The sequence below is a fragment of the Drosophila miranda genome (assembly GCF_003369915.1).
Source record: "Drosophila miranda strain MSH22 chromosome Y unlocalized genomic scaffold, D.miranda_PacBio2.1 Contig_Y2_pilon, whole genome shotgun sequence".
Classification (NCBI taxonomy): Eukaryota; Metazoa; Arthropoda; class Insecta; order Diptera; family Drosophilidae; genus Drosophila; species Drosophila miranda.
In genome coordinates this window covers 34,092,238-34,164,326 of record NW_022881614.1, presented here as the reverse complement: position 1 = coordinate 34,164,326, position 72,089 = coordinate 34,092,238, and the positions used below count along the sequence as shown (strand labels likewise).

Genomic DNA, 72,089 nt, shown 5'->3' with positions numbered 1-72,089 from the left:
TTGGAATATGGACATTTAGTGGGAATTTGCATTAAAATTCCTTTTATACAATTGTCATTGGTTTTCAATCTAGTTTCTTTAACAAATACTTCTTCATTTTTTATGTAGTACTTGTCGTATGTCATATCTGTTAACATGTTATTTAATTCGTCTGGATTCGGAACGATTTTATAGATTGGTACTTTTGTAATGTTTTTGAGAATGTTGGAAATTATTAGAATTTCGTTGGTATCGGATTTTAGCCATGTGGAGGTTTTTATGTTTAGTATTTTCTCAGAATTTATTTGTTCCAGGTAGTCTTGTTTTAATAATTTTGGATTAAATATACCGAGCCTAGTTAATTGCATACCTAGTTCTATATCTTCGATATATTCTGTGAAATGTTGTAGATTGAATATCAAAATTTCTATTTGTTGATTCCTGTCTTTTTCTTCATTTAGTTTGTTTATAACGTTTATTCCGCTATTAACTGCATCTATTACCAAATTTAGTTCATTCATTTGAATGCTATGGCTGGCTAAATTTTCTATTTTTTGTTCCAAATCGACTTTATCTTCCTGATCTAGTGTTCCAAAGAGATATTTGTAGGCTGTTCCTACTATATTGATTAGGCCTCTTTTATTTCTTTTGGTTATTTTTAGCCCGTTCATTTCTCTTTGCAATTTGTCTACTAGATATTTTATTTGGATTATGTCCTGGAATTTAGTGGCTTGCATTAATAAATTTTGGTATAGTTCTTCGGTTTTAGTTACATTAACAGTTAGATAATGGTATTCGTAATTGATAGGTATGTTAATCGATCCAGTTTTTAATATCATATATCCGTTTTGGGATTTTATAGGATTTATTTCTATGTTTTGGCCCTGTGCCATTACGATGGTAATTATGAGGAAGATGAGGATTTTAATTGTGTTGAAGTTCGCCGATTCCATTAACTTCCTCGGTTTCTCTGGAATTATTATATTTGCTTCTATTAGATTTCCTCTTTTTCTTGAATTTTGATTTATAATGAGTTATTTTCCTACCCCTATTCTTTTCTTCATAATGTTTTTCGTCTACCTGTCTAATTTCGCCCGTCCTTTTGAAAGGATTTGTTACCTTAGACTTAACTAGAGGTGATAGTTTATAGCGGGTATCTACTTCATACTCTATGCGGTTTTTATTTAATTGAGTGATTTTATTCACTTTATTGAGATGGGTGTCATAATCAGGTGAGCCTGCATAAATGAATATATCAGCTGGTGTCCTATTTGTGGTATTATGTTTGGTTTTATGATTATAAGTATAAAGAATTAATTCATACTTCGTGAATCTATCTTCTGGGTTATCCTCGCTAGATATTATTCTTAATTTTTCATTTACTGTTTTATGAAATCTTTCTACGTCAGATATTCCATTTTTGCTGGAAAGATCTCTATTTTGACGTTTTCCGCATTCAGCCATGCTTGCAATGCTGTGCACATAAAAGCTGAATCTTTATCGGCTTTGATTTCAATTGGTTTGCCCATCTCGTTAAAAACTTTCATGATGGCTCTTTTTGCTTCTAACCAGTCACGACTTTTTACTTCTACAAGAGGGGCAAACTTCGAGTATACGTCAATACATGATAGGAACTGTTGGTTACCAACCATATAGAAATCTATGACGTATTTCTCTCTGATGTTCAGTATTTCCGGTGTAGTTTCGAATGCCAACTTCGTATTTCTATGCTCTGTTTTGGCAATATTACAAGTAGGACATTCGTATATGATGTTTTGGATTCGTTTTTGATAATCCGGGTAATAGTATTTTCCCCTAAACCAATTGACGGTTTTCTCTATCCCTGGATGGAGTAAGCCTTTATGATTCTTTAATATGGTTTCTTTAAATTCAGCGTAATTCTGAATATCTAGGAGTTTCGTGCTTGATTTAATAGCTTTGGTTATATTGTTAGAATTAATGATTTCTAAATAGGCTTTTTGGAATGGAGGAAAATCTATTTCGTTATGGAAATATAATGCGCTCTTTTTGGTGCATAGATATTCCTTTATTATATCCTTCGCTAAGGTGTTAGTCATTTCCTTATACGTGATCTTGATGATTAGCTTGTGAAAATAACGAATTGTTTCTACCTTATCTTCATTGCCTTTTATTAGCTCAATTTGCCGATTGTAATAGTTAATTGGTCTTTCCGTGATAGCAATGTGATTTAGATTGTCTTCCTGTGCGCTATGTACAGTTGCACCAACGCTAATGGAAGCTTCTCCAATTAAATGAATTTACAATATCAAACACAATGTTAGATTTTGCCCAGAATGTTTATGTCAACAACAACATAACTAAAATAAAACCACTGTCGTATGTCCAAACTAATGAAATAATTATGCAATACACCAAATATAGTAACCTATTACAAATAAGTCTACTAATTTCATTTGTCATAATTATATTAGTACTACTAAGCTATGTAGCTGTTAAATTTAAGAAAACTTCTAAAAGAGTCACGGTTAAATGTATTAACCCTATAATAGAAGCAGAAGAGGAACCAACCTCAGCCACCGCACTTGACACCCCGTCACTATACCCGAGGGTAATAGCCTAGGAACAGGCTAATAACAAACGTTGGGGGAGTGACATATCCATAATTCCCCACATCCCATACACATTATGTTTATGTACAATTCATCCACCCCATCCACACAAGTAACAGGACCCCACTCATGAATCAATAACTGTTTCTTCCCATACTCCAAGCTAGGGCCCCCCATAATATAAACAATGGACCACATTGTTTCATCAACATTAGAATCACGCCACTCTCGAGAAATCGATTCTTTAGAATCACGCCACTCATGAGGACCAATCAAAGCTAGACATAAAACCAAGGAGTATCACATTCCTAGCTCCGTCAAGCTTCTTCATTAATCTTTACCCTTGATAAGGCAACCAAATCAAGGGTTTATGATCGCTTTGTATCTCGAATGTTCTACCGAACAGGTATGAACGGAAATACTTGGTTGCCCATACGATCGCTAATAATTCATTTTCGATGGCTGAATAGTTTATTTCATGTTCATTTAGGGTTCTGCTAGCGTAGCAGATCGGTTTGTGTTCTTGTGACAAAACCGCTCCCAATGCTATGTTACTAGCGTCGGTTGTTACCGTGAACATTTTGTCAAAGTCTGGGAACGCAAGGATAGGGTCTGAGGTGATGAGTCCTTTTAGTCTCTCAAATGCCTCGACGTCCTTTTCTTCCTTGGGGTCTATGACAGCTCCTTTCTTTAGTTTGAGTGTCATGGGTTTTGCTATGTTTGCAAAATTAGGAATGAATTTCCTGTAGAACCCGCACAGACCTAAGAATGACTTTATTTGTTTAGTCGTTTCTGGTATTGGAAATTTGACAATGGCAGAGATTTTGCCTGGATTTGGTACTATTCCTTCAGTAGTGACTACATGACCTAGGAATTCAGTTTCCTTTTTCATGAATTCACATTTATCCATTTGTAGCTTCAAGTTGGCGTCTCTCAACTTTCCAAATACTCTCCTTAGTGACAACAAGTATTCTTCCAATGAAGTGGAAAACATAATGATGTCATCTAAGTATACAAAGCAATCTTTGAAGATTAACTCTTCTAGCAGATTGTTCATACATCTTTGGAAGGTAGCTGGGGCAGTGGTTAGCCCAAAGGGCATACGAGTGAACTCGTAATGTCCATGCTTAGTGGAGAACGCAGTTTTGGGGATTGAGCTAGGTTCCATGGGTATTTGATGGAAACCTTTTGCTAAATCGATTGTTGTAAAATACTGACATTTACCTAGTTTGTCTAGGATTTCATCCATTCGTGGAGTTGGGAATTTGTCCTTAACTGTTATTTCATTTAGACTTCTATAGTCTACTACCATTCGATATTTTTGCTTTCCTGAAGCATCTATCTTCTTCGGAATCATAGATACGGGCGAGCAGTAAGGAGAATTCGAATTTCGAATTATTCCCTGCCTGATCATATCTTTGATTTGCTGGTTTACCTCCTGATCATGTATCTGGGGATATTTGTATGGTCGTCTGTAGACCGGGTCTTCATGTTGAGTCTTGATCTCGTGCTTGATTGTACTTGTGAAAGTCAAATTGTCACCTTCTCTGTACTGCACATCCTTAAACTCATATAAGACCTTCTTTAACTCTTCCCTCTCTTCGTCGTTTAAGTGTTCCAATCTTAATTGATTACATTCCCTTAATTCACTGTCTAGAGCGGAAGCGAAGTATTGATCTCCCTCTGGAGATGGGTCAAGGCACTTAGGTGCGATCTTCTCTTCTTTTGTAGAGGAATCAGTGCACTTCTGTGCGGTCTTGCCGGCTTCAATAGCTTCTCCACTCTGAATGATTGGGTACGACCTAGCTCCTAGTGTTACAGTGTCATTTCCGTAATCGATGACGGCTTTACTTGCCATCAAGTATTCTCTTCCTAATAAAATATCATAATTTTCGGAAAAGTTATGTATGTTAAACTTTTGTTCGGACGGACATGTTTTGTTCGCATTCCTCATTATACTCTTAGTTAAACGGACAGGTCCATTGATGGTATGGACCGTAAGGTTATCGTCTTTTATCTCGGAATCTGTATAATTTTCTTTCATGATGTTGATCGATGATCCCAAGTCAGCGATTCACCTTAATATTCTATTATTAATGGTAATGTTTATATAGGGTCCTCCTCGGTTTCTTCCGAGGCGGCTTGATGAAAACTTACGTCCATCTTCGTTTGGCCACTTTGGCTCTCCCTTCCTCTTTTAGTAGGTTGGTTGGGTCCACTCCCACTAGCTTGGTTTTGAGATATTTGCTGATTGAATGGATTCTGAGCCCTACCTTGATTCAAGGAATTTTTGAACTCATTGTATAATCCAGGATTTTGGGAATTTTGATTTTGATTTGTTCGATTAGTCTGACCTGTTCCAGATGAACTCTGAGTTTGATTGTGATAGTTAGTAGTATTATAATTTGGATAATAGTTTCCAACATTCTTTCGATTTGATTGAGACGATTTCGATTGATCTTTATTTGTACCTGAATCTGTTGTACTAGCTTCGTACAATCCTTCTCTTTGTGCTGCCTTCTTAAGATTAGGCAATGTGGTAATATCTTTTCTTGCTAAGGTCATGAACGTTCTGTCAGGAAGTTTTCGAGTAATGACATCTTTAATTGTGTTGTTCAAAGCGTTTTTATAAATGACATTATTTTCTGGTATGTTTTCTAAGTTTAGCTTATTGTTTATTAATAATGCTTTTATCTCTAATTCTTCTATAAACTTACGAAGACTGCCGTTGAATCTGGTGGTGTATAGTTGTCGTAAGAGTTCTTCGTTAATCTGCGCCGTCTTCAGTTCGAGCCACGTGTTGGGTTGTATCATTTGCGATATGCGTTGTGCCTCTCCCGACAGTTGGATCTCGGTCGCTCCAAATAGAATCCTTTGTTGGCGAAGATCTTCAGTTGGATATAATCAGCATACATATTCGATTCGTTTGATAAATGAGCTTAGCTGTCCAGATGAACCGTCATAGGCAGGTATTTGTCTGATCGACAGCAGTGCCTAATTCAAGTGGATTTCGCTCAATGATAGTGGTGGTAACGCCATGTTGTTGGTGTTGATTGGGTTTTGTTTTGTTTTCAGTAGTTTTAACTTTATTTTGGTTCACTTGTAAGTTTTTTGATTTTGTATTTAGTGTTTCACTGTTCTTGGTGGATCACTATCTCCGCTTACTTCAGTTCAATTAATTTTAGTTTTGCAAATCGTATGTGCTCGTAACACATAGGTTCTTTGGCGGATTTCACAATTTTATTAACGATTCCGGGATTACGTGATCACAGTAATTAGAAATTACACAAGCTGACCATTACCGAAATATAGGAGTTAATTTTAAACGAAATCCTACCGACTGCGCCAGTTAAATATCCGCAACTCGATTTTAAGTTTTTTAAAACTTAAATATCTTTATGTCACAAGATTTAAATGAATTCCCCGACTTGACTTTGGGTCTGCTTGTCTCAAACGGAACTGATCTCTCTGCTGCTGGCTAGTTTCCATGAGCCCTTCTCTTGGAACTCCCGACTCTGGCTTCGGGCGTTGCTTTCCTCGGCTGCATCTTCGTGTCGGTGGCGTACAGGGGGACAGGGAGCGACACGCTCATCGAACCACAGAGGAGAACCACGAGGAGAACCCGCACCGGAGTCGGAATAGCGTGAGATAGACTTAAGATACCAATAAAGCATATTAGCATACCAGTACAAGACCAGCTGCATCAGACGGGAAAAGAACGGATCGTTACAACTGGCGCCCAACGTGGGGCCTCTCGACAAGCAAAAGACAGAGTGCATTTGGGAAGGGCGGTATTGAGTTTGGTATCGCGAGGGCATAAAAATGAGGAGCCGACGATGGGTTCATTCATTGAGGAAAGAGGACTTGGTCCAGTGCGCGCGGGCGTGCGGTCTTCGATTGAGTGACTTGCTGACCGAGATGCGCCGAATCTTCAAGGAGTGGATAGAGAAACACGGAGAGGAACCGGAGTATGCGGACGCGCTCGAGGCCTGGGAGATGAAGGCGGGAGGAGCCGTGACCGCGGCCCAGATGGAGGACGGGGCGGATCCATACGAGCGCCTGACTCTGCCGGCGAGTGCGGAGCAAGTAACGCTGTGGAGACGGCCGTCCGAGACCCAAGAGGAGCTCATCGCGAGCCTGGCGGTCCCGGGGAAAAGCCGGTCGCCTAGCCGACCGCGGGCAGAGAGTGGGGAAAGGCCAACCAGGCCAGCACAGCCGGAGCAAGGGAGCGCGAGAAACCCACAGGTATTGGAAGAAGGGAGAGCAGGGGAGGATCGTCGACGGGGACTCGATGAACAAACCACGAGACCGCCCAGTTCGAGTTTTGCCCACGTCGCCAAGCTGGTCAGGGAGTGGTCGTTTCGGTTCGACGGAACGGCGAAACCACTCGAGTTCCTGGAACAGATCGAGTGGTCAGCCGACATGTACGAGTTGGAGTTGAATCTAATTTCGCGAGCCATGCCTGAGCTGCTAAAGGGTCGGGCGCTCGTGTGGTTTGTAGCCAACAACAGTGGCAGTGGCAGACATGGGACGCATTTGCGCGTAGCTTACAAGCATACTTCCTGCCGAGGGGGTATTTTGAAAAATTACTCCAGGAGGTGAGGTTGAGGAAGCAAACATGGGGAGAGCCATTCAAGGACTACATGGTGGAGATGCAGACCCTCATGCGGCCACTAAAATGCACCCCCGAAGAGCAGTTGGAGCTCATTAGAGACAACAGCATGCCCGATCTGAGGGTGTTCATCCGGCCACATAGGTGCAGAGACCTGGATCACATGATGACGCTGGACGACGAGTTTGAGGCTCTGGAGAGGGACCGGCTGGAGTTCCAACGGGAGTGTCCGGCGAATAAGGCAAAAGCAAACAATCCGTTCGCTCGTCCGGCAGTAACGGAGATATGTCGCCGCTGCCAGGGCGAAACGACAGCCAGCTCTGATTCGACAAGGGAAAAAAGGCCGGTCCCAACGCGGCGGGACGACCAAGCGAACACGAACATAGAGGCTGGGTTCGTGAAAAACCCAGCCCAGGCGTGTCGACGATGTGGAAGTGACCGCCATTGGGCACAAGCATGCGATGGCCGACCTATAACATTCTGCTGGAGGTGCGGCAAGGTCGGAGCCCCGACATGGCAGTGCTGCCAGAAAGCGGGAAACGCCCCGCGACCCAAGCCGCGGAGGGCCGTGCCAGGGTCGCAAGACGAAGCCCCCCAAAGCTCATAGGAGAACTCACGGAGGAGGATGTCCAGCTGTCGGCGGTGGTGAGGATCGCGGGCAGCAACTAGAAAGCAACGGTCGATACCGGGGCGACAAGCAGTCTTATCAGCTGCGAGGCGGCGAGTAGACTGGGGGAAGAGGGGCGACAGAAAAAGACGAGGAAGCTGGTGCGGCTGGCTGACGGACGCAGCCGGGAAATCAATTCCCAGATCGAGGTGGAGCTGGCCTTCGGGGACAAGATCGTTACAATCCCGCTTCTCGTGTTGCCCGGAGTAATAGATGAGCTGGTCCTGGGATGGGATTTCCTCGCCGCGGTCGGAACAGAGGTGACCTGTGCGGGACACAGGATTGTGATCCCGGCGAGAGGCCACCGCCAGGGGCGGTTGGAGGAGAAGCTGTCAGTGGCGGTGGTAGCGAACACGGGAAGGCCTGTCGAGCCCGCATCCGACGGAACGCGAGCGGAGGAGGGATCGGTTGAAAACTTCCTGGCAAAGGAGTTGGAAGAGTTCCGAGAACTGAAGGGAGTATCGAACATAGCTACACACACGATCTCTATGAGTGATGCACTGCCGGTCAAACAGTGCTACTATCCCAAAAATCCCAAGATGCAAGCCGAAATCAACCAACAGGTTGACGAACTGCTGGAAAGAGGGTGTATTGAGCCATCGAAGAGCCCGTACAGTTCACCCATCGTGATGGTCAAAAAGAAGACGGGAAAGTGGAGATTATGCGTGGACTTCAGACAGATAAACGCGAAGTCCATCAAGGATGCGTACCCCATGCCAAGAATAGACTATATTTTGGACCAGCTCAGGGAGGCACGGTTCATCAGTAGCTTGGACTTAAAGGACGGATATTGGCAGATACCACTGGAGGAAGGCAGTAGAAAGTTCACCGCGTTCACGGTGCCCGGCAAGGGGCTGTTCCAGTGGAAGGTGATGCCATTCGGACTCCACTCAGCCTCGGCTACGTTTCAGAGGGCATTGGACCAGGTGATAGGCCCCGAGATGATGCCACATGCGTTCGCGTACCAAGACGACATCATTGTCATCGGCCGTACCGAGGAGGAGCACAAGCGCAACCTCGAAGAAGTTTTTCGACGGTTGAAGAACGCAAACTTGCGCCTAAATGTGGACAAGTGTCAATTTTTTAGGAAGGAGCTACGATACCTGGGGCATTTGGTAACGGGAGACGGAATCTGCACCGATCCCGAGAAAGTGGCGGCCATTAAGGAGTTGCAGCCGCCAGCGAGTGTCAAAGAGCTACGACAATACTTGGGCGTGGCCTCTTGGTACCGGCGTTTCGTAAAGGGTTTCGCCACGTTGGTGCAGCCCCTCAGCACTTTGCTGAAGAAGAAGGCCAAGTGAGAATGGTCAACGGAACAGCAACAAGCGTTCGAGGACGTAAAAAGTCGGCTGACAGCAGATCCGGTGCTGGCATGCCCAGATTTCTCAAAGAAATTCGTGCTCCAGACGGACGCCAGCGACTACGGACTGGGGGCGATCCTGACGCAAGAGACGGAGAAGGGCGAGAGGGTCATCTCATACGCCAGTAGGACTCTGAATAGCGCGACTGAAAAGGAGTGTCTGGCCATTGTATGGGCTATAAGAAAGCTAAAGCCCTATCTGGAGGGATACCATTTCAAGGTGGTCACGGATCACATGGCGTTGAAATTGGTTGAACAGCATCGAGAGCCCAACAGGGAGGATCGCCAGGTGGGCGCTGGAGCTACAACAATACTACTTCGAAGTGGCATATAGGAAAGGGCAGCTGAACGTAGTGGCGGACGCACTGTCCCGACAGCCATTGGCGGAGCGATGCCTGAGAACCACCGAGGAGGAAGCAGAAAAGGGACACGAACCGGAGGCAGAGTGCGGATGGATTAAAAAGGTCAAAGAGAGGATGAGGACGGAACCGAGGAAATATCCGGATTACGTCGAGGAAGCAGGCCGGATATACCGGCACATCCCGCACCGGGCTGGAGAAGAGGAGATAGCATCATGGAAGTTATGCGTACCGAAGGATCTAAGAGAGAGAGTTATAAGAGAGAATCACGACTCGCCGGAGGCGGGGCACGCGGGCGGCAGAAGGACGATGGCCCGAGTAGCCGCCCGATTCTACTGGCCGGGGATGCACCGAGATGTGAGGACATACGTGAGAAAGTGTGAAAGCTGCATAAGCTACAAACCAAGTCAACTGCAGGCGGCCGGGAAAATGCTGACACAAGTGCCAGAAGAGCCGTGGGCAACGGTGTGTGCCGACTTCGTGGGCCCTCTGCCCAGGTCAAAGCATGGGAATGCCATGTTATTGGTGATGGTGGATCGGTTCTCGAAATGGACCGAGTTGGTCCTCTTGAGAAAGGCCACGGCGAAAGCACTAACGAAAGCGTTCCGAGAGCGCATCGTTTGGCGTGCCGAAGGTGGTGATCACGGATAATGGCGTCCAGTTCACCAGTAGAGATTTTAAGAGGTTTTTGGAGCAGATGGGTGTACGGCATCAGTTCACGGCCCCGTACACGCCGCAGGAGAACCCGACGGAGCGAACTAACCGGACAGTGAAAACTATGATAGCTCAGTTCACCGAAGGGAACCAGAGGAACTGGGATGAGAAATGGCCAGAGATAATGTTGGCCGTAAATTCAGGGGTGTCCGAATCCACCGGGTACTCGCCGGCGTTCGTGGTCCAAGGGAGAGAGCCGAGGCTACCAAAGGCTCTATACGATGACGAAGCGCTTGGCACAGGACAGGGCACGCCCACTCCGGACGAGAACGCGGCCAAGTTGAGAGAGGTGTTTCAACTGGTGAGGCGGAATCTCGAAAGAGCGGCGCAGGACCAGGCGAGGTATTATAACCTGAGGAGGAGTGCGTGGAAACCCACGATTGGAGACAAGGTATGGGCCAAGCAACACCATCTATCCAACGCGGCCGAAGGGTTTGCGGCAAAACTGGCCCCGAAATATGACGGGCCCTACACCATAATGGATTTCGTGTCCCCGGTCATTTGTAACTTAAAGAAGGACAGCGAGAAACGGACGCGGACCGCCCATATAGGGGACCTGAAGCCACAACCCGGGGAAGGAACCCCTAAAACAGGCCCTGGAGCCGAAGCGTAGACGACGCACAAGGAGGGGCAACGGGCGAGGCATCCGGAGAAGGGTGGACGAGCACGGAAGACAGAGACTAACGGCAGGGGCAGAAAGGAGAGTCCCAGCTGGATGCCACGCAGGACAAGGTCGTACGAGATACTCTTACAACTAAGGTTCAATAAAACTAAGAACCACGCGTGTCACGCAGGACATGAATCGCCCACAAGGGAGGAGCGGGGGGCCCAACTTGATGCCACGCAGGACAAGGCCGTACAGGATGCTCTTACAACTAAGGTTCAGTAAAACTAAGCAGCAGACGGCGGCCGGCAAACCAATAAAGCTGGACCTACAAAAAAAAAAAGGGAGGATTAGCTCGTCAGCCAATTGGAACTGATCAAAGGCAAAGAAGGTAGAAGATACCCGGGTTACCACTATCCCAGGGGGGCGGGTTGCGTGGTGCGTCGACGGACGAGGGGCGCCCGAGAAGGGGGTTCCGAGATGAGCAGAAGTTCGGGTCGGGTCCAGGGCATCGAAGCCAGCTGCTAACGTCGGGGATGGCGGGACAAAAGCGGATGCCGCCCGTGCGCGGTCTACCGGCTGGGGAATCGGATGATCCCTGGGTCCGAGGCGCTGCACGGGGGTGACATCCGCGTCTAAGCCGATCCAGAGACGGGCGGAGCTGTCCACGGGGGCGGGCCGATGTTTGGCAGCACGGGCGAAAGGTCGGAGGACCTATTGGTCACGAGCTGGGAGATCGGTCAGCACCCTGGACTGGAACCCAAGGACGGGCTGGAAGAAAGGCAAGGTGAGATGAGGAACCCAAGAACTCGGGAGGCTTACCAGATCCAAGGCGAAGCCAGGCAACACGTCGCCAGACCTGGAAGTAGAAAGGGCCAAATAAAAAAAAATAAAAAAGGGAAAAGGAAGTAAAGTGGGAACCGAAGGAAAGCTAACAAAACCAGGGGGCACCCTAGGGTTAACGCGGCGAGAGGCGCGGATAACTTTCAAAACGGGAGCGAGCGAGAGAGCCAGCTGGAAAGGAAGAGAGAGCCGTCCCACGGGCCCATGTAAGGCACCGTTACAGGGAACGGTGAACACCGGCACGAGCCCTTATAAAAGGGGGAGCAGCGCACGATCAGGTCTTTTCAAAAGTTGACCACGTGGAAAAAAGAAAAAGGGTAAGATGCAGCAGCACTTAATAAGGTACATAACGGAGCAGCGAAAATGGATTCGCCGCGGGTATCAGGCTATGGGTGATACACAAAGTCGGCGGCAGGCGTACCAGGTCGAGCGCGAGGAGCAAAGGGCGAGTAGGAGTAGGTCCCCGGAGCTACAGTTGTTGGCCTCACCGCTAGTGTCAACCGCGGGATCCATGGGACCGACGGTGTCCCCCGTGGTATCGCCGGCGTACACCGAGGCGGAAAGTGACCTAGAATTGGTGAGCTGGGAGCCGGCGCCACGGAGAGAACGAGCACGCGAGGCGAAGCGCGAGGATCCCCGGACCAGCAGACGCGAGGAGCCCCACACCAAGCGCGAGGAGCCCCGGACCAGCAGGCGCGAGGAGCCCCGGACCAGCAGGCACGAAGAGCCCCGCACCGACAAGCGCGAGAAGCCCCACCCCAGCAAGCGCGAGGAGCGGCCTGAGGGAGGAAGGAGGGGGCGCACGGAGACGCGGAAGGAGGAGCCCAGTGAGCGGGCCTCGAAGCGGGCGTCCACGCGTTCGACGCGTACGGCCAAGGAAGAGGAGTCGTCGGCACGCACAAGGGGGAGGTCGACGGCGCGGCGAGGGGATCAGCGGCCGACAGACCCACAGGTCGAGGAGCCGCAGCCAACGCCGGCCGAAACCGCGGTCAAAGAGCCGCAGACAACGCCGACCGAGACCGCGGTCAAAGAGCCGCAGGCAACGCAGGCCGACATCGCGGAAGATAACGCGGCCGCTGAGGCACGACGCCTCGCGGAATGGCACCGGCGGTTCGCGCTGGCCGCGGCGGCGGAGGCAACGGCGTGTATGGGAGGACGCCTTGACGCTGGCAAAGAGGCTGAAGGCCACGCAGGAGGCTGAAAAGTCGGCGCAAGAAGCGGAGGCGGAGCGCCACGAGCGAGACGTCGCGCACCAATGGCGGTGTATTAGCCGGGTCGACGCAGCGGAGCAAAGGGAGACGGCGCGTCTGCGGGCGGAAGCGGAGAAGGCAAGGGCGACGCGGGCGGAGGGCGCGGCAGGCGGGCTGGCGGTGATCTCCAGCGACGAGGAGGAGGCGGAGTGCCCACCAGCGCCGAAGGCGGCTCGAGTCCAGTCGCCCGAAGAGGAGTGGCAGGAGAGGCTACGACGAGCCGAGGTGGAGGAGGAGGAGCTCTGGCAGCCACCCCCTGAACACGTCGAGTCCGAGGAGGAGCCACGGCCGCAGGCCCCACCGTCACCGGGGGCAGAGGAAGAGCTGTTCCGGCGTCGGCCGCCGGCTGACAACGCGCGCGGTCAAGGGGGTCAGCAGCAGCAGCATCAGCAGCAGCAGCGTCAGCAGCAGCAGCATCAGCAACAGCAGCATCAGCAGCGTCAGCAGCAGCAGCATCAGCAGCAGCAGCATCAGCATCAGCAGCAGCAGCAGCCCTGGCACGGGCCACAGGGAGCCGCCATCGGGCCGTTCGTCTCGCAGGAGGTGCGCTCCGCGGTGCGAGACGGCATGTTGTGGCACGTGCAAACGCTGCACATATCGTGGGCCTCTGGGCCCGCGCCCCAGCAGCCCGGGCAAGAAGCGAGGGAGGCTCGACTGTGGAAGGAGGCACCACGCGCCAGTGACGAGCGGGACCCGAGGCGGCGGGCACGGCCACAGGAGTCGACAGGCCCAGCGGTGGCACCCACCGCCGAAGAGGTGCCCGAGGAGGCGCCCGGGAGGACGGCAGAGGTCGAGACGGAGGGCACGACGAACACGCCAACATCACTGACGGCGGAGGGCCCAGCGGCGGCGCCCGAAGCCGAGGTGGCGGCCGACGGCGAAGCGGATGACGGCGCAAGAGCAACGGCGGAAGCGAAGAAGGACGAGGCCGCGGAACAACACTCACCTGAGCCATGGGAGAGAGGTCCTTGGCGATGGCCGGAACCCGGCCAGGGCGAGCGTCCGAAGCTGGGCCGACAGGCGTCGTGCCCAGGGGAGCGGGCGGAGGCGCGCCGGCCCGAGCTCCAGCGCCAGGCATCGTGGCCCCAGACGAGGTCGGCGGAGGACTCACGGTGGCGGGCCGTCAACCGCGAGGAGTGGCCGGCCGTCGTCACGCGCTCTCTCGCGCGGATAAAGCCAACCGCAAGGAAGGTGAAGCGTCTGGTCAACGACGGGGGCGTCCGGTACCGGCTATTGGTGTCCACCGACCGGCAGGAGGGATTCCGGGCTAGGTATTGAGGAGAAAAGAAGAGTAGAGCAGAAGAATGGAGAAGAAAGTAACTGAAAACAAGAACAAGTAAAAGAAAAAAAAAACCAAAAAGGGGTGTTTTAAGAAAAAAACATGGTCTTACCTTGCAGCAGAGGAACAGCGGGGAATCGGGGAGCTTGAATGAAGGCGGCGGATGGCGTCAAAGCGGGAGGAAAACTTACCCGAAGCATCCAGAGGGCCGGCGGAAAGCAGGCGGCCCAGCGAAGGGTAGTAGGAAAAACCAGACGCGCACAAGGTAAACAAAGAAAACACCCGGCATCGCGAGAAAATAGTACGTTTCCAGTCCATTGAGGAATTCGCGATCCGGAAGTAGAATACGCACGCTGCGACATATCGAGTAGAGCACAGAAACGACCCTACGCTGTATCGAGTGGAGCGTAAGGGCAACGCTGTGTCATATCGAGTAGGTCAGAATAGCGACCGTACCCTATATCGGGCGGGGCAAAAGAAGCTCCTATGCGAACTATCGGTAAGGGGAATCGAATCGATCGCGCTCATCGGAGGGGTACAGCAACACCGCAAGGCGTGAGGCCGAAAGAGGGCGCCAGGGGGCACCCGGGTCGAGAACAAAGCACGCGCGCGCCGGTCGCGCGGGGCTTTTGAAGCATCCCAAACCTGGGACGCGGAAAACCGGGGTTTTCCGCCAATAAAAGAAAGGGGGAAGTGTGAGGAAAGGTATTCCCACACGTAGGGGGCAGTGCAGGGTTAAGCGCTAACGGCCGTTATCCGGGATATCCGGAGGCGGCGAATTCCCGAGGAGAGCTCTCCCGGGGACCCAAGATGAGAGGGGAGGACCCCTGGAGAGAGAGCCGCGGGATGACGGGATCGGGCCGGCAGTGGCCCAGCGCATGACCAAATATGGTCATGAGATCACGCCACCAGCCAGGTCCCGTTGGAAAGCGACAAGGGAATGAAGGAACGCCGATGGAAAAATACGGGCACCGCATGGCGGAAAGTGCCGTTAGCGGCAGGCGGCATCGGCGGCGCGGACGCAGAAGCGAGCCTATAAGAGGAGGGCCGCGACCAGGAACAGGGGACAGTCAGCAAACGGAGCTAGCAAGAGTGAAGTGAACAGTGAGCGACCAGAGTGAGACCAAGCGAAGGGAAAAAAAAGCGTTAGAAAGCGAACACGTTGTGTGAGGATTGAGAGGCGGACTCGAGCGTGCAGCCAAGAGCCAAAGACCCCAATCCCTTGAACCAACGGTGCCACGCTTGACGCGCATCCCACCAGGAGTGAGGCACCCTCGGGCCGCAAAGCCACGTGAGTCGAGTGAGAGCGAACGCGTCAGGCGCCTGACTGAGAGGCGGATTTGGGCCACGTGCCAAGAATCACTATCCCCAGTCAGTAGAGCCGGCGGTGCCACGCTCGGCGACGCCGTGGGGGGCCCAGGGAGCGACACGCTCATCGAACCACAGAGGAGAACCACGAGGAGAACCCGCACCGGAGTCGGAATAGCGTGAGATAGACTTAAGATACCAATAAAGCATATTAGCATACCAGTACAAGACCCAACCCGTGCCTTCTTACTTGTCGTCGGGGCAACATACAAATATTGTTGCAGCGAGCCTACCGACCGCTGAGCCAGCCCAGCTGCATCAGACGGGAAAAGAACGGATCGTTACAAGGCATTGGATGCCTAAAAGACATTTTTTTACTTAAATATATACAAAAATTGTGATCCAAGTCAAAAAAATAATTGTTTAAAGGTTGCTTTTGTCAAGGGGCTCTGAAATATAAAAGATTTACATTTATTCTAACTGTGCTGTTAGTTAGTTTACCAGATTATACACACCTACATGTTTTTAAGCCTCATGCTCTTCGTTTTCCACTTCCATACTCCATTGCAATCCAAAACGAGGTGGAACGCTGTGAGTTGCTGCGGACACCGCAACTCTACAGTTATACCCGATACTAAGTCAGTATGGCCCTCCTGCGGCAGACGCCGCTAATATTGAACCACACGACAAAGAGTGCGTGCGAGAGAGACAGAAAATCAGTCTGAGCGTGACGTCGGGCGCTGCGTAGCCACTGAAAATTGATTTCTTGCTTTTGGCTACAAAAATGATCCGATCTGATCCAGATTCAGCAATCTGATAGATATGGTCATTATCTATGATTCTGCGTTTTTAGTTTTCTCGAATGTGCAATATTGTGGATGCAACAGATTTTCGTCTTTTGTGGGGGCGGAAGGGGGTGGGGCGAAATTCTGAGATATACGTTTTATAGTGAGATCTAACAGAAGTGCGGATACCAATTTTGGTTACTCTAGCCTTAATAGTCTCTGAGATTTGTGGATGCCCCAGATTTTCGTCCTTTGCGGGGCCGGAAGGGGGTGTGGCGAAATTTGGACACGAAACGGTCAAGGTCCGATATCACAGGAGTGTGGATACCAAATTTGGTTGCTCTGGCTCTTATAGGTTCTGAGATCCTTGAACTCATATTTTGCAATTGACAAAACCGACCATGAAACCTGTGTGTTAGAGAGAGACAGAGCGAGAAAGAATGAAATTGTTTTCTTGATTCGGGCTATAATCATTATACGATCTGGTTCAGATTTTGCACTGTAGAAGATATGGTCATCCTCACCGATTCTGCGTTTTTGGTTTTATCGTATCTTTAAAAATGTGGATGCCACAGATTTTCGTCCTTTGTGAGGGCGGAAGTGGGCGGGGCGAAGTTTTGAAATATTTTTGTAGCAGTGACATATCACAGAAGTCTGGATCCAAAACATCGTTTCTCTAGCTCTTATAGTCTTTGAGCACTAGGCGCTGAAGGGGACGGACGGACGGACGGACGGACGGACGGACAGACGGACAGACAGACAGGGCTCAATCGACTCGGCTATTGATGCTGATCAAGAATATATATACTTTATGGGGTCGGAAACGATTCCTTCTGGACGTTACACACATCCACTTTTACCACAAATCTAATATACCCCAATACTCATTTTGAGTATCGGGTATAATTATCATCATAATCATCTTCATTCCGACCGTGGTCTTCTAATGGGCTACCTTCGCTTGATAACATTTCCAAAACATCAGTTGGAAGGTTTATTCTGTTTTGTCTCTGAATACGTCTATCTAGATTTACCGATGAAATAATAGGATCTGATGTATCCATTGCTCGGTGGAACACGTCTGTAAAATTATGCATTCGGCTGCACTTCCGTGCATGATGTAACCGATCAGATTTTTCCGTTTTGTTTGCTCCCTTATTGCTCTTTGCTAAGATCCTTGTCGAGAAGCAGGGCTAACGCCTCGTCAGGGGAGATCGGGGTCGGCTTTCCTACTGGGTCCTGCACAGCCTTGCGAACTATTTTGGCCTTCTCTGGGCATACAGAGAGAAGTTTTAGCACAAAAGCGAGGTCGTGTTTGCCTCGCTTTCGTGCGGCAATGCTTGCCGCTTGAATCAATAAATTGATGTTTCCTTTCTCTGATGTAACAAGATCTGCAGCCTGCCTTCTTTGTGCTCTGCGACCTTTTTTGGTATATAACAATACAGGGCGTCCCACTGACCTTAAGGCTTTTGGGACGGCTACACTTGTTTGTTGATCCAGCCAATCCACATATTTCCGTTGAAACATCTTTATATTTGACCTGCATATTTTCCAATTTTGTTGTCAACCGATAACAAATTTTTTTGCTGGTTTCAACAAATGCTGTGGTCATTTCTTCTGATATGTCACCATTAAGTGCTGATTTTAAAAATTCCAGTACCGATGTTTAAAAGACCTAACCGATAAGGGGTTATCGATACGGGAGTCGGTTGTTGGAAGTAGAAGCAGAAAGTTGAACAAAAAGTCGGAAGAACAGACTCATTAATTGCACATCTTAAATCATACACTTTGTACTCTTTTTCGAAAAACACTATTAATAAACGATACATTATTATTAATCTTACATTTGGGGGCTCGTCCGCGTCGAATACAGAGCTCGGAGTGTGTGAAAAAGAAAAACAGAAGAAAGCAGAAGCTGATGCATGAAGAGGATTGTTGAAAAGTTGTTAAAGTTGTTGTTTGTAGCTACATAAAGTTGTAAAGTTGTTGTTGGTGTCTATAAACATTAAGTTGAACAATCCAAATTCTGTGAGCCTAACAGTAGACACGGAGTTTAATAAAAGATCGGTCGTTTAATTCGGTTGGAAAATTGTGAAATTCATTGTCGCGCCGCAGCGTCGCCTTGTCCGTGCGCAGTACGTACACAAGCAGAAAAAACACGCACAGACACGTTGTGTGTGATACACACTTATATACAGAAAAGACAAGCACTCGTCGGGTACACAGACACAAGTCGAAAAGAGCCGCAAATTGATGCAAACACCGCCGCCGTTGCACTGGAAAGAGAGAGAGAAGGAAGAAGCTGTACCAGGAACGTCGCGCCCGAGTGCAAACGAGATGGAAGATTTAGAAAATGCAGAAAACAATACCGATGACAAGATTGATCAAATGATAAAGTTGCTAAGTTTGAAACTGCTTTGCGATGAGCAACGAGAAATGAAGATCGCTCCAGATAATTTTACAAAAGTTGTGAGCGATTGTGATGGAAAATCGGTTCCCATAGAAAAATGGTTTGAGATATTCGAAAAAAATGCCGACGCATATGAGCTTACTGAAAAGCAAAAGTATGTGCAGGCCAGAGGAAAAATGACCGGTGCAGCTAAGCTTTTCCTTGAAGCTGAATGCGTGTGCACCTATGAGGAACTCAAGAACGTATTATTGGATGAATTCACATGTAGCTATAACAGTGCAGACATTCATAAGCTGCTGCAAGAAAGAAAGAGGAAGAGTAGTGAGTCGATGCACGAGTACTTGCTGCAGATGAGAAAAATAGCAGCAGTCGGACATGTTGAACACGCGGCTGTTATAAGCCATATTGTGAACGGTCTGGACATAAGAAACGAGTATAAGTATGCCATGTATCGCTGTAAGACCTTCAGGGCCTTGAAAGAAGAGTTCGATATCTATGATCGTTTGAACATATCGGAGAAGAAGGGCAATAACGAACAGCATAAAACGAGTTTCAAGCAGCAAAGTGGGCAAAGCGGTAAAAAAGAATATTGCTATAACTGTGGATCAGGAGAACACAAACGCAAAGACTGCAAAGCCGAAACGAAGTGTTTTAAGTGCAATCAGAATGGTCACATTTCGCGTAACTGTCCTTATGAAGCTGATAAAGTTGATAAAGTTCGCGTCATTTTGGATCGCAGTCGCATGAAAAAAATTCAAATAAACGGCATTGTTGTTGACTGTCTTGTGGATACAGGGTCAGATGTAACCATAATCAAAGAGAGTATGTTGAAGACCATGAAAAACGTTAAACTTTTGAAGTGCACAACTATGTTGCGCGGTCTGGGTCAGATATCAACAAAGCCTGTTGGATACTTTAATGCAGAAGTTACCGTGGATAAGTTGCTGACCACACAGAAGTTTTTAGTAGTCCCCAGTAGCCAGATTGATTTCGACGCACTTTTGGTGCATGATTTCATTAAAAAGTTCCGTTTCGTCGCTGATATGCAAGGATACACGTTTTTGAAGCATGACGCAGATCCTGTGCCAACAGATGAGCATGCTCTTATATATAATGTAACTGAAGAGTCATCCTTTGTAGCTCCGCCGCAATATCGAAAAGACGTTGAACAGATGATAAGAAACTGCAAAGCAGTCTCCAATCCAACTGAAGATGGTTCCCGACGGAGTAATCAAGCCGTTTAATCACTCACCGAGTCGTTTATCAACAGACGAAGCCAGTGCCGTAAAGAAGCAAGTCGAAGAATGGATCGAGCAAGGAATCGTGCGCAAGTCGTCTTCAAATGTAGCGAGCAGAGTTGTCGTCGTGAAGAAAAAAGATGGTACACTTAGAGTTTGCGTAGACTACAGGAAGTTAAACAGCATGGTATTGCTGGACTGCTTCCCAGTCCCGATCATGGAGGAAGTCTTGGAAAAGCTGCAGTCGGCTAAGTGGTTTACCATAATGGACCTTGAAAACGGATTTTTCCATGTGCCTATGGAAGAGCAAAGCAAGTCGTATACGGCCTTTGTTACAAAGGAGGGATTATTCGAGTTTAATAAAGCGCCTTTCGGATTCAAGAACTCGCCAGCTGCGTTCATTCGGTTCGTAAGCTATATTTTTCAAGAATTAATCAACTCTGACATTATGCAGCTTTATATGGACGACATAATTGTTTACGCCGCGTCGCCCGAGGTATGCATGAGGAAGACAAAGTTGGTCCTGGAGACAGCTGCGCAGTTTGGCCTAAAGATCAAATGGAAGAAATGTAGCTTCATGCAGCCACGCATTAGCTTTCTGGGCCATATCATTGAGGACGGGAGAATCTGGCCCGGCAAAGAGAAGACAGCAGCTGTCAGTCGGTTTGCTACGCCCAAAGACATTAAAGCAGTTCAAGCATTTCTGGGACTCACAGGCTTTTTCAGAAAGTTCATCCCTGGCTATGCACAAGTTGCCCGGCCGCTCACGAATCTACTCAGGAAGGAAGCAGTTTTCAACATTGGCGAAGCAGAGCAACAATCGCTACAAACCTTAAAGAATCTGCTTGTAATCGCACCTGTATTACATTTATACTCACGAGAAGCGCCAACGGAACTCCACACGGATGCATCCAAAGAAGGTTTCGGAGCAGTTTTGTTGCAGCAGTTTAAGCAGACAACAACGAAAGCAGATATACCCAGAGAAGTTTCCCAGTGGATTCTGTATATGGAGGACTTTACATTCAAAGGAGTACACCGCCCAGGGGACAGAATGAGACACGTGGACTGTCTCAGGCGTTTTCCGCAGACATGCATGTTCGTGACGACGGAGCTAACAGCTCGGATACAGAAAGCACAGCAGGATGACGATTTCATCAAAGCCACAGTTGAGATCCTGAAGCAGCACCCATATCAAGACTACAAGCTTAAAGGAGGTCTTCTCTTTAAATCTGTAAATGGCATTGACAAGTTGTTCATTTCTCCACAGCGAAGACGATGCACTCAGTTCAGCAGCAATACTGGATTCCGCACCTTGAACGGAAAGTAAATAAGTTGATTACTAATTGTATCAGTTGTATAATTTTCAGCAAAAAGTTGGGCAAACAAGAAGGCTATCTTCATTGCATTGACAAGGGTGACACACCACTATACACGCTGCACGTTGATCATTTGGGACCAATGGATGCGACAGCCAAGCAATACAAGTACATTTTTGCTGTGGTAGATGCATTCTCCAAGTTTGTGTGGCTGTTCCCAACTAAGTCAACAGGTCACGAAGAAGTTGTGAAGAGGCTGAGAGATTGGTCATTTGTGTTTGGTTTTCCCAAGCGCATAGTCAGCGACAGAGGAGCAGCGTTTACATCCAACGCATTCAGCGAGTTTCTCAACGAGAACAAAGTCGAACATGTGTGTACAACGACAGGTGTGGCGAGAGGCAACGGTCAGATTGAGCGGGTGAACCGTTCAGTTTTGGGTATCATCGCAATGCTCTCAGCTCAACGAAGTGGTACAAGCATGTGCCACAGGTCCAGATGGCGATTAATTCGCATGTTCATTCTACGTTGAAGTCGTCGCCATTCGAGGTCATATTTGGGACAAAGATGCACAGACAAGCTGAAAGTCGACTATTGGAGGTGCTCAACGAGGAGTTGGTTACGCAGGTTAACAACGAGCGCCAAGAACTGCGTGACCAAGCGAAACAAAACATTGAGAAGGCGCAAGAGGTGTACAAGCGCTATTATGATAAAAAACGACGACCTGAGCACGGCTACAGACTAGGAGACATGGTCGCGATCAAGAGGACGCAGTTCGTCGCAGGACGCAATTTGGCCAGCGAGTATCTAGGCCCATATGAAGTCACCAAGGTAAAGCGGAACGGTCGCTACGACGTCAGAAAGGTTGCTCAAGTCGAGGGGCCAAATATCACAGCAACGAGCAGTGACAATATGAAGCTATGGCGTTTTGTCTCAGAGAACGATGATATATTATCATCTGGGACAGATGAAGATGAGCAGGAGGGCCGAATGTAAAGGACAGTGTATCAAGCAGTTAGCACTATCCCATCTAAATTAACATTTGAACTTAAGATACCATCGATAAGACCTAACCGATATAACCAGACTTAACCGATGTTTAAAAGACCTAACCGATAAGGGGTTATCGATACGGGAGTCGGTTGTTGGAAGTAGAAGCAGAAAGTTGAACAAAAAGTCGGAAGAACAGACTCATTAATTGCACATCTTAAATCATACACTTTGTACTCTTTTTCGAAAAACACTAATAATAAACGATACATTATTATTAATCTTACATACATTTCAAAAAGAATTTATTAATCTACAACACACAAAAGGTTTCAGGGTGGGACTAGGTAGGACTCACTTTGTACACCTTTTCAAAAATTAGTTTTTATTACAAGGTGGCACATGTTGAACGACTCACTTTAACCTACAATTACGAAGACATCACAACTACTAGATACAGTTCACAATTCAAAACACGTAATACAAACCCGACTGATTAAGATTCATCAAAAAAATTTAATCAGTTCCTTGCGTTTTTTAACTTTTGAGAGATTTAAAATTGTTCTTAATCCGGCACTTTTTCCCTTCACGTGCTTTTCGATAACAATAGCTGGGTTGAACAGCTGATTTTGCAGAAGTGGCGCCATCTATCGAAATTTCTGGTACGCAGCTTTCGAATGCAGCGCGATCAAAACCAGGTTTCAGCTTTGACTTTGAAAAATTAAGTTTTGGCCAACAAAAGTGGTCATTCGGACCATAGTGCGCTGTTGGCGTAACCGGCAGCGCAGCTATGCGGTCTGAGTTATAAGAATAAATTCAATAAAGATATTCTAAAAACCGAAGTCAAACAGGCACAGACGTGCCCGTGTTATAATTGATCAAGTTACATATTACAGTACTCTCTCACTCGCTCACCCCACCGCACCTCAGTTCTGTTCCGTACAGTTCATTCGTTAGCTCCTTGGAGCAATAAACTGCGCTAAATTCCATTCCTCTCGTCTCCTCTCCTCTAGTGACGTTGTTGCTGTTGCTTTCGCAAATTGCTGACAATAAATGCTGCTGGCATCGCAGCCAGCAACAGCGCCGAGTGCTGGAGCGGGAAAGGTGGAAAAGGGAACAGAGCATCGCATTTAAATTTCACAAGCGACAATTCACTCTAGGTGCAATGAGCAGGAAAGAGCACGACGCGCGCGTGTGCGTGCGTGTTGTTGTTGTGTGACTACAGGAAAGCTTCATGCCGACTCAGCCGAAGCCGAAGTGAGGGACTCTAACCGCTCTAAAACCAACCACACCTATCCCGGATCCCGGCGGTACTGTCGCGAGATATTACTTCGCCGGGGGGAGATGCCCGTAGGGCTCTTCTCTTAATAATCTCCTTTATCCTTTATCTCCTTGCATTGCGTGCTCTTTCTTCGCGACGCAGTTTGGTAGCCATAGTTACGGCCACGAATCTAATCGAGGCCCAGTTTCCTTCCGACTCCAGCAGGCATTCTGCCAGGTTTGACACCGCTGGCATTCTTCCAAGCTTGTTGCTTAGATCCTCTCGTTCTTGCCGAAATCTTGGACATTCGAAGAAGCAGTGCTCTGCGTCTGTGTGCGTGCGTGTGTGTGTGTGTGTGTGTGTGTGTGTGTGCTGGTGTGGCGCCCCCTGGTGACAAATTCATTTGTATTTATTACTTAAATTAATTGCAGATCCAGAAAACAGTCGAATGGAACGGGACAGATAGTGACAGAGAGAGAAAAAGAGAGAGATGTAAAGAGTGACCCAGAAAGAAAAGTTACGGACTCTGTTGCTGCGAGTTCTTATCTTTATTGAAATTAATTTTGGATGTTAAAATACCTGAAATCTACGAATCAGGTGAGATCAGGCAACCCTCTAACAATGAAAACATGAGTGGAAGAATAGATGTCGTATCGAAAAGGAATTTACTTTCCAGGATAAGCCTGGTCTGAAAAATCTTGGATCTTTCATAGGACAATCAGATTATTCGCGTACTCGAGTGATTTGGAGGCCTTCCCTCACGGCCTCGATGTTTGGAAAGTTTTTTCCCAGTGTAGAAGGCAATAAGCGTACTTACATATGACAGTCAGCTTGGCATTGGCTCTGATGGCGGAGCTGAGGCGCGCAGGTCCCACCTGGCACTGGTACTCCGCGTCGTCGTTGATGGAGGCATTCGAGATGCGGAGATTGTAGACGCCCTGCTTCCGGTCGCCGAGCACAGAGTAGCGCGGAAAGCCCGGGATCACGGCGGAGAAGCCCAGGGCAAAGCAGTCCTTTGTCCATTGCACGGCTCCGGCCACATTGGTCACCTCGCAACGCATCATGGCCTCGGCGCCCTCCAGTACTTGCAGATCGTGGGGCGTGGTGCGGAACTTTTGCTGCTGGGCATGGCAGGGGGCGGGGCCGGGTCCGGTCAGGGACAGGGCGATGACAGCTGAAACGCACACAGAGAGCAAGAGAGAGAGAGAGAGATTCATTAGAGATGCAGTTAATTAATTGTCCTTGGGGTCATTTGTTGTATTTGGTCCGTGGTCTGCTATTCAGGACTCCGGTCCGGACTGGGTTCCGTTCTGTGCTCTATTAAAAACGTGACTTTCTATCACGACGACTCCGTCGCCTGATGAATTATGAAATATATGTTTACTCAAAGAACGAGACCAGACCAGGCCAGGCCAGGCCAGGCAATGGAGTCCTGACCGCAATAAAACGGGATATTCTTCTGTCCTCCCTCAGACAAGACCACGAAGGCCCATCCCCCTACACCACATACCCTATTCAGCGCATACACTCTCCCAAAAGTCCCGAGGCCCCAGCCCTAGCCCCAGCCCCAGCCTCTGCCGAACTTTGACCATTTTCCCGCAATGGTGAAGTTTTTCCTCTATCGCCCCATGGAGAGTGGGGTTCCGGGGTCCGTTTTTATACCCGATACTCAAAATGAGTATTGGGGTATATTAATTTTGTGGTAGAAGTGGATGTGTGTAACGTCCAGAATGAATCGTTTCCGACCCCATAAAGTATATATATTCTTGATCAGCATCAATAGCCGAGTCGATTGAGCCCTGTCTGTCTGTCCGTCTGTCCGTCCGTCCGTCCGTCCGTCCGTCCGTCCGTCCGTCCGTCCGTCCGTCCGTCCCCTTCAGCGCCTAGTGCTCAAAGACTATAAGAGCTAGAGCAACGATGTTTTGGATCCAGACTTCTGTGATATGTCACTGCTACAAAAATATTTCAAAACTTCGCCCCGCCCACTTCCGCCCCCACACCTCCTTCACGCCTCGCTCTGCCTCTCTCTAACACACAGGTTTCATGGTCGGTTTTGTCAATTGCAAAATATGAGTTCAAGGATCTCAGAACCTATAAGAGCCAGAGCAACCAAATTTGGTATCCACACTCCTGTGATATCGGACCTTGACCGTTTCGTGTCCAAATTTCGCCACACCCCTTCCGCCCCCGCAAAGGACGAAAATCTGGGGCATCCACAAATCTCAGAGACTATTAAGGCTAGAGTAACCAAATTTGGTATTCGCACTTCTGTTAGATCTCACTATAAAACGTATATCTCAGAATTTCGCCCCACCCCCTTCCGCCCCCACAAAAGACGAAAATCTGTTGCATTCACAATATTGCACATTCGAGAAAACTAAAAACGCAGAATCATAGATAATGACCATATCTATCAGATTACTGAATCTGGATCAGATCGGATCATTTTTGTAGCCAAAAGCAAGAAATCAATTTTCAGTGGCTACGCAGCGCCCGACGTCACGCTCAGACTGATTTTCTGTCTCTCTCGCACGCACTCTTTGTCGTGTGGTTCAATATTAGCGGCGTCTGCCGCAGGAGGGCCATACTGACTTAGTATCGGGTATAACTGTAGAGTTGCGGTGTCCGCAGCAACTCACAACGTTCCACCTCGTTTTTAATGAAAAACAAACACAACGAGGGGGAACGTTGTGAGTTGCTGCGGACACCGCAACTCTACAGTTATACCCGATACTAAGTCAGTATGGCTCTCCTCCGGCAGACGCCGCTAATATTAAACGACACGACAAGGAGTGCGTGCGAGAGAGACAGAAAATCAGTCTGAGCGTGACGTCGGGTGCTGCGTAGCCAGTGCAAATTGATTTGTTCTTTTTGGCTATAAAAATGATCTGATCTGATCCAGATTCAGCAATCTGATATATATGATCATTATCTATGATTCTGCGTTTTTAGTTTTCTCGTATCCTCAATATTGTGGATGCAACAGATTTTCGTTCTTTGTGGGGGCGAAAGGGGGTGGGGCGAAATTTTGAGATACACGTTTTAAAGTTAGATCTAACAGGAGTGCGTATACCAAATTTGGTTACTCTAGCCTTAATAGTCTCTGAGATTTGTGAATATCCCCAGATTTTCATCCTTTGCGTGGGCGGAAGAGGGTGTGGCGAAATTTTGAAACAAACTCGTCTCGGTCCGATATATTAGGAGTGTGGATACCAAATTTGGTTGCTCTAGCTTTTGTAGTCTCTGAGATCTAGGCGCTAATGTTTTACTCTAAGCAAAGCCGGCTATGCTACGTGTGTGTTAGAGAGAGACAGGGCGAGAAAAAATTAAATTGTTTTCTTGATTCTGGCTATAATAATTATACGATCTGGTTCAGATTTTGCACTCTAGAAGATATAGTCATCTTCTACGATTCTTAGTTTTCACGTATCGTCGAAATTGTGGATGCCACAGATTTTCGCCCTTTGTGGGGGCGGAAGTGGGCGGGGCAAAGTTTTGAAATATTCTTGTAGCAGTGACATATCACAGAAGTCTGGATCCAAAACATCGTTGCTCTCGCTCTTATAGTCTTTGAGCACTAGGCGCTGAAGGGGACGGACAGACGGACAGACGGACGGACGGACGGACGGACAGACAGACATGGCTCAATCGACTCGGCTATTGATGCTGATCAAGAATATATATACTTTATGGGGTCGGAAACGATTCCTTTTGGACGTTATACACATCCACTTTTACCACAAATCTAATATACCCCAATACTCATTTTGAGTATCGGGTATAAAAACCGTTTGCCGTTCCACAAAAGCCAATTGTGGGTGTGGTCCGTGTCCGCGTCCGTGTCCGTTGTCTGTTTGCCAAGACACATTGCAGTCTGCAGTTTTGGAGTTCATTTCTTCTGGCCGCCGCCGAAACTATTAAATTGTGCGCGGGGCAGGGCAGTCGTTGCGCCGTGGTTGCAGCATGAGGGTGGGGAGGGGCAGGGGTAGGTGCAGGATTGCGGTTCTAGTCGCGCATCTAGAGTCAACAAAAGCATTTAAAGCCGGGCCTGACGCTGCAGTGGCAGTTGTTTTTAGTGTCCTGACAAAAAGTCCCCTAAAACGACGTTGCCCACTACCCACCCCCTGTCAGCACCCACTTTTCCTGGCCATATTCCTACAGGGGACTGGCTGTGGGGGAACCCGTAAGCCATTCTTTGGAGCGAGCATTTCATTCGCGTTTTCATAAATTTTCCAGCAGAGACCATAGTTTTCTGTCTTGCTCTCTCCCGCTCGCTGTGTCTCTGGCCATCTCTTTCTCTGTTTATTTATAAGCTACAAAATGCAGTATTATTGAATCTCTAGTTCTTCCTCCCCCTTCTATGCCTTCCTACCATCTGGCAGGCCCCTCGGAGGAGAAAAAAAAATAAACTCTGGCAATGATTAATAGGTCCACAATTTGCATACGCATCATGTCTGAATGGTGGGTTTGTGTTGGAGAGGGAGGGAACCCACAGAGACAGAGAGACAGAGAGAGAGAGAGGGAGTGTGTGCGTGCGTGGGAGAGACAGTGATGAGCTACCACTGGAGAACGGAGGGCAGAGAGCGGAGAGCTGACATAAATGAATTTTTTAAATAAGGAAAATATCTTACAGGACGTCAGGCCTTCCCCCACCCACCCGTAGTCTGGCGTTACCCCAACTCCCCTCGTTCGTTGCCAAACTCTTTACGATTTCATTATTTTCCCTTTTTTCACTCCCTCCCCGCCCAACATAATTTGTTTGGCAAAAGAATGTGGCAAGAACAAGTTCGGGGAATCAACAACAGCTTTCGCCCCCATCCCACGCTCAAGACCCCCGCACGAGTCTGTGCCCCAGGATAGATGTTGTCGAACCAGCCAGCAGCATTACGGGCAATTTATATAAATTTTCTACGAATGGGTGTTGCAGAGGAGGGCGGTGGGCGGGAGGTATGTCAAACACAGACAGAGAGCAAACTGAAGGACCCGGGAACCCTTCCCAAGAGCAGCAACAGCGGCAGACAAGGATCAACATAACCTTTGGCCTGTCGCAAATTTTTCCCTAATTCACAGACACACACACATGAGAGGGGGTAGCGAGAGTTCATAGTACATTTTTACCTCGTTCTTGGCAGAAAACTTCCCAACCCCTCCGCCCCCTGCCCCCTGCCTACGCGACAACCACCGCACCAAACATTGTTCCATGGCGCCCTTGGGTCCGTGAGTGCGAATTTGCTACGCTCCTTATTTTGGCTTTCTTCTGCGTCGTCATTGTCTCTCATATTTTTCAAGCGAAATATTTTAATAAAGCAAATTCCTATTTTACGGCCTTGTTCCCCTCTAAAAGAAGAGCTGCCATTCCCCACCATAAAGTTGACATTAAAGCGAGACGGTTCCCAACTCCTGATTTATCCATGTCATACGCAGTGTTGTCCCCCGGAAATAGTCGAAATGGAAATTCGCACGCAACAAGCCAGAAGGAAGAGTAGGAGGAGGAGCAGGAGTGGCCTCCAGAAGAACGCTTCAGACAGCCGAATGTGCGAAAAGGATTTAAATGCTTTAGGCGCCACCTTTTGACCTGCCTGCTTGACACCTCCTGTTTCTGTTGCTGCTGCTGCTGCCTCCTTCTCCCGGGTAACGTCAAGTGCCATTGTCGAATTTCTCTGACTCTCGAGCGTGTGTTTGTGTGTGTGTGTGTGGGGGGGGGGGGGGCGGGAGGTGCTTGGGCAGGAAGTGCGTGGTTTTTAGTGTCGCGTTCTCTTGATTGTTTCCCAGGCTGGGGCTAAAACAACAGCTCATGCGAACGAAAGGAGGCCCGAGCGCAGCTATAGAGAATGGGGCCACACACGCTTGGACGAAGACAAATTCAGGCCAGAGCCCCCATTCCCCTCCCGTTCCCCCAAAAAAAGTGTTTGCTGGCTTGGGTCTTGTTTTACGAGCAAAGGACTATCAGTGTTATTGTTATGACTGAAATTTGATGGCCCCAACCACTCTCTGGGCCCCAGCCCCAGCCCCAGCCCCAGCCCCAGCCCCAGCCCGAGTCAAGAGTGATGTGTGAACGGACCCAGCCCTCCACATATATCCTGGTCCCTTGATAAGATTCGTTCCAGGCAGTTATCTGGGCATGGCCTGTGCTGATTAAGCCGCCCGGGATCGGATTAACCAGAGTGACACCTGAGTGGCCTTGCACCGTATCCGGTTGCCACACGCACACAGACACACGAGGGGATGTTTAGCCGCCTCTCTGCCACACATTTTCACACATTTTAGCACTTGAGTTTTATATCTTGGACGTTGACATGCAATGACTGCATCTTTCAAGAGGCGATGCAGTTACTGCACCGTCAAGTGGCCCGTGTGACACCAGCAGAAGGCTGTTACGCGCGGATCCCAGGCAAAACGCAGCCCTCCTCCCGCCCAACCGACCGAGGGGCGCTGCCGAATGACGAGCGGTGCGTAGCCGAACCAAACGCAAAAATGCAAGAAAGATAGATATTAGACTAACATTCGAGGAAAATTAGCACTAAACTTACTAAGAAACTAAGCATGCAATCAAAATACAAATACCACTACAGTTACTAATTAATAGAAAGGTGTGTAAGGATTAATAATTTAATAAGAGGAAGAGAATTATTGTTGGATATAATATGGTAGAGGGAATTATAATCCGAGCATAAGACCCTAAACGGTTCATGCAAGGAATAATTCGATCTACAAAGTGGAAGGAACAACGGTATAAAATTTCTAGTCAGTCTAATAGGAATCGTGAAGTTATGCGGCTCAACAGATCAGGGCTGTCTATGTCACCCCTGATCAAGTTGTGCATAAATATCACACCAAGCATTTTTCTACGGTTAACTAAGGATGGGAGGTTTACTAATAATAGTCTACTAGAGTAAGATGGGAGTCTTACACCCGCATCCCAGTTAAGGCCCCGCAGAGCAAAGAGTAAAAAGTTTTTCTGTACTGATTCTATACGGTCCTGGTGTACTTTGTACTGAGGGCACCATACACAGGAGCCGTATTCTAAGATCGGACGAACAAGCGAGGTATAGAGAGTCTTTGTTATATAGGGGTCGTCAAATTCCTTTGACCACCTCTTTATAAACCCAAGCACGCCCATGGCCTTATTTACCATGGTAGAAATGTGTTCGGAAAACTTTAACTTGGGGTCTAACATAACACCCAGATCATCCACCAGGGTAATTCTCTCAAGAGAACCCCCAAATAGGGTGTAGGGAGCCAACAAAAGGCTAGAACGATGAAATGTCATAACTTTGCATTTCGAGGCATTAAGGTGTAACAAGTTTGCACAACACCATGACTGAAAGCTATTGAGATCGGATTGCAAGCGAGAATAAAATGAAATGTCCTTGTACTGGACACAGAGTTTAACATCATCCGCATACATAAGTACTCGAGAGTATGTTAATACTGAAGGCAAGTCATTAATAAAGAGTGTGAAGAGTAAGGGGCCTAGATGGCTGCCCTGTGGTACTCCCGAAGAAACCTTTACTGGTAAAGAGAGGGAGTTTTTGAAGAGGACTCTTTGAGACCTAGAACAAAGATAGCTAGAAATCCATCTCAGGAGGTTGGGCGGAAACCCTAAAAGGTCAAGTTTATGTGCTAAAAGGGAATGGTTTACAGAGTCGAATGCTTTACTAAAGTCGGTGTAAATAACATCCGTCTGTAAGTTACCTTGAAAGCCTTTAATAATGAAAGAGGTAAACTCTAACAAGTTCGTGGTGGTTGATCGCCGCCTTATAAATCCACGCTGAGTTGGAGATATAAGTGACTTGCAGAGATGTTGCAAGTGCGGAGTTAAAACCTTCTCAAACAATTTGGGAATAGCGGATAACTTTGCTATACCTCTATAATTTTTTGCATCAGACTTGCTACCTTTTTTATGGAGAGGAATTATAAACGATTCCTTCCAGATTGGGGGAAGCAAGAGGAATCAATGGACAGGGTGAATAGTTTAAGCAATGGTCCACACAGAGCCTCGGCGCAGTTCCTGAGTACACAACCTGGAACCCCGTCTGGACCCGGTGAAAACACCGGCTTAACTAGTCGAAGATCATGAAGTAGGGAATATTCATTTAACAAGGGACTGAAAATGCCGTTCGACCTCGGTAATCCGTATGGGTACGGTTGACCAGAGTAGCGTTCCTCAGAATAGGTGGTTTGGAAAAACTGGGCAAAAAGATCGGCAATTGCCTGATCATTATTTTCCGACGTATTACAAAATGATAGCGAGGATGGGTGTGCGGACGTTCTACGCTTACTGTTTACGAAGCAGTAAAACTGTTTAGGGTCCTGAGAAAAACGTATCCTGCAACGAGATAGGTAGTTCTTATAGCATTGAGCATTAAGAACTGAAAAGTTTGACCGAGCTATTACATAACGAGAGTGAGAAGTAGGAGAGCCCACTTCTTGAAATTTTTTATAAAGTCTTGATTTTAAGTTTTTTAGACTGGATAACTCTTTGGTATACCAAGGGGGTTTTCCAGATCTTATCGGACAAGAAAGCGGAACACAAGAATCAAAAAATGTGCCAAGAGCATTGTAAAAAATGTTTGTGCCTTTTGTTACATCAGTGCACAAGTACAAAGCGGACCAATCAAAATCCCTAATTAGGTTATTAAGCTTCGCAAACTCGGCTTTACGAAAGCAGCGGACACGTTCAGGTAGTCTACTCGACCGATCCAATACAGTTGGTCCTATATCTAGCGACACCTCGAAAGTAGGGTGGTAGGCGTCTTCAGGTATAGTGAGCGGAAGGGCTCGGGTTAACAACACTATGGTCGGATCCGATACAAAGCATAGATCAAGCAATCGACCCAAGGAATTTTTCACATGATTGACTTGAGACAGGGACAGGGCAAGCAAGCCGTCAACAAAGTCATGTCGTGACATGGGCACTAGGATACTAGACTCGTTTACCGAAGACCAAACAGTTCCTGGAAAGTTGAAGTCACCAAGAACTATCATACGATCTTTATCAGATAGCGAGGATGAAACAGCGGTTAAAGCGGACAAGTGCTGCTCATAAATTGAAATATCCGAAGAAGGTGGGATATACGAGCAAGTAATGAATATAGCGAAAGCGGGAAGAATCAGTTTTACACACAGGAATTCCAGTTCCTGTTAAACTTGGACTGTGAAGTGTTCTGACGTGAAGTAAGAGTCTGCAATTAGAACCCCTCTTGCACGTCGAGACGAACGTTCCTTTCTAAAAGTTGTGTACCGACCTGCCAAAACCTCGGAACTAAGAATGTCCGGCTTTAACCAGGTTTCAGTAAACACAATAACGTGGGAAGCAAATGCAACGCTATCCCGGAAAAGAATGCTGAGCTTACTACGCAAGCCTCTTACATTCTGATAGGTTACTAAAAGAGAAGTTAGTTTTGTGGAAAGGTGGAAGCAAGACGGGAAGTTGAGGAAGAGGAAGTTGAGGTTGAGGGTGGCACACTGGAAAGATTTGGAAGGGATATGGGGGGCCTATTCTTCTTCTTAGCCTTAAACTCCTTCACCACCAAATGCTGCGGCCAAAATTTGGTGGATCAAATGGTGTCAAATTGAGTTGGGGAGATGCTTATCTTAAACAAGGCTATCTCCCTGGCATAAGAGAAGTTAAATTTCTCCACCTTTAAACCCACGGCTTTTATTTTGCTTTGAATAAAAGCAATTACATCATTAGATGTGAGGTCAGGGGCCAGCCGTGAAACAAAAACTTGTCGTTTTGGTGGGACTCCCACCAGTGGTTTAGTCACCACAGGTCTAGTACCTGTGGTGGCAATATCCGGAGGTCCGGAACGTCTATTTACTGGTGGGATCGGGATAGACGGGACAACTAGTAAACTTGCGGACACCACGGACATGGACGCTGCAGACGTACTTGGCAGCACATTCTCCGAGGCGATGAATTCGGCTACCGAATCTGCATCGCCAGCAGCTGTCGTTGCCTTTGGAGTGGCAAACGAGATCAACTGCTGCACACTTGGAGTGGTCGGAGTCAGTTTTTCGGCGGCGCACGGCTGAGTGACGGTTGGCACTTGCAGGTCCCGCGGAGTGACCTTTTTGCGCCTCGGAGACTCATTCAGCAGTTTTAAACCGCTAAACTGAGCCTCCATGGCTAGGAGCCGATCGTATTGGTTTTTGAAACCAACGGTCAGCTCCTTAAAGCCACTCCGCGTCTGCCTCATGAAAGATACCATGTCCTTCTCCACCGCACGGCATGCCTCGCAACTGTAATGCAAGCCATTACGTTTGGCTATAGCATCACTCACGAGGCCAGAAAATCCAGCGCATTTTGCGTGCACTACGCTGTCGCAGAGCCAGCAGGGGACATTCGGCTGATCGTGGGTGATCTGCTTCTTGCAGGTTTTTTTGGCACAGACCACAGCGTATTCCATTTTATTATTATTTATTTACAATTACTTGCAAAATAAACTGGTATCAGTCCAATGACACAATTACAATTTACAATTATTTGCAAAACAAATTGGTATCAGTCCAATGTGCCAGATAACGCTCAAAGCGGAATTGGTAAAAAAAAATAGAGCAGAGTGGAGAGCGGTTATAGCGAGAGCTACTAAACAGAGAGAGCTATTGCTCAGAAAGTTTAAAGAGCGAGAGAGAAAGAACAGTTATTGAAGTTGAGGTGATAGCGAGAGAGTGATAAAACAACAAAAGCTGCCAGACGAGAGCGGACTGCAATGCAATGTAATGCGTACTCACTCACTGCAACAACACAAACACAAGCACAAGCCGACGCCGAAAAATAAAAAGTTAAATAATGTTTTAACACAAATCAAAAGGCATGCACTCGCGTAATAGAATAGGTTTCCAGATTGTTGTCTGGTTAGGAAGTATAATTAGAATTTAGTTAGGAAAACACCGGCTGTTTATTCAAAACAAAAGGAAAAAATGCGGAGCGCAAAACAAAAACACGTCTGATCACTACGAAAGAGGACAATGTGCTTCTTGCGTTTTGTGTTTGGCTTTAAATGGTCTCACGTTTGCCGGATTTTGGTGGATATGACGATGACAACCCAAGCACCGTTTTGGAGCATGGCGAAAATTCCCGACGCGTATTAATTTGACGATTATGATTTTCCCAGAGAGAGGAGATGAGAGAACATATAGAGATAGACATAGCCATGGACTTTATTTTGATAGATATTCCCTCTCATTCCGGGTCTTTTTCTTGTGTGCGCTGTGGGCGTGGCCACACGTAGGCTGCCAAGAAGAAAGAATACAACAAAAAAATAATAGCGCTGCCTCAGCATATTGTCGCAGTACATCCGCTTGGCTCCTCCATCATCAATCGAACGTAGCAGTGTGGCTGCGGAGTCTTTTGGGGGCTGCCACCTTTTGGCTGGCGCTTCCTTTTTGGCTTTGGGGCTGCTTGCGGCACGCCCCCTTGTCAGCAACGTGCTTGGCATTTGCATGGGAAGTCGCACAAGGAGTCGTGCTCCAGCGCCGCATTTGTTCAAATACGATATAACAATAGACGGATCGACATTTCCGTTCTAATGGTGCATGCTGCATGCTGCATGACGCATTCTGCTCCATGCCAGCAAAAGCATTGGCAACGTGGAACGTGCCACTCCCTATCAGCATCATCATCGATCTCCCTGCCGCACGACAATTGCGGCAAGAGGCGAATCGAATCTTGAATCGAGTTTAAAGTCCATCCGATCAAAGGAGTTCTCCCATCAATCCCCTCTCGTCTGCTTAATTTTGAGTAGACTTTTTCTTGTTTTCAAGATCTTGAATCGTGATATATCCCCTCGTTCTTTGCGGGTACTGGGGTGGTCTCTGATTGACAAGAGTGACAAGAACTGTATCCTACTTTGGCTCCTCCTCGATTGAGGGTAGAGCTGCGGCATCGCATTACAGAGAGGGAGAAGGTGCGATTCGAAATGATTTTTCTGTGGACCTAATGGAAATCCAAGTTAGATTTTTTTCAGTTGTAATGCTGCTACTGTCCTGGCAAGCAACAAATTGCAATTACTGGCAACACTTTGCCGCACCGCAGGCAGCAGGCTTCAGTCTCTCTCTCCCCCTTTCCCTCTTTATCACCGTTAACAATGCGGCAGGACGAGAAGGAGCCGCCACCACCAAGAGCATTATTAACATCATCAACGATGGAGCGTTTATTAAAAGTGAGTAAAAGGAGCTACGCGCCACCTTCTGGTCGAGCGCAGTGGATCGTGCACCTGCAGCCTCTCGACCCTCAGAAACCCAAGGACACCAGCAGGAGCAGCTACGAAACAACAACCTATGTACAACAGTTGTAGTGTAGGACTACGAGTGGAGGCAGATAATTTGCAACTTGCTGCGTGGAGCGGCAACAGTCTTGTTAATAATGCTGCAGCCCAGTTTTGCGAGTGTTTATTACCTGCCACGTGTACAGCTGGAGAGGGGGGCTGTGGGGCTATTTTTCGTAATTAAAATATGATTCCGTGTTCTGTGGTGCCAAATCCGCGGTTGACAAACTTTCCGCCACAACAAAACAATCTTCCAGTGGTTATATCATGACCAAAATCCGTTGAGCTTTGCGCATACTTGGCATAAAGATGAAAATGATAATTGGGCTTTAGAGAAGACCAAAACGAATAGTATTCGAGGAACTTTTAATTGGATATTTTCGTAGAATCACGAAATCCACGAAAAATGTGGCCAAATCTGGAGAACTTTTGGCTACTCACAACATTCCATATCTTCTAACCATTCCATTCATTGGCAAGCCCTTGGCCCTCTTCCTATTGATTACTCTTCCATCTTCTAATTGGCGAATTGTAGGCACTACGGTGGGGAGCCCCTCAAAAATTGCTGTGAGAACTACTGCGAAGCTTGTTGAAGAGTTGAAGTGTGGTCGTGTGGCAGCGGCAAGTGGTTTTGTTGGTGGTCATCGCGTTGACTCGTTAGGTTTTTTAGACAGTGATGTTTGTACCTGTTGCAAGTCGGGAGCTCGGTGCCGGGGCCTTGTTCTGGCCTCTAATTGTGGCAGAGGGTTCTCACACAGCAGCCGCACGCAATGCCTGCTGCTGGCAGGTTAGGAATAGCGATAGCGATAGCGTTGGGGATATGGATAGGGGTAAAGGTGGTGCAGTTGCGTTGCAATTAGCTGTAACGTTCGGGTGAGATTTCCCTCTTTCTTGACTTGCGGTTTCTGATGGGAAGTTATCTGGCATTGTTTGCTTGTACCTCCGTTGACCCGACCTCCCACAAACACACAAAGATACACAGAGATTACGATATACGTTGGACGCATGTTGCAATGTAATTTACTTAATATGCAGACAGTCCCCCAACTGATTCGCTCTCCATTACAGTTCTTCTTCATCTTACCACTGTCCCAAGAGTTTCATTTCCATTCTCAAAGAATTACGCATAATCAAACCTCACGAATTCCCAGACTGTCCAACACTACTTTGCCCTACCCAACACTGCAAAGACCTGCTCAAGACTACATTTAATCATCCCTAACCACATTCCACTACTTTTGTCATTGTTCTACACCCATATACTCCCAACGCTGCATTACGGCCTCCAACACTGTTTAAAAGTGACCATCCCTCCAGTCCACTGCTCCAATCAATTCTAAGCACCATTTGAATTAAATGACAATTCCTCCGGCAGACGCCGCTAATATTAAACGACACGACAAAGAGTGCGTGCGAGAGAGACAGAAAATCAGTCTGAGCGTGACGTCGGGCGCTGCGTAGCCAGTGCAAATTGATTTGTTCCGTTTGGCTATAAAAATAATCTGATCTGGTCCAGATTCAGCAATCTGATAGATATGGTCGTTATCTATGATTCTGCGTTTTTAGTTTTCTCGAATGTGCAATATTGTGGATGCAACAGATTTTCGTTCTTTGTGTGGGCGGAAGGGGGTGGGGCGAAATTTTGAGATACACGTTTTAAAGTAAGATCTAACAGGAGTGCGGATAACAAATTTGGTTACTCTAGCCTTAATAGTCTCTGAGATTTGTGAATATCCCCAGATTTTCATGCTGTGCGGGGCGGAAGGGGGTGTGGCGAAATTTTGAAACAAACTCGTCTCGGTCCGATATATTAGGAGTGTGGATACCAAATTTGGTTGCTCTAGCTTTTATAGTCTCTGAGATCTAGGCGCTAATGTTTTACTCTAAGCAAAGCCGGCTATGCTACGTGTGTGTTAGAGAGAGACAGGGCGAGAAAAAATGAAATTGTTTTCTTGATGCTGGCTATAATAATAATACGATCCAATTCAGATTCCGCAGTCTTAAAGATATGGTCATTCTCTACAATTCTACGTTTTTGGTTTTCTCATATTTTTTTAAAATTGTGAATGCCACAGATTTTCGTCCTTTGTGGGGGCGGAAGTGGGCGGGGCGAAGTTTTGAAATATTTTTGTAGCAGTGACATATCACAGAAGTCTGGATCCAAAACAACGTTGCTCTAGCTCTTATAGTCTTTGAGCACTAGGCGCTGAAGGGGACGGACAGACGGACAGACGGACAGACAGACAGACAGACAGGGCCCAATCGACTCGGCTATTGATGCTGATCAAGAATATATATACTTTATGGGGTCGGAAACGATTCCTTCTGGACGTTACACACATCCACTTTTACCACAAATCTAATCTACCCCAATACTCATTTTGAGTATCGGGTATAAAAACACACACACTGATACAAACACTTTGACATACGAAACTTTTCTGCGTTTGGGGTGTCCTTGTGCTTGTTTTTTTTGGTCCTGTCCTGGTCCTATGCTGTCCTCCTGTCCTCAGACTCGGACTCTGTGTTCTCTGCCTCTGCCTCTGTCGCTGCCTGTCTGTTTGTTGACATATTATGATCCTTGATTATTTTGTGCTGACAAATACATGCTTTTCTTTTTTCCTTTTCGCACAAACACATCCACGCATACACACACACTCAGACACCTACATATACCCTGACCTATGTAGATATATAGATGGACTTCTGTTTCTGATTTTGATTCTGTTTTTTGATTTACTTGTTTTCCTTTTTTCTTTTTTTGTGGTTCCATTCCGCTGTGGGCTTTCCAGCAGGTGCTTTCCTCTTCAACTAATTGGTCTAGAACCCTCCTATGATGCCTCCAGCTCTCCCCTCCCTCGATGGGCCCTATCAGTGAAGCTTTTAATGATGGGCGTTCTCTCTGGCACACGCCCACAAATGTCGAGGCAAAAAACCACAAAAAACCGAACAGTGGGCGTTATCAAAATATTTTGTAAATTATTTTTGATTGTTGGTTTTTCGTTTGGATTTACTCTGGGCTTCGGTTTTGGTTTTGGTTTTGGTTTTGCTGTGAGGCAAAATAGCAGCAGACTGGGGATTGGGAATTGGGGGGCGGAAGCTCTCGATAAGACCACAAGTGCATTACATGCACACAAGAACCGATTCCCAGTCCCAGTCAATTCCCGTTCCGTATGCCAATACCAGTTCCAACCTGTCCGGCGATAATGCGTCTGATTGCAGTGGACAGTGCTGGCAGTGGCAGTGCTGGACTGCTGTACGTGTGTCCGGTTTGTGGTGCCGGGTTCTTGCTCCTCATAGTAATGTATAATTATTAATTAGTTCTCCAAGCCCTAAGGCTAGCTGTGGCTGTTCCTACTAGAGGCGTTTGGCTGCTGACCACCGAGGGAGGAGTTCCAGATGCCATCCACGTAACCACACCCATCAACTGGTGGACAGGGGTCTGGGGGGGGGGGGGGGGGGGGGGGGGGGGGGGGGGGGGAGGGAGCCGAATGATCTCTCATCAATGCATTCCCTTTTGGACATCTCGGACCGCGAACGTCTATTAGGCGCATGTTTGGGCTCGTCAATTCGAAATGGGCCGCATGCAACTGGCATGCAATATGCAATATGAAATGGTGCAACAGCTGTCGCCATGGTTACCCTCCTATGGTTGTCCTGCCACTCTCCTGACTGCTTGAAGACTTACCCATTCCCAGAATTTGAAGATTTTTAATCCAATGTTGATGGCATCGTCAACTTTTCGTTGCGTGTTGCTGCCATTTGGTTTGTTGCTGCTGCTGCTGCTGTTGCTTTTGTTTTTGCAGTTGAAGTTGCTGAAACTCCTGGTGTTGCAGTTGTTGCTGTTGCTGTTGCTGGTGTGCCTCTTCTTTTGTTAATACCGGATTCAAAGCCATGTTGCAGGTCATTTATTCTAACACTAGTGGTGGCTTCTGTTATTGTCTCTACAGATGTTGCTGCTGTTGTCGTCGTTGCACTTGGAACTAGAAGCTATAACTAGCAGCAGCAGTCACCGCTGTTGCCACTGCCACACATTTATTTTGGTTTCTCGGCGTGTTACACTCGCACCACTTTGCCTTTGCCACAACAATTTCCAATTTCAATTCTCAGCCGACAACGACACTCGCGCAAGAGTCTCTGGGCCTAACGCCGCATTATCCCGGCTGCCGCCCCGAAACGGTGGCGGCGGCGTCAGAGGCACAGGAGGACAGCAACGGGAGCCACCAGGACATGTGACATGACCGCCGACGACCACGACCACGACCACGACGACGACGATGGCGATAGAGGTACCGACAGCGGACGACGAGGGGCACCGAACCCGTAACCGAAATGGTGTGCGTGTGAGGGAGGGAGGCACGGGCATGAGCACTGGCGGGGACAGTTCTTTCAACTTTTTTTTGGGCGGGTTTTAGGGATAAGCGGGAATCTCTTTAAGATTCGCAATTGCCATCACTTTTGGCGCGACTCGATAATTTGGCGTTGTTGTCGCTGTCGCTGTAGCGGCTGCTGCTGTCGACTCCACTGTGCATACACTCTATCTGTGTGCGGGTGTGCGTGTGTGCCTGTGCGTATTCGGATATATGTATGCGGGGCTCCATGCGACGCGCAAATCGAAGAAACGGACCGATACGGATACTAGACGCTGGTCGAGGGCGAAGCGTCCACACGGAATCAGAGCTAAAACCGAACTAAAACCTCGATTCCGGCAACGCAGCAGCCAAACGACGACAACGGCACCAGACGACGGCAAAGACGAAGACAAAGAACGATGCGATGCCCACTGTTCGGTGGCATGCAGCATGAGGCAACATAGAGAGTATGAGAGCGACAGCGAGAGAGAGTGAGAGAGAGAGAGAGCCCATGTGGCTGTCTGTAAACAGTTGGAGCACATTGTTTATTGCTGCGACTACTACTGCCAGTCGTACTGCTACCACTTGCCACTTCACTGCTGCAGGTGCGTTGGGTGAAGTCCCCCAGTCGAACAAAAGCCGGTTTTGGATGGCTCCAAGACCTACTTATACGCGAACCAGCTCTCTCACTCGCTCAGGTATAAGTATAAGCTGACTAGTAGGAGTATACGTATGTAGATGGAGTGAGAGCGCATACAACGCGTGGTAGAAGTAAGAGCATAAGTACACTCATATGCGAGTATAATGTTGATCTGAGAGCATACAACGCGTGGTCGAAGTAAAAAGCGGACGTAGCGCATACAACGTGGGGTGCAAGAATACAAAGTTGGGGTGGTATAAGTACGAGTATACTCTCACTCTCTCACAGTATAATCTCTCACGGTATGCTAGAGCGCATACAACGCGTGGTAGAAGTACAAGTAGAGCAGCCTGCATGGTATAAGTTCGTATACGTATACGTATACGGCCGAAAGCAAGTCTACTACAAGCAGTATGCGTACGCTACTACTATTGCTACTTTCGTAAACACATCGGTCGCGTCCCAGTATAAGTACTGGGTAGAAGCAATCATACAGAGTATACTGCCAACAGTAGAAGTGCCATCATCAGTCTTGTATTTATAGCTCAGACTGAGTTGCTCATTGAAACTGTTATACACCTCCTACTATGTGTATAAGTTCGAAGCCAACTCCAAGGTTCGAAGCATTTTGGTTTGTTTTATTTAAAATTTAATTTCGGATTCTGTCTATGTATTCCGTAATTTTGGGGTATGTTGGGGCAAGTGTCTTTCGTCATACTTAGAACGCAGTTCAAATAAAAATCTACATATCCTTGTTTCCGTGTGCTCCATTCCGCCATATAATATTTTCAGGGTATTACCTTTTAAAAGACTCCACATTAGCCCCTCAGGGGGTGGAAGCTCCGTTGTGCCACAAACACTTGTTACACGCCACACTGTGAATCCCCTTGGGGTCGCTTGGCCTGCAATTCTCCAGGTAAATGCCAATTGGGAGCGAAAAATGTGAATTTTAAGGAATTCTTTTTCGTTGTAATTTTCTCGTTACCTTCCTCGTTACGGAGGGGACCTTATTATACTTGAGAGCGTGAAGCGTAATTAAATCTAAGGAAGACAGACTCAACGATTCCCCCTCATTTCCAGGCCCAGAGCCCCACGCGAATCATTTCATAACATTTGCCCTAATTCTCGAGGAATCAGTCTACCAATATCCGATTTCCAGATGTTTGTACCGAACAGATGTAGAGAGTGAAATCTATCTATAAACAGGAAAAAAGAGGTTTATCGGGAAACACTGCAGGATGCAAGAATTTATTTAAATGCTGTTCATACAAATCGAAATAAATAAGGAAGTTACGGAAGACAGCGAGAGACCGTAACCGAGGCTAAGATAAATTCGTTTTCTAATTTCATTTAAGCCATCATTCCGTGTCCTCGAGAAACTTGTCTTTCGTTCGTCGAGTGCAACGTGAGCGGCGGGAGTAGAAGGGAGCTACGTGAGCGAGTCCACAGCCACAGTTTCCCCCAAATAAAAAACTTCTCCTCCTTGATGAGCTTTATTAGTCGGCACCTAGAGCCAGTCCTTTTTCGCCTATCCTGCCGCTTCTTTTCACTCTCTGCTTCTGCATCTGCCCCTGTCGCTTGGGCAGCTGAGGAAAGCTGTTGAAGGCAAAACAAATCAATAAAATACAACAAGAACTATGTACCCTCACCCCCGGCCGATTGAAAGCTTCGAGCTTAAGCTACATTGCTTCTAGACTAAGCCTCCAACCATCCATCCATCCACCCATCCATCCATCCATCAACGCTCCAATGCTGCGCCTCTTCCGCTCGTCCTCTGGGGCGACCATTCACACTCGCAGGATCCGCCACATCAATCACCACGCTCCTGCCACCTTCATCTCTCTCTCACAGCTCTTCTATTTCCTTACTAATTACGTAGTACAGGGTGGCAAAGGGTATCTCCATATTCGTGGGTATTAAAGGGTATCTCGAAGTGAGAATTTTAGGAGAGCGATTCATTTGCGGAGTGCAAGTGGAGGGTATCCTACAGTCGAAGCGTAGCGTTCATAGTATGCTTTGTACTCTTATTTTGAAGATGTACCAGACATTCGTAATCTTTAGATTAATTTGCCTTCCCCCCACCCTCCTTGAGCTCTCCTCCCCCCATGGTGTTTGTTGTGTGAATGGGGATGGGGATGGGAATGGGGATTTTGTGGGTGTTTCCGTATTTCCTTGAGGAGTTTTCTCGCACACATTGTTGATGTTGATTCTCTTCAGAGTTCTTCTGCTGCCGTTGCCCCTACTGCAGCCCCTACTTCATGCCACTTCGTACCTAAAAGTGCAGCACTTGCTTCTTGGGCAACACTTTTCAAAAAATTAAATACAAATATTTCCATATAATCGTATCATAAATATTTGCATGCAAAGAGAGCCAGTCCAAATTTGAGCTCATAAATAAGATGGAAAACAAGAGAACTCATACCCCGAAAATTCCCCATTCCCTCGCATGGCACTTAGACATTTTTGGAAGATTAATTTGCAAGACAATGTTCGGTATAGAATTCAGGATTCAGCCAGGATTGGCCAGGCACGCAATCTCCGGTGGAACTGACCAGAGGACGGGTACAGGAGGATAGGGTTCCCCTGTCCTGAGACGACTCCATTCGATTCCGGTCTTTTTTGAATAAACTTTCTATCTCTCTCTCTCTCTCTCTCTCTCTCTCTATCTATCTATCTCTGTGTGTGTCTCTTATTATACCCGATACTCAAAATGAGTATTGGGGTATATTAGATTTGTGGTAAAAGTGGATGTGTGTAACGTCCAGAAGGAATCGCTTCCGACCCCATAAAGTATATATATTCTTGATCAGCATCAATAGCCGAGTCGATTGGGCCCTGTCTGTCTGTCTGTCTGTCTGTCCGTCTGTCCGTCTGTCCGTCTGCCCGTCTGTCCATCCGTCCGTCCGTCCGTCTGTCCGTCCCCTTCAGCGCCTAGTGCTCAAAGACTATAAGAGCTAGAGCAACGTTGTTTTAGATCCAGACTTCTGTGATATGTCACTACAAAAATATTTCAAAACTTCGCCCCGCCCACTTCCGCCCCCACAAAGGACGAAAATCTGTGGCATCCACAATTTTAAAGATATGAGAAAAACAAAAACGTAGAATTGTAGAGAATGCCCATATCTTTAAGACTGCGGAATCTGAATTGGATCGTATTATTATTATAGCCAGCATCAAGAAAACAATTTCATTTTTTCTCGCCCTGTCTCTCTCTAACACACACGTAGCATAGCCGGCTTTGCTTAGAGTAAAACATTAGCGCCTAGATCTCAGAGACTATAAAAGCTAGAGCAACCAAATTTGGTATCCACACCCGATACTCAAAATGAGTATTGGGGTATATTAGATTTGTGGTAAAAGTGGATGTGTGTAACGTCCAGAAGGAATCGTTTCCGACCCCATAAAGTATATATATTCTTGATCAGCATCAATAGCCGAGTCGATTGGGCCCTGTCTGTCTGTCTGTCTGTCCGTCTGTCCGTCTGTCCGTCTGTCCGTCCGTCCGTCCGTCCGTCTGTCCGTCCCCTTCAGCGCCTAGTGCTCAAAGACTATAAGAGCTAGAGCAACGTTGTTTTGGATCCAGACTTCTGTGATATGTCACTGCTACAAAAATATTTCAAAACTTCGCCACACCCCCTTCCGCCCCCGCACAGGATGAAAATCTGGGGATATTCACAAATCTCAGAGACTATTAAGGCTAGAGTAATCAAATTTGTTATCCGCACTCCTGTTAGATCTTACTATAAAACGTGTATCTCAAAATTTCGCCACACCCCCTTCCGCCCACACAAAGAACGAAAATCTGTTGCATCCACAATATTGCACATTCGAGAAAACTAAAAACGCAGAATCATAGATAATGACCATATCTATCTGTTAGGTATTATATTAATATCTATATACGGTCACACCATCCAAGGGATATAGAATAAAAGAGAATCTTGAAGACAACGCGTGCTTAAGTCCGAGTGTCAATACACTACATAATTGGCGACGAGGATAAAATAAAACGTATTAATATACATACACATGTTAAAAGTGCATATAATATATGAATAGCAACATGACGAAAAATGAAGCACCAACATTCTATCAAATGGCAACAATTGCTGAGTTTTCGCCACACCAAGAAACGTTCTGCATTTGGAAGGAAAAATTCGACATACATTTGTGCGAATTGAATGTGAAAGAGGAAAACACAAAAAAGGCAGTTTTGTTGAAGTCGATCGGTACAGCGGCTTACACTGTACTACATAGTTTGTGCAATCCGGTATCACCCGTATCAAAAGCATACAAAGAATTATGTGAAATTTTAAAAACACACTACACACCACCTACACTCATATTCAGAGAAAGAAAAAAATTTCACATGTCCACAAAAAGTGAAGATGAGACTGTAGCGGAGTGGTATGCTCGAGTTAAACAATTGGCATTGGAATGCAAATTTGGCTCAAATCTGGAAGCGTTTGTATTAAACCAATTTGTGATGAGCCTTCCCAACCCTATATATGAAAGAATATGTGAAGAAGACGAAAATCTAACTCTGGCTGATGCACTCAAGAAGGCGATGATCATGGAGACGAAGATCAGCACAAGGAAGACAGAACACAACGTCAACTACATGCATCAAAAGAACGGGACTAGTCAATGGCAGAGGCAAAGAGGCGAGAACAGAGATCAAGCAAAGAGCAACGGCAGAAGTCATTTCAAGGGCAACCGAAACGTGAGTTACAGAGGCGGCAGAAGCGACGGTGACGGCGACGGCGAAAACGACTGCGACGCTGGCAGAAAAAAGAAGCAGCAGCCATGCACACACTGTGGCTGGCGAAATCATAACTCAAACAATTGCAAGTATAAGGCATGCAAATGTCACAGCTGTGGAAAAATAGGTCACTTGGCGAGCATTTGTAAAAATAAATCAAAAAAATCCGTAAATTATGTATCTCAAACAAAACATGACACCTATTCTGATAATAATTTTGATAATGATAATTATAACTTTTCTATCTATAGCGTTGATACAACCTCAACTAATGGAGTATATTATTTAACTGTAAAAATTGATGGAAACATAACGAAAATTGCTTGCGACACTGGTGCACCGTGCACATTGGTTCCAAAAACATTTTACGAAAGCTTAAATACCAGCAGACCACTTAGAAAATGTCTAGTTCCATATGTAGATTACAATGGAGATTCAATCAAAGTTATTGGTGAGTACGATGCAACGATCGAATATCGAGGTCTAAAAAAACAAATTGTTGTTGTTGTAACCAATGCAGTGAGTCCACCTTTGCTAGGTAGAACATTTTTGAGAGCTTTTAATTTTGAGTTAATGCAGGTGAACAATGTGTACGTAAATGAACCAAATTCTGTAATTACAGAACAGATTAAATCGGAGTTTGCTGAAGTTTTTGAGCCTCGTTTAGGTTCATATACTACGAATACGATATCGTTACTATTAAAAGAAGATGCAAAACCAATATTTTTCAAGCCTAGGTCAGTACCATTAGCATGGAAAGAAAAGATTGAAGTGCAGTTACGAAAATTCATAGATGATGGAATTTTAGAGCAAGTTGTTAGTTCTGAATGGGCAACACCTTTGGTACCGATTTTAAAACCAAACGGTGACATACGAATTTGTGGTGACTATAAGGTTACATTAAACCGGTCTTTAGTCGACGTAAAGTATCCACTACCTCGAATAGACGACATTTTTGCAGCGCTTGAAGGGGGTACACTGTATTCAAAACTTGACCTGTCAAATGCTTACAATCAGCTAAATTTAGATGAGCAATCTCAAAATTTGTGTACTTGGAGCACACATATTGGACTATTGAAAGTTAAACGCTTACCATTTGGTATAAAAACTGCAGCAGCTATTTTTCAAAAAACAATGGAAGGGTTGTTTCAGGGTATGCGAGGAGTTGTGGTTTATCAAGATGACATAACAGTTACAGGACGAGATCTTCAAGAACATATTTCAAACCTAAAAGCTGTACTTAGAAAACTGAAATCAGTTGGACTTAAATTAAATGACAAGAAATGTGAGTTCTTTAAATCCAAAATTTGTTACCTAGGATTTTCAATTGACAGGATAGGACTGAGCAAAAACAATGATAGAGTTGCGAGTGTATTGTTTGCACCGGCTCCGGAAAACGTATCACAGCTTAGAGCTTTCATAGGCATGGTAAATTATTATTCAAAGTTTATCAATAATTTCGCTCAGATAATGAGTCCTTTATATGCATTATTAAAGAAAAATACAAAATTTAATTGGACACGCGAATGTCAGAGTGCATATGAAGAGGTAAAGAAAGAAGTAACTTCTGAACAAGTTTTAGTTCACTACAACCCAGATCAACCGTTAGTATTAACGACTGATGCTAGCAGTCATGCAGTTTCAGGTGTTTTATCACATAAATGCAATGAAGATATCAAACCAATAGCATTTGTATCAAGAGCATTATCCAAAAGCGAGCATAATTACAGTACAATCGAGAAAGAGGCCCTGGCTATAGTGTTCTGTGTGAGTAAATTAAGACAGTATCTTTTAGGAAACAAGTTCATCCTTCGAACAGATCACAAACCATTACTAAGCATATTTGGAGACCTGAAAGGACTTCCATTGATGGCCTCTGCACGAATGCAAAGATGGGCACTGACTTTGTCAGGTTTTCAATATACAGTTGAACACATAAAGGGGACCTTAAATATAGCAGATGGACTCTCAAGAATGCCTCAATGGGAAACGGCTGTACCAAACGAAGACTATAATTACATACATTTTATACAGTCCGAAAAGGTGTTCAAAATTAGCTTCAAAGAAATAGCTCGTGAAACACGACGTGACCCAATATTATCAAAAGTTTGTGAGGCAATTAACACTGGTTCGAAGACAAGATTAAAAGGCAGCGAGTTTTCTGCCTACATCTCTAAAACAAATGAACTTTCAGTGGAATATGATTGTATCTTATGGGGACACAGAGTAGTAATTCCAACCAAACTGAGACAAGCTATTTTAGCAGAATTTCATGCATCGCATTTGGGAATAGTAAAAACCAAAATGTTAGCACGTTCTTATGTGTGGTGGCCTTCATGGATTCTGAAATTGAGAAATTAATTCGAGATTGTATTCCTTGTCAGGAACTACAATCAAGTCCAGAAAAGAGTCTGTTAATACCGTGGAAATCCACAGGAAAGGCTTGGAGTCGAGTACACATAGACTTTGCAGGACCAATTAGAGGTTTTCATTTATTGGTTATTATAGATTCTTATACAAAATGGGCAGAAGGATTCAAAACGAAGGAAATAACTTCATTGTTTACTATCAACAAGCTTAGAGAAGTATTTTGTCGATATGGTTTACCAGACGTGTTAGTTAGTGACAATGGACGACAGTTTACTTCTGATGAATTTAAAACGTTTATGAAAAACAATGGTGTTAATAACATTTTTACTGCTCCAGGACATCCAGCGACTAATGGTCAAGCAGAAAATTTTGTAAAGACTGTTAAGAAATCACTATATGCAAACATAAAGGATAATTAAAGACAAGATTTTAATACAATTTTAAATAGATTTTTGATCGATTACCGAAATACGATTCATTGATATCTGACCTTGACCGTTTCGTGTCCAAATTTCGCCACACCCCCTTCCGCCCCCGCAATGGACGAAAATCTGGGGCATCCACAAATCTCAGAGACTATTAAGGCTAGAGTAACCAAATTTGGTATCCGCACTTCTGTTAGATCTCACTATAAAACGTATATCTCATAATTTCGCCCAACCCCCTTCCGCCCCCACAAAGAACGAAAATCTGTTTCATCCACACTATTGCACATTCGAGAAAACTAAAAACGCAGAATCATAGATAATGACCATATCTATCAGATTGCTGAATCTGGATCAGATCAGATCATTTTTATAGCCAATAGGAACAAATCAATTTGCAGTGGCTACGCAGCGCCCGACGTCACGCTCAGACTGATTTTCTGTCTCTCTCGCACGCACTCTTTGTCGTGTCGTTTAATATTAGCGGCGTCTGCCGGAGGAGAGCCATACTGACTTAGTATAGGGTATAACTGTAGAGTTGCGGTGTCCGCAGCAACTCACAACGTTCCCCCTCGTTTTTATATGCTTTTTATAATTTTGTTGTTGTCGGGACATAAGGGTTAAGAATATATCAAAAAATTCGTCCGGGAACAACCTTCATCATCAACAAGCAAGCATGCACTGACGATAAGGGACAACACGAACGAACTTCGGCTCCCGACGAGACCACCTTGTATAATTGCATCATGATCCAGTCAATGTATGTTTTAGGAAAACACTCATTTTCCATTAGTCTTTTTAGGAATTTCAGGTTGACACAATTGTAGGCATTGTTGAGGTCAACAACCACAAGAGTAACGTGTTCCTTGATCTTTTTCTTTGCCGCTACCACATTGATGACATCATTAATGCACATCACTGCAGACTTGTTTTTATACCCGATACTCAAAATGAGTATTGGGGTATATTAGATTTGTGGTAAAAGTGGATGTGTGTAACGTCCAGAAGGAATCGTTTCCGACCCCCTAAAGTATATATATTCTTGATCAGCATCAATAGCCGAGTCGATTGAGCCATGTCTGTCTGTCCGTCTGTCCGTCCGTCCGTCTGTCCGTCTGTCCGTCCCTATTAGCGCCTAGTGCTCAAAGACTATAAGAGCTAGAGCAACGATGTTTTGGATCCAGACTTCTGTGATATGTCACTGCTACAAAAATATTTCAAAACTTCGCCCCGCCCACTTCCGCCCCCACAAAGGACGAAATGCTGTGGCATCCACAATTTTAAAGATATGAAAAAAACAAAAACGCAGAATCGTAGAGAATGATCATATCTTTGAGACTGCACAATTTGAAAAAGATCGTATTATTATTATAGCCAGCATCAAGAAAACAATTTCATTTTTTCTCGCCCTGTCTCTCTCTAACACACAAGTAGCATAGCCGGCACATAGCCACTCGACGGTTGTAAAAATGTACAAGTTCTGTCTTTATACTAGTGTTAAGAGCACTCAGCATCTCGTATGTGATGTGATCTATTCCTCCTGCCGTTTTTCTGTTTCTGACTAACACAGCCTCTAACTCTTCCAAGGAAAAGAAAGGATTTTTATTGTTCTTGGTTGAGTACATTTCTTCGTCTACATCCTTTGCTTCTGAGGTTATTTGTTCGTTAAGGAATTCCAGGTATGGCCCAGCTTTGTCAGGGTCGAAAATTTCTGGGGTGTCCTCTTGACAGTTTTTTAGATTTCTGAGGAATCTCCAGGCTTCTCTTGAGTTCGATTTTACATTTAACTCTGTTAACTTCCTGGCATAGCTAGTTCTTTTGGCAATTTTAACAGATTTTTTCCATTTAACCTTGAGGTTAACAGCAGAACAATAATTTTGAAAGGAGGGTTCTGAAGCTGCCTTCTTCTGCGACTCTGCAAACTCCCTGAATAATTTGGCTAAATTCTCGTCCCACCATAATTTTGGACATTTGTTTTTGATTTCATAAGTAGCTGCTTTTATTTCCTGTTTGATGTTCTTCGCTAAATTATCCATATCTTTGTCGGCCTCAAACTGGCTTAGCTTTTTCAGTAGCCTGTTTTTGGCAAGGAAAGTTTTGAGTTTGTGTTGATATCCTGCTGTTTCAAAGGTTATTGGGTGATGGTGGCTGCCTCCTAGGTAAAACTTTTCACATTTCCAATTCTCTATATAAATACCCTTTGTGAAAGTTAAATCGAGCACAGACCCTGATGTTGAGTCGATGTGTCTTCTGAATGTGAGACTGTAGTCATTTGCTAGACTATAGCCAGCATTTGACATAGCTTGCATGAGAAAAGTTCCCTTTCCACTGTTGGTTCTGTCTCCAGAAAAGGTATGTCTTGCGTTAAAATCTCCTGCAATTATGACTTTTCCGAATGCATCTAAATATTCAAGGAGATTGTCAATCGCTTGCTTGAAGGATGCAAGAGACAACAAAGGTTCAAAATATACTGAGGTGATAAAAAATTTATCTTTGTTGTTGATGGTCCTTGCTATAATTATATCTTGCTCTGTCTCATATATTAGTCTTTTAACTCTTAAGTCTTTTTTGTAGGCAATCGCCACTCCTCCATAACCGTCCTCTCTATGTTTTTCTAACATATTGAAGTTGGCTAGTTTTCTAAAACGGAGATCGTGAGAATAAACTTCAGCCAGAATGGCAAAGTCGAAGTTTTCATTGTTTAAGTAGAATTCTAGGTCGTTTTTATTGGCTTTAATAGATTGAATGTTATGTTTTTAAAATTTCATATTTATTTAGATTTTTTAAAAAGGTTCGTTTCTCTCTGTTTGTTCATTTTTATACCCGATACTCAAAATGAGTATCTGCGGATTGCGCAACGCCGAAATCTCGCCATAACCATTTTGGCCAAAACCGACACACAGACAGACACTTTCAGCTTAGCCATAAGGACTTACGAGTATGGTTAATAAGCAATGGAAATGCATAAGGAAATGCCAGCCAGAGAGTGAGTACTCACTCGTATGGCCATTGGTAGTACTAAAATTGGGGAACAGCAGAAATACAAACAGACGGACAGGCGGGAGCTGAGGTGAATGGCTTAGACTCAGACTGGCAAGTCTAAATAATTAACATTTGTGCAGGTTTTGTCATAATCAATTTTTAATTTCTCCATTACCCCAGCAAGATCACGACGACAGTTGCCATAAATTCCATTCAGCTATGAAATAAATCCCACGTCGTTGCTGTCGCTGCTGCCAGACATAATCATAACAATAATAATATAGTCGAAGCCAGGTCCAAGGGGCGGTAGGACGGACACAGATACAGATACAGATGCAATGGCTCTTGGTCTTGGTCGTGGTCTTGGTCTGTCTCTGGCTCAAGGGTCCACTGGTGTCCGTCCGGTGTCCCCCCTGTCCACCGACTGAGAGATGTGCAAAATGATACTGCAGCTGACTGCTGGCTGGCTCTCTGCTGTAGCTGTCGCTTTTTGAGCTAGGAATAGTTGCTGCTGTGCTGCCTTATAAAATATCAACTTATTTTAAATAGTTATATATGGGGGGAGCTCTCTACTTTGTCTCGGAGTGAGTGTCAGTGCGAGTGTGCGACTGTATCTTTGTTTGTGTGATGATTATTCTCAAGGTAAACTACATTTTATTGTTAAGGCGGCTTTGTTATTATTATTATTTTTATCGCTTTTGGCATTCGTTCTGGCTTTATTCGCCCACTAGCACGAGGTTTCTTTTTATACCCGATACTCAAAATGAGTATTGGGGTATATTAGATTTGTGGTAAAAGTGGATGTGTGTAACGTCCAGAAGGAATCGTTTCCGACCCCATAAAGTATATATATTCTTGATCAGCATCAATAGCCGAGTCGATTGAGCCATGTTTGTCTGTCCGTCTGTCCGTCCGTCCGTCTGTCCGTCCCCTTCAGCGCCTAGTGCTCAAAGACTATAAGAGCTAGAGCAACGATGTTTTGGATCCACACTTCTGTGATATGTCTCTGCTACAAAAATATTTCAAAACTTCGCCCCGCCCACTTCCGCTCCCACAAAGAACGAAAATCTGTGGCATCCACAATTTTAAGGATATGAGAAAACCAAAAACGTAGAGTTGTAGAGAATGACCATATCTTTAAGACTGCAGAATCTGAATTGGATCGTATTATTATTATAGCCAGCATCAAGAAAACAATTTCATTTTTTCTCGCCCTGTCTCTCTCTAACACACACGTAGCATAGGCGGCTTTGCTTAGAGTAAAACATTAGCGCCTAGATCTCAGAGACTACAAAAGCTAGAGCAACCAAATTTGGTATCCAAACTCCTAATATATCGGACCGAGACGAGTTTGTTTCAAAATTTCGCCACACCCCTTTCCGCCCCCGCAAAGGACGAAAATCTGGGGATATTCAAAAATCTCAGAGACTATTAAGGCTAGAGTAACCAAATTTGGTATCCGCACTCCTGTTAGATCTTACTATAAAACATGTATCCCAAAATTTCACCCCACCCCCTTCCGCCCACACAAAGAACGAAAATCTGTTGCATCCACAATATTGCACATTCGAGAAAACTAAAAACGCAGAATCATAGATAATGACCATATCTATCAGATTGCTGAATCTGGATCAGATCAGATCATTTTTATAGCCAATAGGAACAAATCAATTTGCAGTGGCTACGCAGCGCCCGACGTCACGCTCAGACTGATTTTCTGTCTCTCTCGCACGCACTCTTTGTCGTGTCGTTTAATATTAGCGGCGTCTGCCGGAGGAGAGCCATACTGACTTAGTATCGGGTATAACTGTAGAGTTGCGGTGTCCGCAGCAACTCACAACGTTCCCCCTCGTTTTTAATTATATTTTAATTTATTTCGGTGTCGGGCGAAATGGGGAAAACTTTGTCGTGTCGTTTAATATTAGCGGCGTCTGCCGGAGGAGAGCCATACTGACTTAGTATCGGGTATAACTGTAGAGTTGCGGTGTCCGCAGCAACTCACAACGTTCCCCCTCGTTTTTAATTATATTTTAATTTATTTCGGGGTCGGGCGAAATGGGGAAAACTCAAGGAGTCATTTTTGCGGTGTTTTCTTTTCATTTTCTTTTGTATTTTTGTCACTTTTGCGCGCCTCACGATGCCATGATACCTTTGAATAATACAGGAAAATAGTATTCCCCCTCATTCCACTGCTTTTCCGTTACTTCTGCGCTATTCTCATGGCTTACAGTCGCCCTCTCTCTGTCTCCTCCCACTGTTCAATTTTGTATTTGGATTTCGGTTCGAAAACTCAATGTTTCAGCAAAGTTTATCCACTTCATTATTTGCTCGTTTCCATTGCGCTGTTTCGCTGTTTTCGCCTTTTGGTCTGTGTCTGTGTTGGCTGCACCGCCCCTCGTTTCCACCGATTTTAATTGTGTCTGCGTGCAGAGGCCTGCTCCCCCCCTTCTGGCAAGCAGTTAATAGAAACCTACTATGACAAGCAATAGGAAAAGCAGTCAGGCAAGCAGTTTGAAAAACCATCTGACCGACCGCAGATCCGTAATACGGTTTGATCTATTAAGCTGTTAAATTAATTCTGGCAAGCATCTATCCCCCCTATACCTGAAAGTTCTTCCACTCAAGTACAGCCTTCGATTGCCAAATATTTATTGAGTTGCAGCTCAGTAGCCTTGAATTTAGTTGTAGTAAAAGTTGCCGCAATACCGCTGGCCCTTCTGCACACGCTGGAACTGCTTTTTCGAGGGCACCCCGTACGGCTCTGTTCCGAGTACGAACCGCAGTGTCCTGGGCATGGTCTGTTTGTCATAAAAGTCCTCCTGCTGGCGCAGCTGCGACTGGAGCATGAGTGCGTGCTGATCCTGATATTCAGGTTGCTGGTAGAGCTGCTCCTGCCGCAGCTGTGTCTCCTTGGACGAGGGACAGGGCATGCCCATGATCAGGCCGGTTCGACCGCACAGCGGAATCCCATATCACTTCTTCGATCTGACCGGCCCGATCTTCAGCCGCGGACGACGATTGTGCTTGATCATCGAGCATGAATCCCCCTCGTCGGTGGGTGTCGTTGGGGTGTCCCATAGCCCCGTTCTGGCATCTAAGAATTTTATCTTCGAGAAATCAATGGTCCTGCGGGGCGACTGCTTTCGGTGTGCGGAGAACGGACTTCCAGGAATTCCAGGTATGGCCCAGCTTTGTCAGGCTCGAAAATTTCTGGGGTGTCCTCTTGACAGTTTTTTAGATTTCTGAGGAATCTCCAGGCTTCTCTTGAGTTCGATTTTACATTTAACTCTGTTAACTTCCTGGCATAGCTAGTTCTTTTGGCAATTTTAACAGATTTTTTCCATTTAACCTTGAGGTTAGGTTAGGTTAGGTTAAGGCGGTAGCCGGGAGGGGGGGGGGGATAAGAGCCTCCCGCCCCCAAGCTCACTTGGACCTATAAAAGGTCCGTTGTGTTGCCGCATGGGCATGTGCCCCTTCGCGTTGCCCGAACCGTGAGAGCATACTACTGCAGGTTAAGGGCAGCCCCATCCGGTGGCTTGGATGTATTTGGACAAGGTCCCTGGTTTGATTACGGACAGGTCCGAAATGTCCGGGAGGAAAGCGGCCCCGAGAATACGAAGACGACGATTTCCAAGGGCTGGGCAGTGGCAGAAGAAGTGGGGGACCGATTCCTCCTCCTCCTCGTCGCGACAACTCCTGCAGAAGTCGTTATGAGCGATTGACAGTCTAGAGGCGTGAGTGCCGATCTGCCAGTGTCCCGTAATGGCTCTAGTAAACCTTGAGGTTAACAGCAGAACAATAATTTTGAAAGGAGGGTTCTGAAGCTGCCTTCTTCTGCGACTCTGCAAACTCCCTGAATAATTTGGCTAAATTCTCGTCCCACCATAATTTTGGACATTTGTTTTTGATTTCATAAGTAGGTGCTTTTATTTCCTGTTTGATGTTCTTCGCTAAATTATCCATATCTTTGTCGGCCTCAAACTGGCTTAGCTTTTTCAGTAGCCTGTTTTTGGCAAGGAAAGTTTTGAGTTTGTGTTGATATCCTGCTGTTTCAAAGGTTATTGGGTGATGGTGGCTGCCTCCTAGGTAAAACTTTTCACATTTCCAATTCTCTATATAAATACCCTTTGTGAAAGTTAAATCGAGCACAGACCCTGATGTTGAGTCGATGTGTCTTCTGAATGTGAGACTGTAGTCATTTGCTAGACTATAGCCAGCATTTGACATAGCTTGCATGAGAAAAGTTCCCTTTCCACTGTTGGTTCTGTCTCCAGAAAAGGTATGTCTTGCGTTAAAATCTCCTGCAATTATGACTTTTCCGAATGCATCTAAATATTCAAGGAGATTGTCAATCGCTTGCTTGAAGGATGCAAGAGACAACAAAGGTTCAAAATATACTGAGGTGATAAAAAATTTATTGTAGTGTATTGACACTCAGACTTAAGCACGCGTTATCTTCAAGATTCTCTTTTATTCTATATCCCTTGGATGGTGTGACCGTATATAGATATTAATATAATACCTACCACGCCTCTCCTTAGATGTTTAATATACATGTCATTTACAAATCTATTTTCTTATAACAATTTGATTTGTGTACTTAATCTAATTAGCGTATATAAAATTTATGTGATTTCGTATTTTTCTTTCTTCTTAATCTGTTTAGTATTTGTTTCAGTGTTTAATTTGTACATAATTTGATTTCATAATTCCTTTCTTTATATTATTTTATTGTTAAATACGCTTTACTACCTTCCCTGCCTCACGTGGTCTCAACTCTCTCCTGGTGGGTGTTGGTTGAGAAACTATTTGTTCATTGTTGGTTTTGGAATTGTCATCTACTGAACAATTGCTTTCGACATCAGGTGTTTTCGCATTAGGCGATGTATGATTGTTAGTGCTTTGGTTTCTAATTTGATCCAGGTGACGTTTTATTTCTCTGTTATTGTTCGCCAAAATACAACAATACGAACGCGGGCCCAGTTGTTGTTTTACAGTTGCCTGAGTCCAGCTTGCTTTGTTAGGATTTTTGTAGTCCCTAACCATAACTTTTTGACCCTTTAAAAATTCTGTGCTTCGTCTACCTTTGTGATTTACAACACCCTCAGTCTGTTTTTTATTTATTATGCTTTCGACCGTAGGTGGTTTTAACAACGAAAATCTTGTTTTTAGTGTACGACCAAAAAATAATTTAGCAGGAGATTCGCCCGTAGTACAATGAATCGTATTTCGGTAATCGATCAAAAATCTATTTAAAATTGTATTAAAATCTTGTCTTTCATTAGCCTTTATGTTTGCATATAGTGATTTCTTAACAGTCTTTACAAAATTTTCTGCTTGACCATTAGTCGCTGGATGTCCTGGAGCAGTAAAAATGTGATTAACACCATTGTTTTTCATAAACGTTTTAAAATCATCAGAAGTAAACTGTCGTCCATTGTCACTAACTAACACGTCTGGTAAACCATATCGACAAAATACTTCTCTAAGCTTGTTGATAGTAAACAATGAAGTTATTTCCTTCGTTTTGAATACTTCTGCCCATTTTGTATAAGAATCTATAATAACCAATAAATGAAAACCTCTAATTGGTCCTGCAAAGTCTATGTGTACTCGACTCCAAGCCTTTCCTGTGGATTTCCACGGTATTAACAGACTCTTTTCTGGACTTGATTGTAGTTCCTGACAAGGAATACAATCTCGAATTAATTTCTCAATTTCAGAATCCATGCAAGGCCACCACACATAAGAACGTGCTAACATTTTGGTTTTTACTATTCCCAAATGCGATGCATGAAATTCTGCTAAAATAGCTTGTCTCAGTTTGGTTGGAATTACTACTCTGTGTCCCCATAAGATACAATCATATTCCACTGAAAGTTCATTTGTTTTAGAGATGTAGGCAGAAAACTCGCTGCCTTTTAATCTTGTCTTCGAACCAGTGTTAATTGCCTCACAAACTTTTGATAATATTGGGTCACGTCGTGTTTCACGAGCTATTTCTTTGAAGCTAATTTTGAACACCTTTTCGGACTGTATAAAATGTATGTAATTATAGTCTTCGTTTGGTACAGCCGTTTCCCATTGAGGCATTCTTGAGAGTCCATCTGCTATATTTAAGGTCCCCTTTATGTGTTCAACTGTATATTGAAAACCTGACAAAGTCAGTGCCCATCTTTGCATTCGTGCAGAGGCCATCAATGGAAGTCCTTTCAGGTCTCCAAATATGCTTAGTAATGGTTTGTGATCTGTTCGAAGGATGAACTTGTTTCCTAAAAGATACTGTCTTAATTTACTCACACAGAACACTATAGCCAGGGCCTCTTTCTCGATTGTACTGTAATTATGCTCGCTTTTGGATAATGCTCTTGATACAAATGCTATTGGTTTGATATCTTCATTGCATTTATGTGATAAAACACCTGAAACTGCATGACTGCTAGCATCAGTCGTTAATACTAACGGTTGATCTGGGTTGTAGTGAACTAAAACTTGTTCAGAAGTTACTTCTTTCTTTACCTCTTCATATGCACTCTGACATTCGCGTGTCCAATTAAATTTTGTATTTTTCTTTAATAATGCATATAAAGGACTCATTATCTGAACGAAATTATTGATAAACTTTGAATAATAATTTACCATGCCTATGAAAGCTCTAAGCTGTGATACGTTTTCCGGAGCCGGTGCAAACAATACACTCGCAACTCTATCATTGTTTTTGCTCAGTCCTATCCTGTCAATTGAAAATCCTAGGTAACAAATTTTGGATTTAAAGAACTCACATTTCTTGTCATTTAATTTAAGTCCAACTGATTTCAGTTTTCTAAGTACAGCTTTTAGGTTTGAAATATGTTCTTGAAGATCTCGTCCTGTAACTGTTATGTCATCTTGATAAACCACAACTCCTCGCATACCCTGAAACAACCCTTCCATTGTTTTTTGAAAAATAGCTGCTGCAGTTTTTATACCAAATGGTAAGCGTTTAACTTTCAATAGTCCAATATGTGTGCTCCAAGTACACCAATTTTGAGATTGCTCATCTAAATTTAGCTGATTGTAAGCATTTGACAGGTCAAGTTTTGAATACAGTGTACCCCCTTCAAGCGCTGCAAAAATGTCGTCTATTCGAGGTAGTGGATACTTTACGTCGACTAAAGACCGGTTTAATGTAACCTTATAGTCACCACAAATTCGTATGTCACCGTTTGGTTTTAAAATCGGTACCAAAGGTGTTGCCCATTCAGAACTAACAACTTGCTCTAAAATTCCATCATCTATGAATTTTCGTAACTGCACTTCAATCTTTTCTTTCCATGCTAATGGTACTGACCTAGGCTTGAAAAATATTGGTTTTGCATCTTCTTTTAATAGTAACGATATCGTATTCGTAGTATATGAACCTAAACGAGGCTCAAAAACTTCAGCAAACTCCGATTTAATCTGTTCTGTAATTACAGAATTTGGTTCATTTACGTACACATTGTTCACCTGTATTAACTCAAAATTAAAAGCTCTCAAAAATGTTCTACCTAGCAAAGGTGGACTCACTGCATTGGTTACAACAACAACAATTTGTTTTTTTAGACCTCGATATTCGATCGTTGCATCGTACTCACCAATAACTTTGATTGAATCTCCATTGTAATCTACATATGGAACTAGACATTTTCTAAGTGGTCTGCTGGTATTTAAGCTTTCGTAAAATGTTTTTGGAACCAATGTGCACGGTGCACCAGTGTCGCAAGCAATTTTCGTTATGTTTCCATCAATTTTTACAGGTAAATAATATACTCCATTAGTTGAGGTTGTATCAACGCTATAGATAGAAAAGTTATAATTATCATTATCAAAATTATTATCAGAATAGGTGTCATGTTTTGTTTGAGATACATAATTTACGGATTTTTTTGATTTATTTTTACAAATGCTCGCCAAGTGACCTATTTTTCCACAGCTGTGACATTTGCATGCCTTATACTTGCAATTGTTTGAGTTATGATTTCGCCAGCCACAGTGTGTGCATGGCTGCTGCTTCTTTTCTCTGCCAGCGTCGCAGTCGTTTTCGCCGTCGCCGTCACCGTCGCTTCTGCCGCCTCTGTAACTCACGTTTCGGTTGCCCTTGAAATGACTTCTGCCGTTGCTCTTTGCTTGATCTCTGTTCTCGCCTCTTTGCCTCTGCCATTGACTAGTCCCGTTCTTTTGATGCATGTAGTTGACGTTGTGTTCTGTCTTCCTTGTGCTGATCTTCGTCTCCATGATCATCGCCTTCTTGAGTGCATCAGCCAGAGTTAGATTTTCGTCTTCTTCACATATTCTTTCATATATAGGGTTGGGAAGGCTCATCACAAATTGGTTTAATACAAACGCTTCCAGATTTGAGCCAAATTTGCATTCCAATGCCAATTGTTTAACTCGAGCATACCACTCCGCTACAGTCTCATCTTCACTTTTTGTGGACATGTGAAATTTTTTTCTTTCTCTGAATATGAGTGTAGGTGGTGTGTAGTGTGTTTTTAAAATTTCACATAATTCTTTGTATGCTTTTGATACGGGTGATACCGGATTGCACAAACTATGTAGTACAGTGTAAGCCGCTGTACCGATCGACTTCAACAAAACTGCCTTTTTTGTGTTTTCCTCTTTCACATTCAATTCGCACAAATGTATGTCGAATTTTTCCTTCCAAATGCAGAACGTTTCTTGGTGTGGCGAAAACTCAGCAATTGTTGCCATTTGATAGAATGTTGGTGCTTCATTTTTCGTCATGTTGCTATTCATATATTATATGCACTTTTAACATGTGTATGTATATTAATACGTTTTATTTTATCTTCGTCGCCAATTATGTAGTGTATTGACACTCAGACTTAAGCACGCGTTGTCTTCAAGATTCTCTTTTATTCTATATCCCTTGGATGGTGTGACCGTATATAGATATTAATATAATACCTAACATTTATCTTTGTTGTTGATGGTCCTTGCTATAATTATATCTTGCTCTGTCTCATATATCAGTCTTTTAACTCTTAAGTCTGTTTTGTAGGCAATCGCCACTCCTCCATAACCGTCCTCTCTATGTTTTTCTAACATATTGAAGTTGGCTAGTTTCCTAAAACGGAGATCGTGAGAGAAAACTTCAGCCAGAATGGCAAAGTCGAAGTTTTCATTGTTTAAGTAGAATTCTAGGTCGTTTTTATTGGCTTTAATAGATTGAATGTTATGTTGTTAAAATTTCATATTTATTTAGATTTTTTAAAAAGGTTCGTTTCTCTCTGTTTGTTCATTTTTAACCCGATACTCAAAATGAGTATCTGCGGATTGCGCAACGCCGAAATCTTGCCATAACCATTTTGGCCAAAACCGACACACAGACAGACACTTTCAGCTTAGCCATAAGGACTTACGAGTATGGTTAATAAGCAATGGAAATGCATAAGGAAATGCCAGCCAGAGAGTGAGTACTCACTCGTATGGCCATTGGTAGTACTAAAATTGGGGAACAGCAGAAATACAAACAGACGGACAGGCGGGAGCTAAGGTGAATGGCTTAGACTCAGACTGGCAAGTCTAAATAATTAACATTTGTGCAGGTTTTGTCATAATCAATTTTTAATTTCTCCATTACCCCAGCAAGATCACGACGACAGTTGCCATAAATTCCATTCAGCTATGAAATAAATCCCACGTCGTTGCTGTCGCGGCTGCCAGACATAATCATAACAATAATAATATAGTCGAAGCCAGGTCCAAGGGGGGGTAGGACGGACACAGATACAGATACAGATGCAATGGCTCTTGGTCTTGGTCGTGGTCTTGGTCTGTCTCTGGCTCTAGGGTCCACTGGTGTCCGTCCGGTGTCCCCCCTGTCCACCGACTGAGAGATGTGCAAAATGATACTGCAGCTGACTGCTGGCTGGCTCTCTGCTGTAGCTGTTGCTCTCTGAGCTAGGAATAGTTGCTGCTGTGCTGCCTTATAAAATATCAACTTATTTTAAATAGTTATATATGGGGGGAGCTCTCTACTTTGTCTCGGAGTGAGTGTCAGTGCGAGTGTGCGACTGTATCTGTGTTTGTGTGATGATTATTCTCAAGGTACACTACGTTTTATTGTTAAGGCGGCTTTGTTATTATTATTATTTTTATCGCTTTTGGCATTCGTTCTGGCTTTATTCGCCCACTAGCACGAGGTTTCTTTTTATACCCGATACTCAAAATGAGTATTGGGGTATATTAGATTTGTGGTAAAAGTGGATGTGTGTAACGTCCAGAAGGAATCGTTTCCGACCCCATAAAGTATATATATTCTTGATCAGCATCAATAGCCGAGTCGATTGAGACATGTCTGTCTGTCCGTCTGTCCGTCCGTCCGTCTGTCCGTCCCCTTCAGCGCCTAGTGCTCAAAGACTATAAGAGCTAGAGCAACGATGTTTTGGATCCAGACTTCTGTGAAATGTCACTGCTACAAAAATATTTGAAAACTTCGCCCCGCCCACTTCCGCTCCCACAAAGGACGAAAATCTGTGGCATCCACAATTTTAAGGATATGAGAAAACCAAAAACGTAGAGTTGTAGAGAATGACCATATCTTTAAGACTGCGGAATCTGAATTGGATCGTATTATTATTATAGCCAGCATCAAGAAAACAATTTCATTTTTTCTCGCCCTGTCTCTCTCTAACACACACGTAGTATAGGCGGCTTTGCTTAGAGTAAAACATTAGCGCCTAGATCTCAGAGACTACAAAAGCTAGAGCAACCAAATTTGGTATCCAAACTCCTAATATATCGGACCGAGACGAGGTTGTTTCAAAATTTCGCCACACACCTTTCCGCCCCCGCAAAGGACGAAAATCTGGGGATATTCAAAAATCTCAGAGACTATTAAGGCTAGAGTAACCAAATTTGGTATCCGCACTCCTGTTAGATCTTACTATAAAACATGTATCCCAAAATTTCACCCCACCCCCTTCCGCCCACACAAAGAACGAAAATCTGTTGCATCCACAATATTGCACATTCGAGAAAACTAAAAACGCAGAATCATAGATAATGACCATATCTATCAGATTGCTGAATCTGGATCAGATCAGATCATTTTTATAGCCAATAGGAACAAATCAATTTGCAGTGGCTACGCAGCGCCCGACGTCACGCTCAGACTGATTTTCTCTCTCTCGCACGCACTCTTTGTCGTATCGTTCAATATTAGCGGCGTCTGCCGGAGGAGAGCCATACTGACTTAGTATCGGGTATAACCGTAGAGTTGCGGTGTCCGCAGCAACTCACAACGTTCCCCCTCGTTGTTTTTCTTTCTTTTTTCCCCCTCCACATGGAAAACCTCAAGTGTTGTTTTTATACCCGATACTCAAAATGAGTATTGGGGTATATTAGATTTGTGGTAAAAGTGGATGTGTGTAATGGCCAGAAGGAATCGTTTCCGACCCCATAAAGTATATATATTCTTGATCAGCACCAATAGCCGAGTCGATTGAGCCCTGTCTGTCTGTCCGTCCGTCCGTCTGTCCGTCCCCTTCAGCGCCTAGTGCTCAAAGACTATAAGAGCTAGAGCAACGATGTTTTGGATCCAGACTTCTGTGATATGTCACTGATACAGAAATATATCAAAACTTCGCCCCGCCCACTTCCGCCCCCACAAAAGACGAAAATCTGTGGCATCAACAATTTTAAAGATATGAGAAAACCAAAAACGTAGAGTTGTAGAGAATGACCATATCTTTAAGACTGCAGAATCTGAATTGGATCGTATTATTATTATAGCCAGCATCAAGAAAACAATTTCATTTTTTCTCGCCCTGTCTCTCTCTAACACACACGTAGCATAGGCGGCTTTGCTTAGAGTAAAACATTAGCGCCTAGATCTCAGAGACTACAAAAGCTAGAGCAACCAAATTTTGTATCCAAACTCCTAATATATCGGACCGAGACGAGTTTGTTTCAAAATTTCGCCACACCCCTTTCCGCCCCCGCAAAGGACGAAAATCTGGGGATATTCAAAAATCTCAGAGACTATTAAGGCTAGAGTAACCAAATTTGGTATCCGCACTCCTGTTAGATCTTACTATAAAACATGTATCCCAAAATTTCACCTCACCCCCTTCCGCCCACACAAAGAACGAAAATCTGTTGCATCCACAATATTGCACATTTGAGAAAACTAAAAACGCAGAATCATAGATAATGACCATATCTATCAGATTGCTGAATCTGGATCAGATCAGATCATTTTTATAGCCAATAGGAACAAATCAATTTGCAGTGGCTACGCAGCGCCCGACGTCACGCTCAGACTGATTTTCTGTCTCTCTCGCACGCACTCTTTGTCGTGTCGTTTAATATTAGCGGCGTCTGCCGGAGGAGAGCCATACTGACTTAGTATCGGGTATAACTGTAGAGTTGCGGTGTCCGCAGCAACTCACAACGTTCCCCCTCGTTTTTAATTATATTTTAATTTATTTCGGTGTCGGGCGAAATGGGGAAAACTTTGTCGTGTCGTTTAATATTAGCGGCGTCTGCCGGAGGAGAGCCATACTGACTTAGTATCGGGTATAACTGTAGAGTTGCGGTGTCCGCAGCAACTCACAACGTTCCCCCTCGTTTTTAATTATATTTTAATTTATTTCGGGGTCGGGCGAAATGGGGAAAACTCAAGGAGTTATTTTTGCGGTGTTTTCTTTTCATTTTCTTTTGTATTTTTGTCACTTTTGCGCGCCTCACGATGCCATGATACCTTTGAATAATACAGGAAAATAGTATTCCCCCCTCATTCCACTGCTTTTCCGTTACTTCTGCGCTATTCTCATGGCTTACAGTCGCCCTCTCTCTGTCTCCTCCCACTGTTCAATTTTGTATTTGGATTTCGGTTCGAAAACTCAATGTTTCAGCAAAGTTTATCCACTTCATTATTTGCTCGTTTCCATTGCGCTGTTTCGCTGTTTTCGCCTTTTGGTCTGTGTCTGTGTTGGCTGCACCGCCCCTCGTTTCCCCGATTTTAATTGTGTCTGCGTGCAGAGGCCTGCTCCCCCCCTTCTGGCAAGCAGTTAATAGAAACCTACTATGACAAGCAATAGGAAAAGCAGTCAGGCAAGCAGTTTGAAAAACCATCTGACCGACCGCAGATCCGTAATACGGTTTGATCTATTAAGCTGTTAAATTAATTCTGGCAAGCATCTATCCCCCCTATACCTGAAAGTTCTTCCACTCAAGTACAGCCTTCGATTGCCAAATATTTATTGAGTTGCAGCTCAGTAGCCTTGAATTTAGTTGTAGTAAAAGTTGCCGCAATACCGCTGGCCCTTCTGCACACGCTGGAACTGCTTTTTCGAGGGCACCCCGTACGGCTCTGTTCCGAGTACGAACCGCAGTGTCCTGGGCATGGTCTGTTTGTCATAAAAGTCCTCCTGCTGGCGCAGCTGCGACTGGAGCATGAGTGCGTGCTGATCCTGATATTCAGGTTGCTGGTAGAGCTGCTCCTGCCGCAGCTGTGTCTCCTTGGACGAGGGACAGGGCATGCCCATGATCAGGCCGGTTCGACCGCACAGCGGAATCCCATACCACTTCTTCGATCTGACCGGCCCGATCTTCAGCCGCGGACGACGATTGTGCTTGATCATCGAGCATGAATCCCCCTCGTCGGTGGGTGTCGTTGGGGTGTCCCATAGCCCCGTTCTGGCATCTAAGAATTTTATCTTCGAGAAATCAATGGTCCTGCGGGGCGACTGCTTTCGGTGTGCGGAGAACGGACTCCTCGACGGCCGGTTCTTATCCAGGGGCTTCTTCTTCGATTGCTTTGCATCCCCAGATCATCGCTCCAGATCATCGCTCGGCCTGCGCTCCAGCTCGTCCCACGACATGGGCTCCTGATTATCCTTTGGCTTCGTCTTGGACTTCTCCTTAGGCTCGGCCTTACCTATCTTATCGGCCTCCTCTGGGCTGGAAGCACAAAGATTGGCGGGATCGGTGGCCATTTGCCAGCACTTGTTAAGCTAAAGTTTCGCTGGACGTGCGGGTTTTCTGGATTGTAAACTAGAAGTTGCGGACTTGATCGGTTTTCTGGACAGCAGGCAAGACTTAGGGCAGTTCGAAGTGGCTGCCACTGATCTGGTTGGATGGGTGGGTATTTTCACCCAATTGGGTTTCTTCAACTCTCGTTGATGCCACATTTCGCTGCCTTAAGTATTATTTCAATTTATACAATTCCAAATACATTTTCCTCGATTTAGACTGGTTTTTCTGTGTATTCCCCTACCTTTACAAAAATATGTGTGTGAATTACAAGTACAAACGAAAAGAAGGCAAAGGCACTGTTGTCCCAGTTCCCCAACCAAAATTCAAAAATACTCGTACTCGTATGTATGTATTTACTTATTTATTGGCTTGACCCCTTCGAAGGAGCGCACTCTGCTCCCACCCGCTCAGCGGAATTGGTTCAGTCTGCTCGGGCTTATGTGCCCTGAAATCCACCCACAGATAGACAGACAGATGGAGAGACAGTAATTCGGTTCGTGGCAGTAATGCAAATAAGTGGAAACACAAATATTTTCAACGTTTTTGTGGCCAAAAGTCAGCAGCAACAACGAACGAGAGACCTTTTTTATGCCCTTCCAGAGGGTAGAACCTATTCTGCTAAAAGGCTTGGTAAAGCAGAGCGATTGAAGCATCTCAGAGGCTTTTAAAGTATTGAAATTTATTCATTCTGGTTTAATATTTTTGATGAAGCCAAATATATGAGTGGGAATCGGCGGATTTCCCTCTTCAATTTCAGACAATTTTCAGTGTATTTTCAAAGTGTTTATCAGCCATCGGCTAGTGCTTCTTTTTATACCCGATACTCAAAATGAGTATTGGGGTATATTAGATTTGTGGTAAAAGTGGATGTGTGTAACGTCCAGAAGGAATCGTTTCCGACCCCATAAAGTATATATATTCTTGATCAGCATCAATAGCCGAGTCGATTGAGCCCTGTCTGTCTGTCCGTATGTCCGTCTGTCCGTCCGTCCGTCCGTCCGTCCGTCCGTCCGTCTGTCCGTCTGTCCGTCTGTCCGTCCCCTTCAGCGCCTAGTGCTCAAAGACTATAAGAGCTAGAGCAACGATGTTTTGTATCCAGACTTCTGTGATATGTCACTGCTACAAAAATATTTCAAAACTTCGCCCCGCCCACTTCCGCCCCCACAAAGGACGAAAATCTGTGGCATATACATTTTTAAAGATACGATAAAACCAAAAACGCAGAATCGTAGAGCATGACTATATCTTTTAGAGTGTAAAATCTCAACCAGATCGTGTAATTATTATAGCCAGAATCAAGAAAACAATTTCATTCTTTCTCGCTCTGTCACTCTCTAACACACAGGTTTCATGGTCGGTTTAGCCAATTGCAAAATATGAGTTCAAGGATCTCAGAACCTATAAGAGCCAGAGCAACCAAATTTGGTATCCACACTTCTGTGATATCGGACCTTGACCCTTTCGTGTCCAAATTTCGCCACACCTCCTTCCGCCCCCGCAAAGGACGAAAATCTGGGGCATCCACAAATCTCAGAGACTATTAAGGCTAGAGTAACCAAATTTGGTATCCGCACTTCTGTTAGATCTCACTATAAAACGTATATCTCAGAATTTCGCCCCACCCCCTTCCGCCCACACAAAGGACGAAAATCTGTTGCATCCACAATATTGCACATTTGAGAAAACTAAAAAAGCAGAATCATAGATAGATATCTATCAGATTGCTGAATCTGGATCAGATCGGATCATTTTTGTAGCCAAAAGCAAGAAATCAATTTGCAGTGGCCACGCAGCGCCCGACGTCACGCTCAGACTGATTTTCTGTCTCTCTCGCACGCACTCTTTGTCGTGTCGTTTAATATTAGCGGCGTCTGCCGGAGGAGAGCCATACTGACTAAGTATCGGGTATAAATGTAGAGTTCCGGTGTCCGCAGCAACTCACAACGTTCCCCCTCGTTCACGTTAGTTTATGTGTGGGGCCATGTTTAATTTATGAGAATATGCTGTTACCCAGCATCTGCCCTGAAATCCTCCCCCATCCCATTGCCAATGAATACCTAAAATCAATTTTGAGTATGGCCCAGTCTGTGAAGGTCATGGGGGAGGTCTTCTCGTTTTTCATGCCTTTTGAATCGTGTAACGATTCGTGGCGAATCGGTTTTGGAGCGGTTCGTACGGATGGGCGGTTGGGGCCTTTTCATGGCGGTGGGAGGAGTGTCTCTGCTTGATTTCCATCTGGCTGCACTCGCCCGCGATGTCTTTCTGCCGTTTACTCCCCTCGATTTCCAATTAGCAACAGAAATTACCTTTTCGTCCTATTGTATCCCCCACCCGCGTCTGTCCTGCAATTGGTTTCGTTTTGTTTTCGTGATAATTGAGGATTTGGACAGGCCTCCATTTGTATGTCCGTTTTGTGCAATACAGTGGGATTTCAACGAGCGTAGGCCGGGGCTTGGGGCATCTTTAATATCGTGCAAACTTCTTCGATTAAGTGCGCAGATGAGGAGTCAGCCGGCCTTTACACGCGCCGAATAATCGTTGGATTCGATGGATGGATGGAACCAGAAGAAGGCAGGGACTGGCTGGGATGCTGGGACGTCCTGAGGGAGAGACTGTGGCTTTCGTTGGAGGGAACAAGGCCGAGAGACCCTTTTGCCCATTTGCCCTGGGCCGGGGCCCAAGAATTTGGACAAGTTTTATGGATGCTAAGGATTGCATTTCCTGTTTGGTAGGCACAAATGCCGGAACAGGAAACTGAGAAATGGGGTGGGGTGTTGTGGTGCGGTGCGGTGCGGTGGAGCGATGGAAATCCACGAATCCACTTAGAGGCGCATAAATTTCGCTCGGTACATAAAGTACAAGTGTACAAACAAAAGGACTTTTGGCGCACGGCATTAAAAAACATAAAGAAAACCGCATCCCAGGACCCAGGACCCAAGTCCAAGACGGAGCAGCAGCAGCATCAGCACCAGCCTCCTCCAACGAGTGACGGACGAGGTGCAACCGGGTGTGGGGGCTATACGGAGGTTCCGGGTCAGGAGAATGCGGCAGAGGCACGGGCAGGGGCCACACATAAACCGTGGAGAGTGAATAAAATCGCAGCTAGTAGATGGGGCAGAGACTGCGGGAGAGGGAGAGGTGGAGTCCTGGAGAACGATGAGAAAATCCCAGTACAGGCCAAGCCAAGACAAGCCTCTGTGCCGGGGCACGGCATTGCTATTTACAAAATGTCCTCGACCAAAAAGGAGCTACCGAGTGAATCATAAAGAGTCCTTGCTGCTCCTGCCCCTTCCCCTGCCCCTGCGTCATGCTCCTGTTGGAGCTGAAGATGGCAACAGAAAGAACTGCAAGTAAAATAATAAACAAGGCTTTTCAAACAATAAATGTTGCGCCTCACCACCCGCCTCGCCACCCGCCACCCGCCTGCCACATCTCTATTCCTGCCACATCTGGCAGCTGCAATGCCACGAGTTGTTAGCGACGCTGGCGACGAGATTTCTGGCCCAGTGTCCATTGTTGTCGCATTCTCTTCAGAACCTCTAGGTTCTGGTTCTTCTTCTGCTGCTGCTCCTCCTACCGGCATGCCCTTCTCCTGCATCTCTTCTGCGTTGCATGTTCATCTTTTGCCTCGTTATTGTTGTTGCTGCTGCTGCTACTGCAGCGATAAAGGCGAAATTCTTGTAACTGCAATGCAAATGTAATGTGCAAAGGACTTTTCACGGTCTTTCCCTCCCCCTCTTCTGTGGCAGGAGAAATACTGGGGTAAGTCAGTGGGACAGCCCCCCGACAAGTGGCTGCCTGCCGCCCGACCAAGTGGCAACGCACGGCAGACGCCGCTTGCTTTTTGCCCGCTGGCGACATCCTTATTAATTGCAACAATAACTGGGGCCCCGGCGACTCTGGCACGGCGTCTGTAGCAGTAGGTGCCATCCCGGCTACACTGAGGAAAATATCCTCAACAACAGCCAAACCCGAATCGAGCAGCCATAAAGTTGTAGGTAAAATTGTAGAAGTAGGAGGACTCATACAGCGATAAACATATATAAACGTATGTATATATTCGTTATATTTTCACAGATCTAGCTATAGCTTACAAGCTAAGGCCGTGCGGATTGCGAGAGCTAGCACGATCCCACTCTCCGAGTGCTAACAGTGATCTGTATCCGAGAGCTAGCACAGACTGTTAACCTGTGGTCTTGGATGTTAACAGACCTTTTTCCCTTTTAGAGGTGCAGCCATGAACTGCTCTCTCACGCAATGTGTTTTGTTTTTTGATTCTCGGGCATTTTCTTCAGCAGCATTCCCTTGTGTGTCTGACATTGCGGTTGACGATCTTGTGGTCAAGGCTGTTAACAGCGCTGTTCCGCTGTTAGACCCATGAACAGCTCTCTCGGGGCCGAGCTGCAGCTTATTTTCGGGCGTTCTCTTTGCGGAATCACCTTGTGCGTCTGGCATTGCCTTTTTATCGGTTGTCGGATGAATGGGGGGGAATGGGGATTCAAAGTTAAAGGATACTTAGGGGAAGATATATTTTCTTGTTGAAATTCTCAGATCAGTCAAGGCTTCTACACATCTCTCTGAATTTCTCTCAGTTCATTCCAAATAAGTTGCGAGGGCACCAGCGTAAGTCTTTCGCCTTTTTGCCTGCAAATTTATGGCCCCGGGCTCGGACCTGCCGCTTTTTGTGGACCAACGAGCAACGACCACCGGAAGCGGCACTTAGCTCTTGACACAGCACTGAACTGCACTCCACGGAACTCCACGCTGTCCTCTCCTGTCCACGTCCGGTTCATCATAAGTAGTAGCGCAGGTCAGGCCCCGTGGTGCCCAGGAGAAGGCGTGGGAGGTGCACTCGGCACCATGATGCATATCCTGCCGCCCTCCCACTCGCCCTTCCCGCCGATGGGTAATTGTGGGGAGTCGAAAGGGTTTGGATAGTCTATCAGGCGAAATTTGGAGCGTTTCCTGCGGCTGTAAAAACAATTCCTATATCAAAATTTCTACGCTCCCACCCGCCCTAACGTTCCTCCAAGTCTAGGTTTTATGGCAAAAGGCTTTCGCGGGAGGCTAAAAACATTTAAAAGCAATAAAGAGCGATGCAAACGTTATCGGGAAACCTCTCTGGAGCAGCGCAAAAACCAGAAGCTGCGCCAGAAATTACCAAACAGATTCTCATTCTCAGCCAGGTATTCAAATTAGAGAGACTGGAGCTGGAGCTGGAGAGAGTGAAGTGTGGTGAGGTGAGGTGAGGGATCCCGCGCTCAGGAGTGAAATAAGGCAAATGCTGTTCTGGTTCTGGTGGCCATAAAAAGCGCCGACGACCATAAAAACCAAGCTAATTCAAAGAGAGAGAGGGAGGGGAAGGGAGGAAGGGTTCGGCTGGTGGTGGCTTTTGAGGGTTTGGGGTGGATAAAGGGACCAAACTGCCTTAGCCGTGATTTCGCTTCGGTTTTTTTCCTTCGCTGTCGTTTTTCCATGGCCAAATAAAACGAAAATGTACTCTCGCGTTTTTGTAGGAAAAGTTTATTTTAATGAAATTCGCACCGACATTTGATGGGGCAGGAGTGGGTTTGGGGTAGGGTTTTACCCCTCATGTTTGATTGTTGCTCCACAAGGCAAGACCCCGTTCGACTTCGGCTAAGACCTATGGGATAAGCACTTTTGTGCAATGACCAAAAGTTAACTCTTGCCAGCAATTGTCTTAACATTTATTCAATTTGACTACCTGGCAAATCGTAAACTTTACTCGCCTTCCCGGGGCGGCTCTGTGCGGGCTGGTAGGCCCTGGAACTGAAGAAGTTTTCCCTTTTCTTGGCCCCTTTTTTGCCGGGCTTGGCCATAAATCTGTGACACAACAGCAACCACAGCAAACATGGCCCAACATTTAGAACGTAGGTGGGGCCTAAGTGGGGGCGGGGTATGCGGTGGAGTCCAGTTTGAGTTAAACATTTTTAAGAGCCATAAATTTATTGTTCTTGTTGCCGTCTCTCCTTCTCTCTCTCCTCTCTCGGATGTAGGAGCTGTTTTTGCGTTGCAGTCAAGTTGAAAAACGCACAAGTAGGTCGTGTTTATGGCTGTTTGGTATTGCCACTGCCACTGCCACTGCACCCGCCACTGCTTCTGTTCATTCGCTTATTTAATTCGATTCGTAAGCTAATTTCTTAAATACTATCACCGATTCCATGCCGACACCAGTATATTCAGCTTGTGATTAAATTTAAAGTCATTTCTGTTTACCTTATTCAATATTTCCAAATGAAAGCCATACCTCGGATAACAGAAGGATATCAATGCCTTAAGGATGGGGCATTCAGGAGAATGTATGAATCGATCTGGTTCGATACTTGTGCAGTGTACATATCATTAATTAATTGTAGGATTGATATAAATACCAACTCTTGGGCCCCATAGGTACGCCGATAGATTGTTTCATTGTTTGATAGCTAGAGGAGCTTATTAATTCAAATAGAATGCATGTAAATCAAGTGAAATTCAGTTAATTACTGTCTACTTCAGAAGCATCCTTGCGGATGGCACATTTGCACCATCATATTACGAGTATTACCTGATTTTTCTTTCCATTTTTTCAAGGTAATGTGCATCTTTTCTTTCGATTTGGTTCGGTTCGGTTTTGTTCTGTTCTGCTTTTCTTTCTCTCTGTTTTTCTCATTCAAAGGCAAAGACAAAAGCTCAAAACA

The 72,089-nt window shown here is 45.4% G+C and overlaps 2 protein-coding genes across 2 annotated transcripts; both read right to left on the bottom strand.

Moving 5' to 3' along the window:
* Positions 1 to 24,306: 24,306 nt before the first annotated feature.
* LOC117192217 (kin of IRRE-like protein 1) lies at positions 24,307 to 40,542 on the bottom strand. Its single transcript, XM_033396884.1, has 2 exons — positions 39,524 to 40,542; positions 24,307 to 24,737 (listed from the first exon to the last, which is right to left on the bottom strand). The coding sequence occupies exons 1-2, from the start codon at positions 39,525 to 39,527 to the stop codon at positions 24,322 to 24,324; spliced, it is 420 nt and encodes a 139-aa protein (XP_033252775.1). The 5' UTR covers positions 39,528 to 40,542; the 3' UTR covers positions 24,307 to 24,321.
* Positions 40,543 to 64,579: 24,037 nt separating this feature from the next.
* Positions 64,580 to 65,023, bottom strand: LOC117193805. The gene has a single exon (XM_033398521.1). The coding sequence runs from the start codon at positions 64,995 to 64,997 to the stop codon at positions 64,644 to 64,646; it is 354 nt and encodes a 117-aa protein (XP_033254412.1). The 5' UTR covers positions 64,998 to 65,023; the 3' UTR covers positions 64,580 to 64,643.
* Positions 65,024 to 72,089: the final 7,066 nt, after the last annotated feature.

Bases quoted from the DNA above. Each gene is read 5' to 3' on its own strand.
- LOC117193805 (XM_033398521.1), bottom strand. From the start codon at position 64,997: ATGATCAAGCACAATCGTCGTCCGCGGCTGAAGATCGGGCCGGTCAGA.